This window comes from Fringilla coelebs, assembly GCF_963513975.1.
Source record: "Fringilla coelebs genome assembly, chromosome: Z".
NCBI lineage: Eukaryota > Metazoa > Chordata > Aves > Passeriformes > Fringillidae > Fringilla > Fringilla coelebs.
Genome location: NC_140031.1, coordinates 38,502,210 through 38,574,298, shown reverse-complemented (window position 1 = coordinate 38,574,298; position 72,089 = coordinate 38,502,210). Strand labels below are relative to the sequence as shown.

Here is a 72,089-nt window from a genome sequence, read left to right as displayed (position 1 = left end):
AGGTCACATTTGCTCCTTATCTTCCAACTTTGTTCCTGCTTTTTAGACATTAGAAAGAAATAACAGCCATTAAAATCCACCTTTCCACATTCCAATAAAACAATTACAGTTGTAGAAGTCAAGAGTAGGTTGTAGTTTCCCTTCTATAAACGGCTTATATTGAAGATTTCAGTACAATACCATGTCCTTTTCACTAACACTAGATATAATCCCAATTCTTCTTTCAGTTTGCAGTTAATTTGCTATCATCAGTGTTCTTAACATTATAGATGAAGAAGATTTTGAAAGCTGATTATGAGAGACTAAACAGAAAAGGACTGTATTTCTAAGCTGATTACAGTATTGATAAAGGACTAGTTTTGAAGTAATTCCATTAAATCTTATGTATATTGAACTTTATGCCGTGTAAGACAGGAAGGAAAAAGAGCACAAAGTAACCTGTCATTCGTACCTTTCCTTTCCCTAAATGATAATTCCCCATTCCCTGCACACACTTATTGAAATACACACAAGTTATTTACTCCCACTCAAAAAGAGCAAACACAATCACTAAAACAGGCCTGTGATCTTCAAGTCCATTAGGGTTTCATGAGCAGAGGGATTGTCTGTTCTTCTACAGGACAGCAAAAGGATTCAAACCAAGGATGAAATGAAAACTGTGGCACAGTTTTCATTATCTTCACAGTTGCTCAGCAATTATATGATTCTCCATTCTCACACGTATTTGAATTTAATGCATTCAAAGCTTTCAGCAGTTACATACCTGCCACTCTGGTCTGTAGTCCATGTAACAGATCTTCCCTCTGGCTTGGTTTTGTACCATATTCTTATTGCATGAGGAAAGTCCACTGGAGTCTGAATTCCTGTTTTCCTTATCTCCAAGCTCCAGGTGCCAGTACTAAACAGAAGCTCCCCACAGCCAGGTGCCTGGCTACAGTGAGTAAAATAGTGTAGCTGCTCCTTCCAGCAATCTGCAGGTAAAGTCACAAGTTCATGTACAATCCGATTCCTGAGATTTTCCAGCTCCTTTGAAACACCAGTTAGCTTGGCAGACCTTGTAAATTTTTCAATGCCTGACACAGCAGCAACATCTACCTCTTCAACCTTTAGCACAGATAAATCACAGCAATCCAATATCAGCAGAAAATCCTTGTTTCCATGATCCTCTATGTCACAGCAGTCCTTTGAACTAGAAATCCCAGAAGCCTGTTCATTGTTGCTATGGTTACTATTTTCATCAGAAGTAGCTTCCTCTTCTTTACCACTGACAGCAAAATCGTTACATTCCGTTTTAGATGAACAGGTACTAACATTCATCACAGGAATGTGGCAGGGTTCAGATGCCCTCATTTTACAGGTTTCATCAAACTGTGACTGGCAGCATTCTTTGCCAGCACTGCTGGTTTTCCTGTACTGGCTCCCAGTCTCAAAGAACAAAACTATGCTACCTTCAATAACTTTACTTTTGAAATCCACATCCAAGTCCAACACATAGTGCTTTACAAGCATGTAGCCAGTGTTTGCCATTAAAGGCAAATCATCCTTCATGGGGTCTAGCTGTGTCTCCATGTTCACCTATTGGGCAACTGTTTTGAAAAGCCTTGGACAATTCTGACATATGACGATTCCAGAAGGAGAATATGTGCTAAAAATAATTTGGAATAGGATTACAATATTGAAATTGTAGTTTATCCACTTCTTGCACTCTAAAAAGAAAAAAAAAAAAAAAGAAAGCAAATCATCTCACAACCACTTCTGAAATGCACTGATTCTAAACCTATTTAAAGTCCAGCTGCCTTCATTACAATAGCACTGCTAAAGGGTGACACAATGGCATCAGGCTAGAACGGCAGTTGCTTGCTTCAAGATTTGCTGTCAAGGACCAGTGGCTGTATATTTCAGATAAGAACTCTAATTCAGATAAGAACTCAAATACTTTCATTTGAGCTGTTCTTTCAGAGAAGAACTCAACTGAAAGTATTTCTAGACATCTTTGATAAACCAATAGAAACAACCAAAACTATCAAAAGATAGTGATATATTTCTGCTGTGATTTTAAATAACAAGAGTAAGTCTAAATCACCTCATAGGTCTTACATGTTTAGAGTAATAAATTCCTATATACACTGCTTGTCCACAGATTAATATACTTTCCACATTACTACCACTCTCATATCATCTCTTACATGAAAATAAGCCAATTTACAAGGAGTGCATTCCCAGTATTCCTTTGAGATTGCTCATGAAGATTTTTAAAATCTTAAATACCTGAGATATATAATTACATTTTTGTAGCTGGAAACTCACAATAATAACTCAGAATAGTGCCTTACAGAAAACAAAAAAGTCCTTCCACTGGAAAATAAGTAAATACCTATAAAGGCACCAAAATACTAAAATGCACCAACATTTGTTGCAACAATTGGCAGAAGTTCATCACAAAGTTGAACTGACATGCATTCTCTGTTTTGATATGACCATTTGCCAAAGTTAAGCACTTTTAGCCCACTTAAGTCCTTTCTGTTTGCTTTCTAGATAAGGAATAGATATCAGAGGATGAAATACAGACAGTTCTCTCCCGGGCATTTCAGTGACACTCACCATGATAGGCAGCCAGGCCTGCTTCTAAGTGCCTTAAGAGAACAGATACTTCCATTGTGACATGCATAATCTATTCCACAGTTTTATACTTCATCACAGACTTCACCATCCAAAGCCAATTTTTATAAAGTTAGTACAGAGGGGAACTCAGACTCCCCAAAGACTTGCAGTATCTTTTTTGTAGGAATCCAGGGCATGCTATCAAGCTACTATCATTATGTGAAAAGCTCAGGGCAAGAAACTGCCCACATAGTTCTCTCAACTAGTTTCACACAAAGCACAAAAACATGGCATGTATCCCCCTACCTCAGTGGCTTTCTAGCTCTTTCAGGGCTGTCTTTGATGGCAAGCTGAGAAAAACCGTCCTTTGAATTTTTAACAATCTTTCAGTACTTCTGCAAACATACCCAGGCAACAAGCTCACATCAGAATGTCCTTCCACTGAAACAGCTCAGTAAATTCAGGCAACATGAGCAATGCATCTGTGATGTCTGTGTGTAATGCTGTGGACTGAACCTGACGTTACCTGGATTTTCTCTTGCTACTAAAACCTCATGACTGCTAGCACATCAAGTAATTATTGGTGATAAAGAAATAAAGTGACTTGGAGGGGAAAACCCCAACACTTAACTAACATTCAAACTGTTTTGCACAAACATATTTTTAATTTGTAAATATTTATAATATAACACAGACACCTTTTATAAAATGTGAGTACTATCCTATGCACACAATTGTAGGGAGGCGAGGCCAACCTTAGGAAAAGGCAATTAGAGAAAATAACCTGCTATACCCCAGGTCCTGACTGGGTGTGTACAGCAGGTGTAGGCAGCCTCTCCCTAGAGGAGCATGGAGACAAAACAGCTTAGGGTTTTTTGCTTGTCTTGCAAATACAACTATCCTCCATGCACTGCAAGGCATTACACTGAGCTAATTTTCTAAAAGTGCAAAAATTGATTGGTTTTTCTATTCTGTAGAGCTGCTTTTTTTTGTTACTGAACTGAAACACTAAATGAAAAGGGAATGAGAAAATAAAGAATAAGAACAGAAATATACAATTTTAAGTATAAGAATACCAAAATATACTCCCAGGAAACAGCGTTCTCTGTCATTGTCATGAACAGCACCGCTAATTTTATGACATTCAAATGCATGGATAAATGGTTGTGTCCCACATAAGATGGCTATCTACTTCTCCTTTGGGCTCTGGTTGGTTTATCAAATATTGGGAAATTATCAGTTTTATTCCAGAAGAAAATACAAGAATGAACTCTTTACTTGGATGCTGAAATAGACAGTGGACACTTAAATAGACAGCCTTTTATTATCAAGAAAAAAGTAAAAGATCAGGGCACTGAATGACCATGCACACAACCTCTGTAGCAAGGAAACAAATAACACAGGAATCACAGTAAAGCAAACGTGAAATAAAGCCAAGTGAATAAAAATGCAAGCAAAAAAATGGTAAAGGAAGGATGCACTTCAGCAAAAGAGGATAAAAAGTACAGCAGAACATAATATCAGAGTGAAAAAGGTAATGAACATTTTCACAAAATTTTTAAAGGAGCATTCTCAGAACACATAACTGAACAGGACAAAATAATATATATATATATATGTTTTAAGTCTAGGTGTCTGTATAGTTGCTTTCAATCAGTAATGCTAGTTCAATGATGTTGTAAAACAACATACTGATCCTCTGTTTGAAATTTAGCATCTATTCATAGACTGTCCCTCATTGGTCCAACATGACTAAACCACTGACATGATATACAGAGAAAGTATATGTGCACTCACGGAAGAAAGAAGAAAGAAGTTGTAATGACAGATACTAGGGACTGGTGAGAAGGAAAAACGTAGCTGTGCAACTATCAAACATGTAAACCCCATTCTCTTCTTTGCATAGACTGTGATGTCTTTTCATAAATACGTGATAATTTGGGGGGCTTAGCTGAACAGGCTGTAAATAATGATTTCATTTACCATTTGCTTCCAACTGAATTTGAATAATATAACTTCATGGTGTTTTTTCCTCAATCAAGTCTTCCCAAAAATTGTAAATAAATCACAGTATTATTATCCCTCCAACACGATTACTACTGCTGGTACTAAAATACAGCCTATCAAAATTCTAGGCAGAATCAACAGGAGCTGCAATGCTATACAAATTTGCAAGTCAAGCCTAGGTAAACAAATGAAGGATTCTTTCCTACAAAGGAAGAATTATTTCCAACATTTTTTGTGACAACTTAAGTACAGACTGAGATGGAGTGTAAAAAACTTAACTCCCAAACAGTGTACAGTCATATAACTAATTCAGTCTAGCATTTGCCATTTATTCTGCATTTCTTTTCATTTTTCCTTAATAGGTTAAGAGAACAAATTCTTACTATGGTGTTGATATAATACAGGAAACACATTACTTCACCTTCTGAAGCAAACCCCCTGTTGTACACCTTGAAAGTTCTCTGTGCATATCTGAGCTTTGTGCATGCAAACAGTACATCCTTTACTACTGCTTCATAAATATGCTATTCTGAGAAATATTCTTTGAATTTGGTATGACAAGTTGTTCACTACCTTACACATATATCAAGGTACTGCCATCACAGAAAAGATACATTTTTTTGACATCTTTTTTTGAAATACATCTCTTATTCAACATTGTCTTCTGTAATATTTTTTGCTATATTTCACCCATGAGTATCTGGTTTTCATTTCTGTGCAATTAATGCATTTCACCTTTAGAAAAAGAGGTTCACTAGCTGAAACCCAGTCATGGAAATAAAAATAAATAAAAATTGCAATGCTGCTACAAAGTCCTGATGATCATTTCATAAACAGTGTTTCATGTCATACTTCTTTCACACAAAGGGATGTAAAAAATTACTAGTATATTTTAAAGATAGACCTCAAATTCAATGGATCTTTCTTATTAAATGTACTTTATAAATATATTTTGTAAGTAAAAAAAAGTAATAAAATTACAGGGAAAGCTGATTATTTGGTTTTGTTTTAATATTTAGGAAGACAGATGTTCACAAAAGAATAAACAATAACAGCAGATGGTGGCCAACCTTAATAGAGTCAATCTTGATCAGCAGCACATAATAGAATTGCATAAAAGACATGAAGAATGGGAAACAGAAGAGATGTGATCCTTTGGGGAATTTTATTTGTATAACATTGTTTTCCACTCAATACAAAAAGCATGAGCCTGAATTAGAAACACAGGTCTCTGAAAGCAAATATGAGAAAAAAAGTTTCCAGGCAACATAAAACACAGCTGCAAAGTAGACAAGATTAAACTTCCTAAAAATGTCTATGGGTGGGGGAAAGAAGTTTCTTTTTGATAGGCAATACACTATAACTCATAGCCTCAGGTTTTACAGTTAAAAGCAAAAAGGAAATAAAGAGATAGAGAAGAACCTCGAAATATAGTTCTGTCCAGTGAAAGTTGACGGAAAAAAAACTCCAGGGACAGCTGAACTACACAGAATACCCATTTCAAATGGTGAACCAGAAAGGGGAGGAGGAGAACTGTTATACAAAGGAGTCTAGTTAAATTTGTAAACAGCGCATTAAAAACTAGAGTGATCAATAATGATAACTGATATTGATATTTCATTAATCCAAGGAGCTGTTATTTTAATTGCTAATAGCTAACTACTCCAGTCTACGCCACTCTAACAGTAATAATCCAGATAAGAAAATTAGAAAAGCCTCTCAACTTGCTGAAATGTCCATCAGAGGCACTACTATGTGGAAGCAAGTGAAAGGCTTACAGACTTTAAAAAAAAACCCAAACAAAGCCACCTTGAAAAACAGAAGATGCGTGGGTATTAGAGATGACTTCATATTATAGTGTCAGGAGCTAGAAACACACTATCAAGAATGTACTGAATTATCTACTCCCTTTCCAAGCACATGCCTAATTTCACTGCACTCCTGCTACACCAGCCAGTGAAGGACTGTCTTACATGTGACATTGTCATGCTTTACACGACTGTGAGAGGCAGACACAAAACACAGCTGCCTAAGACAGTCCTGCATCTTGGCATGAAGGCATACGCCAAACATGAAGCATACACAAAATACATTTTGTTTCAGGGCACAACTGCAGCTGTCGTTTTTCATGCATTTCTAAAATCTTAGAAAGCAAAAAAGAATGAAAAGAGGGCCATACAATAGAAGATCAAGTCTCCAAGCAATCTGAGCAGCTACAGCTCTGTAGTTGATATCTATTAAGCCCTGGAAAACTCCCAACATGGAGTTGTTGCAAATATTTGAATACATAAAATGGTTAACGCCTTACAAACCATACCACTGTTTTTTATTGTGCAAAATCAGAGTCACACAAAGTAACACACAAATGCTGACACAAGTAGCAGGCATCAATCCCTAAGACGATACCCATTTCTATCTCAGCTTTTCTGTTTTTCACACCTCACACAAACTCATTCCCTGAAATAACAGTCCATTTAAGTAACTCCATAGAAATGTACACAAATTTAGTTTTCTAGCAAACTAAGGACGGTCAGAAGAACCCTACCAATTTATGTTAAGATGCCTGTTTGAAGATCCTGCCAGAATCATCTGCTTAGATCAACAGTCAGCAGAGATAGCTATTTCCATGCACATCCACTCAAGCACACAGCCTGGCAGGTGCACCTGAGGTGGTAATGTAAGCTAATATCCTGATCCACAAAGAAGGATCTCTGAAGCACAGAGCACTTGATTGTGTTACGCATTCACAGTATTCTTCAAAAGGTGTAGAAGAATTTCAGTGACACATACTCTCCCTACATGCCACTGGCCAATATTCAGACACATTTAAACACCACCTTTTTCTACAAGGAAAATAAAGTCACATTTGGACTCTCTTCACCTTTAGCCAAGCATGATTTTCTTCATCTGTACAAAAAAGTTAATTCAATTGCTTTCAACAAGCAGGTGTTAGAATTAAGGCTATAATGCTCTCTATTTAACATTTAAAGAAACTTTAAAATGAAAAAAAAAAAGTGCCTTTTGGATAAACATTGTCTTTGATAATTAGAAAAGGTTTATAACTATTGCTGTTTAAACTGTTTTCAAGGGAGCTCCTTCCAAATCCAGGTTTATACATTTTCCACGCAATATAAGACACTAGGATCTTATTAAGAACTCAGTTTTGACCACCAGCATCAACATAATTTTACTCTTTACATTCCAAGGAACACCTTTTTTGGTAATTACAAACTTTTTTTTCCCTACACACACATAAGAAAAATACCTAAGAGATCTTTTTAAGTCAAGAATGGATTCTATAGATGAAAGTAAGGCTTAAACAAACTAACAGAAACATTTGCTCATGTTAAACTACTATAAAGTAATACACCGAAGACCTCACTCTGCGTCACAAGAAAAACAGAGCAGTTTGTAATGAGGCCTTGATGTGAAAATTAATTAAATCACTGATATCCCTTGATAAAACAATTGGTACCATTCCAAAAGTCTCCTTTTAAGTCTGAAAACGACAGGAAAAATGAGTATAATGGAAGACCTTCTTTACCAACGACAGCAGCAAGTTAGCAGTAAGAGAAATTGATTTCTATGAGCTGAAATGACAAGCCAAGAGAGAAAACTCCATCTTCCAGCTAAAATAAGAAAAATAACAAAAAAAAAAAAAAAAAAAAGACCCCTCCTGCTCCAATATAATAATTCCCAAAGAAAAACACCCAAGACTGAAAAAGAAGCATAACTTACAACTGGCAAAGGAGCTAGGATGAGTATCCTGCTATTACCCTTAACCCACCTTTACTCCATTAAAAATTATTTGTATTATAGTAATGACCTAATACTGAAAGAGAGAGACTAAATATGTGTTTTACAATTTTCTCTCCCAAAATTTACCATTACTTTATCAATAACCCACCCAAAATTAAAAAACAAAACAACCGCACAAAAATAAAACTAACCCCATGACTTGTGTAAGGACAGAATTTTCCAGTTTTATTTTACAAAATGATTTCAAGGTGGACATGGGCCTGGGCAATTTGCTATACGTAACTCTGCTTGATCAGGGACTAGAAAATCTTCAATGGTCCCTTCAAAGAGAGAGATTCTATACAGATGCTGAAGAGCATTAAAGAGGAACAACCCTGGATTTTATTTCCACTCAAAATGCACAAGGAAAGGTTGTGTGTGACTAACTGTCAGGACACGGAGCATGCATGTCTGATGATATTCATATATAGGAATCACCCAAATGAAATCTGCACTGAAACAGAATGATTGTCTTCAATTTAATGCAGCCACTGTTAATAAATACCTACAATGTCAAAGAACTAAATCTTTAAGGCTGGAATCAGAATAAGTCTTTCCAATGTTGACATTGGCAATCCATCTCAGCCATTTAACTAGATCTCTACAATCCAATCATTATCCTAAGTAAAGGACCTAACATACAACTAAGCTGATATCCTCAGATGAATTACACGCCACCATTTATCAAGATAGGAGTTTCACCTGTATGTTTCGACTGCAAAGAGGACAATGAGTGTAAGAGATTTGAGAGAGTCGAACACATCCACGTTTAAAGTTCTTTCAGGACACCAGCAGCCCACAAGAAGGCATCGACCCAAGCTGCGTGAAAAGGGACAGCAGCGATCGCCGGCCGCACGCTCCCTACTGCTTCGCATTCCGCCTCCTCCACTGCTCCCTACGCTCTGGGCGCAGCCATTTAGTTTGTACGGAAAGGCAGGGACGGAAAATCTTGTCACTTCCAGCAGCGCCTCCCTCGCACGAGGCGTGGCGGAGCGGGGGGCAGCCAGGCCGGCCGGTCCAGCCGAGCGCGGCGGCACCCGGCCGGAAGCACAGGGACGGGGAGCGACGGACAAGGAAGGAACACTTACAGCGGCGGCCACTGCCCCGCCTGCGCGCCGGCTCCCGGGGGATGTGCGGGGACACACAGGGACACGCCGTCCCCTGCCCGGCCCCGCCAGCCGCCCGAGCTGCTGCTGCCGTCGCTGCCGCCACCCACCCGCGCCCGGCGCCGCGCCGGCTTCACCTCCCCGCCCCTACGGCGCGGCCGCGGCGCCCGCGGATGAGCTCATCCGCCCGGGCCCGCCCCGCCACCGCCGCGGCCTTCGGCGGCCCTGCTGCGGGCCGCCGAGTGTAACACGGCTGCTGTCAGCAGAGCTGGCCTTGCCTCCCCAGCTAGAGGCTGATGTGGTGGATGACAAGTTGCCCATCAGCCGGCAGTGCCCCTGTGGCCAGGAGGGCCAAGGGTATCCTGGGGGGCATTGGGAAGAGTGTTGAAGGTTGAGGGAGGTGGTGCTCTCTACTCGGCCCTCGTGCGGCCGTATCTGGAGTGCTGTGTCCAGTTCTGGGCTCCTCAGTAAAAGAGAGACAAGGAGCAACAGGAAGAGGTCATAAACAGTGGCAACAGTGGCCATAAACATAAAAAATTTCACTTCAACATAAGGAAGAATTTCTTGTAATTGAAGGTTGCAGAACACTGGAACAGGCTGTGCAGGAGATAAAGGGTTTCCCTCTCTGGAAATACTCAAAATCCACATGTACGTATTCCTGTTTAATCTGCTGTAGGTGACCCTGCCTCGGTGGGGGGGAAGGAGTGGATCATTTCCAGAGGCCCCTGGCAACCCTAACTATTTTATGATTCTGTGAATTTCTCTATCCCTGGGTGTGGGGGATGGGGGGCAGAGCAGGAACTGTACTGGTGCAGTCGCTGCTGGTGATGTTCAGTGTCGGGATTGCCCAGTCATTTGTACCAGCTCTGGTGGGCACATTGAAGTATCCACATGGAGACGCACACTTTGTTTGCACACTGTGACAGATCTGCAGGCAGCCAAAATCCCAGTAGCTTCTGCTTAGTGCATAAATAAAAGCATTTATATGTGTGATTAGACGCTTAATTCAGTCATTTAGATTGGCAATGAATGATTAAGCTCTTGGAGCAGTTAATCACTGTTTAGCTGATTCTGTGTGACAGGGCTGGTTGGTGCAAGCTCCAAGGATGCACCTCAGTGGGAAGTTGTTCTGTTACTCCTGCTAGTGAAATGAAGAGACATGAAACATTTCCAGTGATTTTGAGCACTGAAACAACCCCATGAACATTTAATTACTTATGCACATGGAAAACCACTGACAGCAAAAATTATAAGTCTCTCCCAGAACTTCATGTTGCATTTACTAGGGCATTTTCAAGGGTGGTGGGAAATTTGGATTCAGATCCTTGCTAACCAGCAAAAATAGCAAACAAATTTCTCTCCCATCAAGCAATTGCTGTTATCCTTGGATTACAGGGACTTCCTGTCCCCACTGGACAAATTATGCTAGGCAGGCAATTTGTGAATGTAGTTTGAAAATCATCCTGAGGAGAAGGATTTGGCTTAGTTTTGTGAATGTGTTGTCAGATGAAAAATCGTTTGCACCTGGTGGGCTAATACAATGCTTACTCTTCAAAAACCACTGGCCTGTGGAACCACATAATGCTTATTCTGTAGGAACAACTACTGGAAAGTAGCCAGCTCTGCTGTGCCAAATTTTACCAGTTCACCAGGTAGTCAGGTATGACTTTGGGGTCTCTGACCACCAGGGACCCCAAAAGAGACCCCCAGGACAGAAGGACACATGCACAGAGGGGAAAGAACATATGTCAGTGATTTCAGGGAAATCATTATCAATTATGTTTATGCCAGGAAAATCAATGAATATATATGTAAAGAATAGTATACAAACAGTACTCAGCATGCACAATTTCTGGAGGAGGTATGCCCTCGTGCATCTGGCTAATAGAGAATACCTGCTTCTTAATGCTGCACTGGTGTTAAGGAGTTTTTTTTCTTTTTCCTGACTTTTGGTATCAAATGCCTGTTAGCAGAAAATGTAGGGGCACAAATACTGGACTCAGGAGCCTATATGACATTTGGATGCCTACTTGCCCTTGTGAATTGCAAACTTATTTAGAGCAGGTCTGATGGAATTGGTTTTTAAAGCATCAAAAACTGCCAGAAATCTCAATCTTTTCAAAGTAATTGGAACATACTAGCACTGGTAGGAACATAACAGAGAATATTTCTGACACAGCCAGATCCAGTAGAAGGTCTTCTGTTTGAGGATTGCATCCATATCACCTGTACTCCAGAAGGACTTTCTGACTAGGTCTATCTGCAGTAACCAAGGGAAGGCTGAGTCTAACATCAGTATGCCACTTTGGTTAGGTTTAAGTATGTATCCTGAATCCAGATAAAACCACTATTGTAACAATTTATTTTGAGAAGATCTGAGATATGCAGATACATATGTATAGGTGTATAGATATAAACAGTGGAACTACCCATTATTTTGCAAATACTAGAAAACTACTACTTTTCTGATCAGGAAAACCATAGGCTTAAGCAAATGCTGCACTGCAGCAGCCTTTGAGGGTTTTTTTTTGTTTTCAGTTCACAATATGGTCGACATTTCCTAGTGATGTAATAGTGATGTACAGAGCTCTTTAATTTAACTGCACTTTGTTAAAGATCTGTGGATTGTCATCGTTGTTGACTATTATCACTTCTACTTGAAAAAATGACAGCTTTTCTAGGGACTGAGAAAATGCACCATTATAGTCTAAAGAAAATAAACCAGAATATCATCATGACCATAAACCAACCTGTTTCTTGCTCTATATTTACCCAAAATCTACTTATTTCTTGAAAGAAGAGCTGTTCTCTGACAAATACCATCTGTCCAAATCCATACAGCATGGCACATTATGATCATCCTTCCCATTTACAATAAATCACTGTGGATTGCTCTTGTCAAGTGAGCAATGGATAGCCTGATATTTATGAATATTGGAGGCTTGTTTTATTTGACATTAAACATAAGCCAAGTAGTTACCTGCTTGTTATTCATTAATGAATTTTATCTGTTACTAAAAAGAGCAGCTTATGTAAAAATACTACTGTGACTCTCACCAAACTAAAGATTACATAAAGGGATATTTTTATAACAGCTTATTCAGCCAATATTTCAAGACTATTCGTATTTAACACCTTTAACAGTTATACTTTGTCACTAGATAAGTCCTAAAAATAAAAAATACTGAAAGTAATTGCTGAATACTTTAAAAAAGAATTAATCACTAGTATTTTGGTGCCAAACCTGATAGCAGTGGCAATTATTTGGAGCAGTTACTATATGTAAGGAGTACTTGAAACATTGAGAAGAGAACAAAACTCAGTCTGACAAGTGGTGTCTAGACTGCTCACAATTAATAAACTCTATTTACAAACCACCTTTTAATTGATCACAAGATGCCAACGACAAAGAAATAAACTACATGAAGATTGTATTCTGGGGTGACTAATATTGCCATTAACTAGCACAGTTGATAATACTAATTACTCTGCCCATTATCTTGTAATTAATGTGATCTTGTAACTAGTATATGCTCCATCCCGTGAAGTCAAAGCAGATTAGAGCTTGAGTATAAATTCTTTTTCAATTACACTGTGCGGTTGTGCGGTTCAGGAATAGTATATGAGCCCATGTTAAAAATATGGCTCTTCTTTAGAGTCGCAAAAATAAATGGTACATGTGAGTACGGCACTTTGTTGGCATAGCAAACTGTGCTGTTAAAGATCAGTTGAAGACTATAGTTGACAATTGACATTGAAGATGCATTTGATGAAGAGTGTGCAAAATTTTGGTAATAGTTTGAAACTTGATGTTGGCTGCTTTCAAACTTCTTTGAACATATGACTTGCCTTACACTGTTAATTATTGTTTGTGATAATAGGGCCTAAAACCCAGTTAAGCTAAAAGCTCTACCAACACAGAGGAAGAGGCATAATGTATTTTAGAGAGTTATCATGTTAAGAAACAACAGACACACTTAGTATCAAGGGAAAGGGTTTAACAAAGAGGCAGCAGGAATGGTGTGATGGCAGCAAGGATCTCCCACACATCTTCACAGTAGTAACAGTGGTGTGTAAGTAAAAACTGTTATAAATGTATATAAATTTTATAAAGGAAATAAAAGGGTGAGTAAGAAAGCACAATGAACAAGGTGGTATAAAAGCAGGTATGCATGAAACATCTTTGAAACCTTATAAACTTGCATACCTCAGTCTTTTTTATTTTATTTCGAAGGCTTTCACACAGGTCCTTACTACTAAATTCTTGACTTGTTTTGTCATGGGGTTTTTTTCCCCCAAATGCCACATATTTAAGAAAAAGAGTAAATACTTCTAAAAGTATCACTGATTATCACAGAATGAATCAGGTTGAAAGGGACTGCAGTAGGTCATGTAGTTCAGACTAGTTGCTCAAGAAGGGTCGTCCTAGAGCACATGGCACAGGATTGTATCCAAGTGAATATTCTTGACTATCTCCAGCTAGGGAAATCCCACCAGCTCTCCAAGCAATCTGTTCCAGTGCCTGTACAGTAAAGAAGTTCTTCCTCATGTTCAGGAACTGATGTTGTGCATCAGTTTCTGCCCACTACATTTGTCTTATTGCTCAGCACCACTGAGAAGAACCCAGCTCTTGCCACTCTCCCTTCATATACTCACAGACAGTGAGTATCTGATGACATTCCATCTCAGTCATCTCTTCTACAGGCTGAACAGGCCCATCTCCCTCAGCCTTTTCTTGCAACATTACCCAGACCCTGGAGCAACTCTAGATCTTTTCTCCTCTCTCTTCGGGAGCTCCATGTCTCTCTTGTCCTGAGGAGCCAGAACTGGACACAGCACTCCAGATGTGCCTCACCAGGGCTGGGTAGAAGGACAGGATCACTCCTCTCACCCTGCTGGCACTGCTCTTCCCAGTGCACCCCAGGACACCATTGGCCTTCTTAGCCCCCAGGGCACACTGCGGGCTCATGGACAGCTTGTTGTCCACCAGGAACCCCAGGTCCTCCTCAGAGCTCTTCCCCAGTCAGCCCCCAGCCTGTGCTGGTGCCTGGGGTTATTCCTCCCCAGTGCAGGAGCATGCACTTGCCTTTGATGAATTTCTGATGGTTTATCTCTGCTCATCTCTCCAAGCTAAGTTGTCAGGTGTGCTGCTTGACATTAGAACTGGTGCATTTGCCTGCACAGGTCAGAGTGGTCAGATGGCCCTGCTGCAACTAAGCTTTATCCTCTTTCAAGGAAGCCCTTTTGGCTTTAGTTGTTTCTGAAGCTGAAGTTGGGAGGCACTCTTCCACTTTATCAGTATATAAAAGGAGACTTATCTGCAAATGGTTTCTGAAATATTCAAAATCAATGTGTTATGTGAAAGCCTGTAAAGCAATTAGCTGTAGAGACACCTTTGAAGCTCCAGGAGAGGTAGGGAAAAAACTAATTCTACCTTGCCAGGCTGCACATTTTGAAATAATAAAAAACATCATGAAAAAAAAAAAGGATTAAAATTAGTTCAGATGCTGTGTTTTATTTTAGCTGGACACATACAGCATTTGAACACTTGGGTTTCCAGAGATGTCTCTCACATGAAGTTACCTTTTTGGAAGCAAATATAAAGATAAAAATGGACTCCTGATCTGAGGATCAAATTTTATGTGGATTCAGTGACTACTGCTTATCACTTTTAAGTATTAGATAGTGCTAAAGCTGTTAATATAATATTTTTCTGTAGCTTGATCATTGAATTGAATTGATTATTAAATTTAACTTGTGTTTTTCTAAAAAAATTATTTCTTTTCTCCATTCTGTATTTCAGCTGCGGTAATTCTTACCCTGCTGTGCAGATAAATGCCCCACATAATGGTTGTTTTAATTTGGCCTCATGCTTTGATACAAGTTTGGCCTGATCACATCTTAATATAGTTTTAAATGTGGAGGTCTGGTGGCCTGGCCTGGCCAGCAAGCCAGCTATATTCAGGATCAACCCAAGGCCACAGAAAGCAACACCCTAAGTTGGGACACTCTTTCAAGTTTGTGAAGGTTAAAGTTTGTTCCAAGGGTATCATGGGAGTTACTATGTTAATATGGGTTACATCACAGTTGTGATTGGTTAGAATGTTGCTAGAATGTTCCATGATAGTCTTAAGTGTTTGGCTGTGTTCGGGAGCACTCCTGTTATTGCAGCAAAATAAAGGACCCTCAGATTTTCCTGTCATCCCCCTTTTCTTCTGAGTTGAACCCTCGCAATCACTGCCTGTCCTCACAGGCATGGACAGAGAGATGTGACATTTAAATATTGGAGAAAGAGACTGAAAAGTCTTGCCTTCAGAAAACCGTTCTCAACAAGCACAAGAAAATTATTTCCTGCTCCTGAGACTGAGTTTCATTATGCTTAATGGAGAGATCGGCTCATTGTGAATCCTCCCAGCTGGTGCACCAAGGGGAAGTTGAATAGACTGAATCATCATTAAAAACTCCTGTTCACTCTTTGATCTCCAAATGTAATGTAAACAAAGAATTTAAGTAAACTTATGCATAATTTAATAGTGACTTGCCACTAGCAAAATGAAAGAAAAGGCCAGGAACACAAAAAAAATGCTAGAGGGTAAAACTAAATATAAGCAAATGAGTGTCTAGAGAATATTTTATAATATGACAGATAGGCTGTAAGGCTTCTGACACTCAACTAGAGGAGAATGGCTGCAGGGAATGCGGGGAATGGCCTGTGGTACTGTAACCCGTCCAGCCCCATATATGTCATAAAGAAATATGATTGCATCCCTTAGGAATATAGCTTGCTTGGTGCCAAAATAAGTTTCACTTGTTACCTGGAGATGTCTTAACCTTGCAGAGTATATTCTTCCTTTTCTGAGCAAGAAGATATAGAAAGGTGTCAAGGTCTAGTTACCTGAGCCAGCTGTCCACTGTCAGGGTTGGGGCCACTGAGGTGCAAAGGGTGTCCAAGATGCAGCTGCTGGCCCCTCAGCTCTGCTGGTATCCTCCACCTTCCTGCTAGCTGTGCCCCTGCATATCAGCAGCTCTGTCACATCCGTCAGAAGCTACAGGAATGCACCCAAATCTTTGGCTGCAGGCTGTGTAGTTTTTTCAGACAATACCAAAAGTAAATATGATAGAGGGCTCAGATCTGAAGTTGTACGACATTCAGCTTCCCACACAATTTGATTAAAAATCTACAAGAAAGCTTATGCAGGGTTGGATGGTGAGGACATAAGCTGGAGAGCCTGACAGAAAGATTTATGTAGAACTCTCTGTCTCTTTCAGGCCAGTAAGCACTATTTCAATATTTAAGTAGCATGCACACCAGCCTGAGAAGGCACTGATTGAAACTGACTAAAGTGACTTAGCAGAGAACTGTGACGAAGTTGTGTCCCATTTCTTGACTGCTGTCTGGTTACTGAGTCTGGGAACCAAGATCTCAGAACTGGACTGACAATACAACAAATTAAAGTGATTCCATTAAGAATTAATTTCTAAAAATCCACCATAGTTCATTTTTTGTGCTTTCTTTAGCATGTTCACCACATTTCCTACCCTAGGAACTGAGCTGTGACTCTAGTTGAGGTTCTTACTCCGTGTTTTGGCAAGGAAGAGAGTACGCGTAGTGAAGACAGAATTCCTACTTCAAAACATTTAAAAAGTTTTGAGATATCATGGTGATGGGTGACATATAAATACACTGTGCCAGCTTTAGTGAGGGAAATACATGAATATTTTTTATCAAATAAAGCTGTTGTCATTTAGAACTCAAAGTGGCATTTTGGATTAAATGTTTGTGGAAACCCTTTTGTTAACTCTTGTAAGACTGTGTTTGGGGAGGTTGATGGAGTGTGCATTGGATCTTTGGCACACCTTGTGCCTGTTCTGGGCAATCAGTCCATCATCTCAGCACCAGGGTGTTAAGGAAAAATCTTGGAAGCACCAAATTTTAAGAGCAAAATTCAGCATTTCTTTCACAGGACACAAGATAAGGTTTTGTCCTAATTTGATATGTGCCTAGTAAATTGTAGACTTGCATATGAGGAAGATTTAACATTTTATGTGGGGATATGGCATGACACAGGCCAAAGAAATGCAAACCAAAACATTATATTGTGTGAAAGAGCATGATCTGGAAAACAGTTTTTTGAAAAGGTATTCAGATTATGTACTAATCTCAGTTTTCACAAGAGCAGTATTGTGATACTTTTTCCAAAAAGTGTACATTGCGGCTTCCAGAAGAAGACATACTTCTCAACACATCATTCTATAATATATGCATTATAGACTTTATTATAAACATTATAGACATAAATGACTTAACTGTTTCTAATTCTTACTACTAGCAGCTATAAATTTTGAAAGGTAACTTTTCTCAAGTTAGCAATGTATTAGAGGTTTTAGTCTCATGAGTTAGACTTGTGTGATGATATATTCATTATCTACCAAGAAGCAATACACACAAAACAAACACACTTGTTTATAATTTTAAAACATGCACATGCTAACTAACTAACTAACTAACTAACTAACTAACTAACTAACTAACTAACTAAATCAACCATACATATATATATATATATATATATATATATATATATATATATATATACACACATACATATATAGCATGTAATTTGTAAATGTTGCAAGTTTGGAAACATTTTTCTGAAGCTACTCAAAAATTATAAGAACATCAATTAAGAGGAACTGTTGAAATCTTAAACCATGATTCATCATCTGCAGTGATAATGTGAAATGTTTTAATGTTTGAAAGAAAGGAAATTACAACATCCATAATATACATACTTTAAGAATACTATTAAGGCTAATTCAAGTCATTCAGCCTTTGCTAATAAAATTTAAACAATTTTATTATTTTTTCCACAATTATCTAGGAATGTGCTGGTTTGGGCTGGTTAAACATGGCAGTGATTTATCAAATTCTTTATTAATCATCATTTTACCTTTGAAAACAGCACATGTAATTGGAATTACCACTGTCTTGCTCATGCTTTGCCTAACTTACAAGCCTTGTGCTTCTTTGATACTAAATTTTTGTGGTTAAGTTTGATAAAGCAGACAAAAGTTCTGAATCTGTGTCCCAAAACTACTGTGCAAGTCACAGTCTCTCTGGTGTTCCAAGCTGAGAAGAGACTGTAAATAATATGTAAATAAAGGATAGTAATAACTTGAGAACTGAAAATTTTTGCAGGGAAAACATGGCTGTAATGACCATCTCTGAAACCTGTAGGTTAACAATGAATGAATTCTGTGCGTTATCTTGTATACTCTCCAGGCAAAGCATATGTTTGCCTCCAATACCATACAGTAATGGTAGCAGAGATATCTGAGAGTATCACCAAAGAAGCCTATTTAATTTATGAGGATCAGAAATAAAAAGTTCAAGTACTGTTCTGAGACTGTTTTGTTGTATGCATGGGTGAAAAGCATGACTGGGTGATCTGCATGATTATGGTGATGTTGTAAGTGTTCAAGCTTTCAGCAATCTTACTGAAAGGAAGAAGTCTGGACAGTGGGTGTCATTTGGTAAGGCTTCTTGACATACAGGCTTTTTTTAGCCTGATATTCTTTTAACAGCTGATAGGACCTGGCTAACTCTCTTCTCAAGGACAGTTAATATTTCCCATTGCACTTCACAGCTTTTGTAGGGTGGGGTCTGGCTTTGTAGGTGGCAAATACAACTCAGTGCCCTGTTTTGAATTACTGAGCAGTCCCAGTGATATAATTTTATCTTGGGGGGAGTTTTCTCTTATTTCTACAAGCTCCATTTAAGGATCAACAAAATAGGCTACACAAGCACATTTTATGGGGAATCTGGGATTCTTTAAGAAATCTCTATTTTCTTTTCTGAAGCAAATTGATGTAACCATGTTTTTTGCCATGCAGTAGATGCAGATACACATAAGGTGGTTTTTAGCTTTTTTATTATCTAACTAGACGTGAAAATAACCCTTGAGAATTTTGTATTTTCCTAAGACCTCTACTTAATAGACATATTTTTTCCTTGAGTCAGAGCTTGTAAGAGAACTTGCTGCTGGTGGGAATGATTGAGTGAGGAGGTGTCATTTCTGAGTAGTGGGTTGTTACTGCCAGTTTGTGCTTGAGGGAAAAGGTGACTTCCTATATTGATTTTAAAATCTGGCACTAGGAAATAACATGACAGGTGAGATGTGATAGATCATAGCCAAATATGGTATTGAATATGTTCAGATTTGCAGCCATGATCAATAGCAACTTATGAAAAACCTTTAGTAGGGAAGGATATTGTTTTTGCATGTACATTGTCTGTGGGGATGTTAAATCTTTGAAAAAATGAATCTTGATAAATCCTTGAGTGCTTGCTGTTCAGAAATGCAAGCAAAATTCAATATTTAGGCAAGTCTACGTCAATGTAAATGTCAGTAGCATAATTTTGACTTAAAGTTGACAGAATAATCAAATAGTTTTATTAAACAAAGTTGCCCCTGGATCTCTAATAAAAAATAAAAAGGCACATGAAGTAATATTTCACTTGAGATAAATAAAACACGATGAAGCAAAGCAATGATGGTAATAATTTGATTTATTGAGGGCCATGGCATAAGTCACTCATGGTTTAATTTTCACATTCTCATCAAAAATTCACTTACATTCCCTCTGTGTCTGTCATTATTATATCATAATGTCTACTAAATTAATACCCCATCCTTCTCTATTTAAAACTTCATTCCCTACCAATAGAAATCAATTTTATATTATACACCATTAATGGCACTTTAAAATCTGTATATAAGTATGTACATTTATAGTAAATATTATCCAGTAGAATTTCAGACCTAGAAAATCCTAAAATAAATCAAGCTGTTTTACAGCATTGTCTTAAACTATTAGAACGATATGCTTAATACTAATCATTCATAAGCTAACTAATGTAGGCTAAAAGACTAATATTGAGAGAACAAATTACTTTCATCTGTAATGCTTTAGTTGAGTGCTAACTTGAATAACAATCTGCATAAAGATACAGGCAGTATTGTGTCCTGGATACACAGGCTATTAATAGCTACAGGTCCAATGCTACCTGCTGGAAATAGTCAATTGCTGTCATGGGAGCTCTGGAACCTCTAATTTATTATTAAGTATTTATATTGCAGTGCCAGACTCAAACCATGGAAATATGCTTCCTTTCCAGCTGTCCCTAGATGTTTCCCTTCCAGGGGGACAGAAGACTCAGAAATGCTATATGAATATAAGGCTAGGATTAGACTGTAAGAGTGAAGATATAAAGAAATACATTGAAATAAAACTTATTTTGCACTAACTCAGTGTTATTATACTAAAAATATTGTAAGAAAATAAAATACCAGGTTTAGCATATACAAATTCTCTATATATTTATTCCAGGGGGAATTATAATCACTTGGTTGTGTCCAAATCAAGCCTAATATAGTAAAGCACAGCTCTGGAAGTCTCAGATTCATAGCTCAGAATATCTGCTTATATCTGTGTTGAATTTTTTCTTTGATCTTATGTTAGCCAATGACAACTGTCACATACTGAGAACTTACCATTTTACCATTAGGTCATAATGGGATCATCCACATATGCTATGACAGAAATAACCACTATATAAGTTCTTCTTATAATAACTCAAAAGTGCTGTGTTTGCTCATTCTTTATTGCCATACTACATATTTATTTTTTCACCTGTTCTATTTCCATAATCAAAGACACTGGTAATTTCTTAATTTCCTCCTTTCCTTAATGTTTTCTGTTCATTGGATTTTTTAATAAAATAAGTATGTCAGAGAGGTCTGTGGGACAATTCTTCCATTAATGGAGGTGAGTTGAATAAATGACTTTACAAAAGAACGCTGCAAAACTTTGCGTCTGAAGACAAAATTCAAAACTGAGTTTTATGAAGTCTCCCATAATGTTTAACAGATTTCCTTCTGTATTTGAGTTCAGAGCTCTCTGGTGAGCATCCCCATGTTTCTCTAGCACAAGAAAGTTGTGTCTCCACTAGAACTAGGCAACACTTTGGACTTTTGGAGTCCTGGTCTTTTCTGCCCTATACGAAGAAGAAAAAAGTCACTGGAAGAGGTATAAAGAGCTTTTCCTGATGTGTTTCCTCTCATAACTTTCTCTTGGTTTTAACAGGATAGGAACTTGAGCAAAGGTAAAAAATTGAGCTGATGTTTTCCAGGCAGCATATATGAACAGAATGATAAGATCCCCTTAGCCTGCAACCCACTGAATGTATATTGTTATCAGGAGCAAATAATTGCAAAGACTCTAGTTAATTGTTAGATTCATACACAACTTTGGCACCTCATGATATATTCTTCAGTATATAAGGGAATTAGTGAAACTGACATCCCTATTATATTTATGCTCCTGAATTTTCCATGTTCATTCATGTGACATGTTGGATTTTTCATCTTTCTTTCATACACTGCTTTCACTGCGAACATGTCTTCCTCGGAAGTCAGATGGGCTTCTTTTTTCCTCTCCACAGCACAGGGGTGGGTCTGCGTTGTGACACCAGGAGAGCTTTTTTGCCTACCCAGACCTCTGCTGTTGCAAGCAGATAGCACATCCTCTGTGCCAATTGCCAACATCATCTTTCCGTTGCAAGTTAGAAATGAGCATGTGGTGTGTAGATTGCAGGTGTCAAAGCAGGTATCTGTAGATGGTTGTCCATTTGATAACTGTTATCTGTGGTGTGCAGCTGTGAGAAAATTGAACTTGATCAGACAGGCAGAGATCTTTCCAGTATTAAATTCTAGCTGGGGAACTACTTTATCTTGGCTTTTCCTTTTCATTCAGTGTCCACAATCTGATACACCTGATACATAATCTAATGGTTGTCTTTTTAGGTCAGTGCACAGCCATGCTGACAGAATTTGAATTACACTTCTGTATAAAAATCAGTTCCTGTGGATCTGACTGCTGGACAAGTGGCACAGACTGTAAATGCTAACGTAAAGGGAGACACCTGTCTCAGTTCTATTATGTATCTGTATAAATCTGTATCACAGATACTGGGAAGGGAACTAAAACTCTCAGATAACTTGGGAGTTCAGTGGAAGTCCAAGAAGAAATCTTGTCATGCATTTGTAAAAATCTAAAGAGTAAAAATTGACATCTATTTTGTGCAGTTTCACTCACAAGCAGTTATTCTTGAAAGTTTAACCAAAAAGAGTTAGGATCCTTTATTACTCAGTCCTCTGCTGTTCTTGTAAATGTAATTGTGAGTCTGCATGAGAGATCTCTGTTGGTTGTAATTCTGGGACAATACTACTTCTCCTAGTTTTTGTTTTCCTGTTTCATGCTGTGTATGAACTAGTACTTATTGCTTAGCACATAAGAATTAGTTTTGGTCAGCTGAGGAGTAGGTTGCAGTTGAGTTTTGGCAAGAGACCTTTGAACTGGCATAATAGGCAGCTGTGTTTTCAGAGGTACGCTGGGAAGGCAAAAGGCCTTGGAAGAGAGGGATGGAAATAAAATGTACTCTTAGAGCCTAAATGGGTTCATGACTGGAGAATGAATGACATGTTTCTGTTTAACTGAACTACTTTACAGTAAAAATGAAGGCATTATTTGAGAGAGATTTGCCTTAGCTCTTTAAAACTTAATGACTGCCCATGCAGTCCTTCTTAAGCATTCCCAGGATAAACAAATCAGCCAAGGGGATGCTCTTGGCATTTTGTAGCCTGACCTTTTAACTGTTATAATTGTGTAAGATACAGAAAAATTGTAATAACATATCAGATCAGCATATTTCACCTAAGTGTTGCTTCCATTTTTCTTCATTTTTAATTCCACTGAGAGTTTAAATGTGACACTGATGGCTCAAGGGATACTTCTGGCAGTTCATCACAGAAACACCTTTGGCTTTTTGGTTACTTTAGAATGTTCAGCTTTCCACTGATAATTTCCTGGTTTGACCTTCAATGAATACAGAGAAACAGAGTAACATGGATGCCTACCCGCGAATTCTTTCAAATATCCTGGTTCTTACATCACTACTACTCAGGATAACCATGAGTCCCTGATTTATGAGGTGTTACAATGCGTCATTTGAAAGCATGCAGCTTTACATAACTCATTGTGATTTTTTATTTCTTGTTCAGATATAAGATATCCTTAAGTTTCTATAGGGTGCTAGGCCTTAAAATATTCCACTATTTACCTTAGTTCATGTGTTGATTATAGCCACCAGATAGCTCTTACTCTGCTCATTCAGTAAAGCACGTTTATCTTGGCCAGAGCTATTGTCTGTTTTTTAAAAGAAATCAGCATTTCCAGCAGTCTTTTGCTTTTATTTTGTTGTTTAAACTGAAATAAACAGATGGAAAATAGAATTACAAGTTCCAAACCCAGGAAAATATAGAAGTAGTAACCATTCATTTGTCCAAGGTTTTACTTCCTTTTTTCTATAAGGAGTACACCTGCTTGCTTCTCTAGGTAAAATGACTTTTCCCAGCTTTTTAATCCTAAACTTCCAGAGCAAATGGAGATCTAAGAAGAAGACCACACGTCCTCTTTCTTCCCCAGTTTACAAACATGTTAATCAAGTCTCAGCTGTGGAGTCTCCCTCATTAATAGTGATGCAGAGAAGGAGACAATATATCACACAAGTGCTATTCAGCCAGCAAGACACCAAAGCTCATTCAAAAAATAAGTAAGAGTTATCCCAACAGTTGCAGTGAATGTCTTCCTGAAGTCAAAACTCAGATCGAGAAAACAGAGAGTTACATTTCCAAAATAAGTGTTTAAAATCAGATTTTGAATACATCCTAGTATAGAGGTGGCCAGGTATTCTGTCAAAGTGCGACTCCCAACATTTCACTGACTTAATGTTCTTCATTCAAACACTCTCCTTATTTCAGAGAAACACTATTTTTCATTTGTATATCTTCTTTTTTTGCTTCATATATCTTTAAAGCTCTTTTTTATTCAGACCACCAGGGAACAAAACCCTTTACTTTCTCTCTGTTGCTGATTTGTTCTGCCAGCATTATCATTGCATTGTTACTCAAATTCTGTCAGCCTGTAAGAACCACTCCTAGCTTGGTTTTACGAAGTAAAGGGCAGTTGTGACCAGGGTTTGAAGATCAGTAGGCCACAGAACACAGGCTAAAAAAAAGTGCATGGAGTTGCAGAGAATCCCTGTATCCACCTGCCACAGTCCTATCTATTGAGTACCAGTCAACTCTGTAAGCCTTTCCACAAGACCAGCAACAAAGAGGGCACATGGCTGTTTCATTTCATCCTTTAGAATCCCCACTCTAGCTTTTCCTTAAAAAGTAATGCCATACATTCCCTAAGCCATTTTAGATAGTAATGCTTTTATAAAAAGCATTCAAACAAAAGGAATTCAGTGAGAAGCAAGAACACACTTGCTAAATATTTGTCTAATTAATACAAAATCAGGACACACAAATATGCTGACAAGATGAGTAGAGGATATAATCTCTACCAACAGGGTATACCTGCAGCAAAATTCATTTATATTAAGCAAAAATACCCATAACTCATGCCCACTCAGAAATTTTGTACTTATTCAGACAGGCCTTTGTGTGTGGAACCTGCATTCCCTGGCACTAATGTTAAAAATATATTAAAGTATTAAAGTGAATTAAATACATGTTTTTAGTTGGAAATGATGAGATTATTGGTGGGGGAAAAAAAAAAAAGAAGAAAGAAATGAGAACATCACAGGCTTTTTCCAGGTCCAAAACTGCTTGGTTTAGATTGTAGACAAGAAAAAGAAAAATTAGTGAAAGAAAAAAATGGGGAAAATGTGAGAACAGGGTTTATTTTACTTTAAATGTATAGTTAAATATTCCTAGTTCAGAAAGTTGTCAAAAAAACAATTAGTGAGTTTCTTCATTGCCACAGCTGCTTATGGCTCATTTGCAGCTTTATCTTTATCTTTAAGAAGAATGCAGGAGGTCAAGAAGTCTATCTGTCGCTTAACTCTGTTTTCATTTTTAGTTCCAAGTGTGGTTCATCCAATTTATCCTTCTGTGTGAACGGATCAAATGACACTGTATAAATGTCAGACCTGGGTTAAAAGCCAAACAACTATGGTATGATGTAGGATATGCAGAGGCTATTGGCTATGATTTGTTTTAAGATTTGGTGCTCAGAGGAGCCTTCAAGTTACTTGCAGAAATGTGACCCTAAAATGTTCAGACAAATACTGATAAACAGGAGTTATTCCTCACAAGCTTGAATAGCTCTAGGTTTGTAGTTGAAAAGCTTTCAGACTGTTAAATCTGACAGGGGGCTACTGTTCTGTCTCACAGCAGTTCTAATTTATGTGACCATAGCTCGGTTTATGTGACCATGCAATGCTGCGAGAGGCGGGAGCAGGTATCTCACAACTGTCTTAAGATGGGGACTCTCAGGAGTCAGTGCATTAACAGATCAGCCTCAGTGGAAGCAGGACTGGGAACTCAATGTCTTTTGCCTTGAATGCTGAAACTCCTGACTGAAACATCTCCGTAAAGATTTTAGTACATCAATCAGAATTTGATCCCAGGGATATATTTCCTATGGAAGGCCATTTCTACGTGACAAAAAACAGGAGAAGTGGTAGGGACTTTTTAAATTAACATAACCAATCATTTCTGGTTTGAAAAAATCAAAGAGTAAGAATGTCTCAGTGGTTTCTCAGAAGGCATATTTTAAAATTCTAAGTATGCAATAATATTGCCTTTGTAATACTTTAATATTATCCTGGTATTACTAGGGCAATAATATAGTATACCTTGATAAATTATGGTTAAATATGAATGTTTTCAAGTTTAGGAACTGAAGATTGTATTACATAAAGTTGATACATAAAAATTAGGGAAAATGAAGTTCCTGTGCAGGATTTCAATAAAGTGTTTTAAAAGACAGTGTTAGCATTGGGCTACAGCTGGGCTATTCTGCCATGACATTTTCACCACCGTTGTGAATATCTTTCATAAGCTTCAGTGGTTTCTGTTCTAAAGTAGTGCAATAACATTTTTCTTCCGTTCTTGTTTCCCTTGTTTGCCTGTCCTCCCCTTCTCATTTTTTCCCTTCTCAATATCCAATTTTTATATGATTTAATCTCATACTAAATTTTTAATGATTTAATTCTTTTGTTTCGAAAAGCACTTCTCCATTACATTTCAAATGGAAGTATTTCCCAAAATGCCATTAAAAAACTGGTTGCATGAAACTGGTTTAATGCTCAAATACTTCATAAACAAGCAGCCACATACGTCTTTTTATTTCTCAAAACCTGTTCTGTCTGCTCTGTGAGATCCCAAAATCTTATTAATCTGTAGGTGTTAATCTTTACATAGCTCTTTAAGTCCTTTTCACCTATGAATACCTTTGCTTGCAGACATCCACATACATAAAAGTTAAATGGATATGGAAAGACATGCCATATCCTGTGTAAATCAGAAGTATCCTTTTGGCTGGATATGAGGCAGTGGATATTAGACCTCAGAGCTTCTGTCTGTACAGCAGTCATCTCCCATTCCTACACCCCACTGGATACACAAGACAAGACACTGTGGTGCAGGAAGAAAGCATATTTCTATCAATAAATAATTAAATACATTAAATTAAATTAAGTAGAATTTTGAAATGTTGTTTATGACATAATTTTTTCATTTCTATTTTGTGTATATTTCATTACTGTGTCTAACATTAGTATAATATTAGATGTATATAATTTATAAAGAAGCATACATATATTAGAGTGCACTCAAGAATTTTTCACTTACATGTGTACACAATGACAAAAATGCTTAGAGACCTCTGCTCTAGACCATCTAGTTCACCTTGACCACTGTGCACCCATTACATCTGTAATGAATAAAATACATGTATAATGCCCGACCAAGGCCTGTATCTGTGTCATGAAGGAGAAATCCTATCAGTCATGATAAAAACAGGCATCTTCTTTCCCCTATGAAAATTAATCAATTTCCAGCTGTGCTTAGAGTTTGACAGTGCTTGCTCATCCTTTGCAATTAAGACATGGTGGAAGCTGAGGGCAGGATGTCTTGACTCTTTCTGTCTCATAAGGATTTCATGTCACAAAACCCACATGGGGCCTCCTTAATTGGTTTTGGTATTCAGCCTGCAAATGACCAAACCTGTAACCTGGGTTTGCAAACTGAAGGAAGCACTGAATGTACAGGAACAGTTTTCTGGTTTCTGTTTATTTAAGCTGGAAAAGTTAGGAATATGTTACTCGGCAGTCTCACACAATTTGAGCATTGAAATTTTTTTTTTTTTTTACTCAATATATGTAATTCTTGCTAGTTATTTTTCATTAACTAGGGGTTTTTTTGGTTTTTTTCTCTCCTTAAGGTGATATATTCAGCACATATTAGCAAAATACCATTCACAGATCAACAGTAGACTGCATCATGCAAAGAGGAAAAGGTGAAAAACTGACAGTAAATTTTTGAATGGCAAGGGAAGCATTGCAGCAGCTCATTGTTAAAACCAGGAACATCTTTAAATGACTTTTTTTTTTTTCTGTTTTCTCTTCTTCTCAGACTGTGGACTGTGTAGGGCAAAGACTGTTTTTTTCTTCTCTTTCTGTACACTGACAATAATTACTTCCAGGAAATCATGCCCTTCATACTAAACAACTATTGTACTAAAAATAAAAATCAAAGCCATCACCAACAGCAGTGCATAAGGATGTCAAATGCAGAAGGGCTAATCATGTACTGGTGAACCACTGGAAACTGTCTGAAAGCAACCAGACTGGGAGGACTGATACAGAAATGGGAGTGTGTGAAGTATTCAGTGAGCACAAGCAGAGACCTGGAGATAATGAATGAGCATTTCCAGTAGGATTTAATTTATTATTTTGTATTAGCAGTAGGGTTGATATACAGTGGCAGTCTCTTGTCTTCTGCTATAGACGGAGAGAGCCGACCTTCCAGTTCCCTTCCATTTACTTGGGCACTATCAGCGCTAAGAGCTTGACTTCCTCTATGCAAGGGAGAGACACATGAAGCTGCTCACACCAGCGTCCTCTGCTCCGGAGAGCTGCCAGGCTCAGGTTCTGCAGTAGCTCGTCCCAAATAAGCATTGCCATCTGATGGCAGAGCCTTGGAACTGCACAGTCTCTTTGCCCAGGGCAAGCCGGAAATAAACCAAGTGACTTGCTCCGAAATGAAGTGTCTGTAACAGAACACCTGATTTTTTTTTCTTGATTTTTTTTTTTTTTTTCTGACCTATTTTATGATGAGTGCCCTGAGAGGTTGTGGAGTCTCCTTCAGTGGGGATATTCAGGACATCTAGACACAATCCTGTGCCATGTGCTCTGTGATAACCCTGCTTGAGCAGGAAGGTTGCATCCCATGACCCACTCTGGTCCCTTCCAACCCGACCCGCTCTGTGATTCTGTGATTTCCTTTGAGTCACACTAAAAAAGTTCTTCTTCAGCCATATCCTTGGTATCCTTGTTGCCTTTTCTCTGAGATACCTCTGCTTAATAATGTAGCAGTCTCCTAGGATGCGCTAGAGCTTTAAGTTACGGCTTCCTATTAGGTTATTGATCACAAATATAGCTGGGCTACAGTAACACAGGTACACCTTCTAGAAACACTAGTCCACATATGTAAGGAAGGAGTAGGAAGGGAAAGTGTGCAGGCCAGACTCACATCTTTTAAGCAGTGCCTCTAGCTGCTACTTGCAGGAGGTGAGCTCTGAGTGGGTGTGCCCTTCATCTCTCATACCTACATTCTAAAATCAAATGGGAGCCAGTATGTCTGGATGCTGGAATTTGAACAAATGGAAAAAAAAATTTTTTTTGAAGATCAAAAACCTGATTCTGACATTGCCATCTACTGATTGAGTTCTTCCTGCCTTGACACATACTGTGTTTTGGGTATCAGCCTTGTGTCGCGTCGTGAACTGGCACCAGGACCATGCAAGGCAAGGGCAGGAGTTTAGCCTATGCAACCTTCCATATGTGTGTGAGTCATGAAATTGAATCTTGAGTGGTCTTAAAAATTATGCTTTTCATTTAAACCTGTACATGTACTCATGAATGGGTGAATTTAATTTTACAATAGATAATTTGATAAGAACAAAAGCATATACCCAAAACCAATACAAATGTCAAGACAAAGTTGCTCACCATGCATCTCAAGCAAGAGTGATGACTGCCTTTTCTATGTTGCACTGTCACCTACAAGATTCAGTTGTGGACTAGATCCCTCACATGCTAAAGGCTGTACACAGAAAGCACAAAATAGCCATGCATGTCTGATACTCTCATTGTCAAAGGAAATGGTTTTGCTACTACTGCCATCAGTTAAGGAAATACTATTTGCACCAATGATGGCATGTTTTAAGATAATATCTGACTTTTGAACTGGATATTATAGTTATCCTAATAACTAGTTAATGTAAGAGGATTTTGAGCTGCTGTTTATTAATCCTATCACAATGAAATGGACTCTTAAGCTACCTAAAATATTCTTGCTACCCACCTATCTTCCCTGTTTTTAAAGTCATACCAACTTGCAGAAATGTCCTAGCTGTATGTGTTCAACTTTCTTTTCAGTTCTCCAGAGCTGGCCCTGTATGTGCTTGGTATGTCCCTTCTCCACTTTCTTCTATGCTGTTCACAGTTGTATCACCAAAGAAATATCAAGTTAGTAGAGCAAAAGGAAATAGGCGTAAAAGCAATTCTTGTATATTTGAGTTAAATACCTCATTATCCCTTTTTCCTTCACTCTTTCTCAAACAGAGTGAATTCCCCAAATAACCATTCAGCTTTTCATGAAGTCACAGTTTTTCTCTGTGGCACAGGATAAAGTTTTTCCTTTGATTTTCCTTACCAGCCGTCCTACAACAGCATGATGATAAGGATTACCTATTTCTTATTCAGAATTCAGAAGCTGTGGCAAACTATGCAAACAATGGATAAAATGAATTTTTAAAATGTAATAGTTATCAGTAATTTTAATTAGGTTTATTGACTGTACTTCAGGCATGGAACAGAAAACTTATGATAGAGATGAACAGGGAATGACCATCTAAACCATCACTCATTCATTTTGTTGGTCATTGCTTACACAAAAGGAGTTTTTTTGTGGATATTATGTTGCATTTCTGCATCGTGCTTCATAGTATGTTTATCACTACTAGAAATGTTCAGATCTGATCCTCCTCATACTGTCAATAAACCTGGAAAAGCCAACCAGTCTTCTGGACCTTTATCTAGGAAAACAGTTTTAGTTACGCTGATTAACACAGATTATCTAGAAATTCTGAATTGAATCATGTACAATTAAAATTACCATAGCTAAAAAATGATGAGTTGGACTTCTGAACCTCTGTAACACTGTCCATGTAATGCTTCCAGAAGAATAGGATCTGAAAAACCTAGACAGAAATACAATATAAATATTTATTCAACACAGCAAATAAATCTGCAAGGACCTTAATGGAAAATGTGTCCCAGCAATCTAACCTATGATTAGGGTTTGAGAATGGAGTATGACTGTTTAAATGAAGTGGTTGTCCTCCATCAACCTTAAATTTTGCAGGTTTACAACTTAAATTTTAAACAAATATTTTTTGGTTTTCTAGTTGGTTGTTACATTGACAAACTGTGTCATGTAATCAAGACATCATGTCACTCAATATTGACAGAAGTTATTTATTTCCAGAAAAGGAACTGTTATAACTATATAATTATAACTCCACTTTTAATTATCTTCTTAGCTTAGTTTTGAAGTCTCATGTCTCAGCACGGAAATCTCTGTCTGGTTTTAACTTGGTTTTGGGATTTCTTTCTGGGTTTTTTTCTGGTTGATTTTTGTTGTTGTTGTTGTTTTTGTTTGCTTGTTTGTGTTTTGATTTGTTTTTGTTGTTGGTTTTTGGGGGGGTTAAATTTATTTTTTCTTTACATAGACTTGGTGTGATTACTTAAAATACTTTTAGTTTATATGTTTTACAAGATGAGAAGTCATAGCAAATGCAATAATTTATATTTAATATCTTGTTTTACTTGCCTGGTGGAATCTTGTGAATAATTAAAAAGTACAGAAATATAAAACTTATGTTTCAATATCTGTATTTCAGAGTTATAAAGACTTTATTTCCAGGATCTACTGCCTGCACATTAAGTGCTTTGTCCCCCTCCAGAAAACTGCAAAGGTAGTCTCACATGAGCTGGTCTCACACTGAAATGCTGGCAGTGTTTCCATTCCCACAAGAGGGCACCAGGCACGGGAAAATCCCTTCACATTCATTAATATCAACCTTCTAGTTCATCTCTACTTCTCAATCACATATAGTACTATAATGCTATATAGTACTATAGTGTTATAATGCTATATCAAATGAAACCCCTTTTACATCTACTACACAAAGAAATTACCTTTTAGCCAATTTATACTCTTAATTACCTATGTTTAAATATCGGTTTATGACACTTGTTATATTTCACCTGTGTTCAGACAGGTACTTTGCTATCACAATTGTAAATCAAAGTTCTAGTCTATTGGCTATGTGTGGACCCTTTCTCATACAGGAAATTCACATAGGCAAAATTAAGCACAATATTAAGCTTTGAAACAAAGAAAGCAAAAGATTGATTGTACATCTAGAAATCTTCCTGATTTCATATGTGCAGTTCCCCTTTTCACCTTGATCCATCTTTTGCAGCAGGCAGGATCTGCCTCATTCGTGCCCTTGAAGCTGCTCCAGCCCTAATCATCATGGCATCACATGGCAGAGAGCACCTGCACTGGTGGAGTGACATTGCCTTGCAAATCATCTCCGTGTAACTTGCCTGTTCTTCTGTCTATGCAACCGGCACAAAACTTCTGCAGTTGTGAGACTCCTGCACAAAGAAAGTTCTTCTTCAGCAAAAGTGGAATCTTAAGCTGGTTTTCCCACATGGATGCTCTTACTTCAGGGGAAAAAAAGTCCTTTGTGAAAGGGTTTCACTCCTATTGTCTTTGTGTCTGGCATTTGAACCTACAAGAGGCAATCTTTATAATGAAGGATTTCTTATCAGTGTTTGTCCTATTTTCAAGATAATTGCAGAACTGGGATTCTATGTGCTGGGAGAAAAGTTTGTTTCAAAGTACTTACATAAATTTGTAATCTTAGAGTTCTAAAACTGCTGTGAACCATGTCTACTTGACGTCATCTGTGCGCAAACAAGTCCTTGTTTTCTTCTGTATAGAAGTGAGCTGTTTCAGCAATGTTTAGTCAACCAGTACTGACTGACCTTCTCAAATCCACAGATTCATCTTCAATAAATGTTTAACTACTTTTTTCTAAAGCCAAAGGTTCATACCATGTAAAACCTACTTTAATCTTACACTGATTTTATAGTTACCAAACAGCATGGTTGCTGTAGGGCTGCATGGCTTGACTACCCTCAACCATTTGATATTAATTAATTAATTAACGTCATGTCAACTATCTATACTAAGAGTGAAATTCAAGAAATTACTAATGTATGCATACATTCTAAGGCCACCAGGCATGTGGAGGTGGATTAATCTCAATCTTCTATTGAGTTGCCTCAAATACAGAGGATTAAGGACATGCTAAATAGTCTGAAAATAATTCTCCTCCGCAATAGAAAAATGCACATTTGGATGGACTTGTATGAAACCAGCAACCTTTCAAATGATTGCAATTTCAGTTCACAATATTTATTTCTACCTGTGGGAATGGAGGAGTAAAACTCATCTCTCACTTATCTCACAAACCCCAAAAGTTCTGAGATAAAATCTCATCATCAACTCAAGGACAGTATATCTTCCCTGTAAGATAGAAGACATTAGTTATCCTCAGGCACAGATACCAAAACCTTAAGTATATTTTGAACTAATCTTGACTATTTTATACTGAAGTACTGCTCTTCCTGCAGATTACTGTTGTGCTTGTTAAGAGTCTTCACATTTAAGGCAAACTGGCCCTAATCAGAGACTCTGTGATTTGTTACTGTACGTCATATCCCCAGGTTGTTCTGCCTACTTGCTGCTACCCAGTTACAGTGCACTCATCCAAAATTTTATTGGGTCTTTGCTATTTGCTCTTCTCTACTATTGAGATTGCAATAGCTGCTCTAGATGGTTGTAAAGCATTGCTTACCCTTAAAGAATGAGCTAACTTCCATGTTTTATAAATTTTCCCAAATCTACCTGCCTCTAAAAGAACATTTTTATGATACTGGGCTGTTGACCACTTGCCAAAGACTGAAATATCTTGTTCAGAAGAGCACTACTACTCATATCTAATATCTTCAGTAGTGTCTGTAATACTGGGCATGGGCAAATTAGGCCAAAGTTGTTTACACTTTTAGGGGAAGACATTTATGCATGCCTTCCAAGTATTTAATGCATAGATACGCAATGTACTTTGCATGAAGACAGAATGTACCTATATGCAAAAACGTGCATCTTGTAAAAGACTTTTGCCCTGTGTTTGACACCATTTGGAATTATTTCAGTTTCTGGTTTCAACTTAGAATTCGAGACTGTGCTTATTCAACTCCTAATGTATTCTACTGAAAAATATTTTTTAAAATATTCATCTTCTTAGATTATATGAATATAAAATAATAGCTAGTACAAAAAATCTGAGCAGTACACTCATATTCAGGTTTGTGTTTGTCAAATTACTGTGGGAAAGGGTGTATCTAGGGTCAGGTGTTGGACCAACCTGGTTTCCTTTACTAGGGCTTGGATTTTTCTGATCAAACATAAACAGCAAAACATATTGCTTGATTTGCCGCAAAATCAGAAAGGCTAGAACCAAAATAAATGAGATTCGGGAGGGTCTAGATTCCCTTGCAGCAGTATTTGTATGAGGTGCTTTAACTTGTAGCTTTTGAAGTGGGACTCAGCCTATGTCATTCTCTTGAACTCTATTGGAGAGTTTGTTATAAAAGTCTCGTTGGGTCCAGCTGCCAGGGGCTTTTTCCTTCCAGTGTTTTTATGGTGTTGGATAAGGCTGGGGTATGTGGGGTTAACATGACCTCTGTAAACTGACTAAGTTAATACTTGATGGAATCGGTTACTGAATATGTGGTTTTCTGTACTGAAGAGTCAGGATGAGAGCATTCCTGTGCAGCAGAAGATACTGACCTTGCTCTGTAGGTTGTGTGCAATTCGCTATAATCTACAATCACACACACAGAGTGTTGCAATCAAGTGGAGAAACCAAGCTGACTTCTGAATCTTGGGGCACAGCTTCAGGACCGTTAGCATTGAAGTGCGACCACCGAAAACAATAAGAACAGAACAACCAGCACCCGTCTCGATCAGCTCCGTGCCGTGCACACAACGAGTGCCCAAAGCATCCTTCCCTCGCTTCTCCCCGCACAATGTATGAGACAAGATCTGGTTAAAAAAAAACAAAACAAAAACCCAAATAAACCCCCAAAAAACAAGAGAAAAAAAAAAAGAAAACGGAAAAAAAAAAAAAAAAGGGTGCGGCGGGGATTCCCCGCGGCGGATATTTCAGAGTGCCGGTGGGAGGGAGGGGTGGGATCGCTTTCCTCCTCACTGCCAGCCTTGCCGCCGCCCTCCCGCTGCCCAGCGGTGGCGGGGCCCGCCCCGCCCCGTCCCGGCCCGCCCCGCCGAGGCAAGTGGCGGTGCTGGCGGCCGCGGCCCCACTCGCATCGCCGCCACCATGACGGACCGCTCCACCTTCGACACCAATGTCATCACCATGACCCGCTTCGTGATGGAGGAAGGCAGGCGGGCGAAGGGCACCGGGGAGTTCACGCAGCTCCTCAACTCCCTCTGCACGGCCATCAAAGCCATCTCCACCGCTGTCCGCAAAGCGGGCATTGCCAACCTGTGAGTCCCGGGATGCGCCCCGCACCTTTCCGCACCCCCCGGGTCCAGGGGGCATGCTGCTGCCTCCGGGGTGGTGGGTATCGGGATGAAGATGGGAATGGGTATTTCTTTCCCCAGAAAAGCCTGTGAATAGGGTTGTATCAACCCATCCTCTTGCACAGAGCTGGAGGTAACTCCTTTAGTGTCTTGGTTTCTTGATTTTTTTTCAAGTGACACAGGTCCTATGACTTTTCAACAGTGTAAGGTGCCCAGCCTTTGAGAAATGCCTGCTGATAATAGAACTTAGTACCTTCAGCAGGTGCGAGTGCCTGGGGCCATAAGACCAAATATACTGAAAGACAAAGCCTAGCAAAATAAGGCTGAATTATTGTTCATTGCATGTTGCTTAATATCAAAGCATCATTTCATCCTTTGAGGTGTCAAATCAAATTCAGAGTGGTTTTTTTTTTTTCATAGTGCATCATAGCCACTAGATTTTCTTTATGCAACTTTGGATATCTAAGGCTTTTAGAAAGTGCACTGGTTAGGAACAGTAGTGTCTGTAGTCAGCCAGTCAGAAGGATGTTGTTCTGGAGATGAATCAGAAGGAATCTGGAATTCTTGGAGTGTGAAATACCTGAAAGTACTTGTAGGTTACTAATCCTCATAAGTAGTTTACTTACTAAGTAAATTGCTAAGTATCTTCATATGCCCAGTTGTGTGTTGGTCAAGGCTTTAGACATGGGCTACTTCATTACTTAATGGAAAATGTTGTAAAGAGAAGATGAACTTGCCTCTACAAGCTATGCAGAGGAAATATATTAAGAAAAAAGGCAAGAATCCTCCACTTTCTGTATGTTTGAGCTAATTTTTTGTTTTGACTTCAGACTGCATGTAATGTGGTAATTGTGATGCGTTAGCCCTTTCATATGCCTCCTGTATCTATCAGTAGAGACCAGGGTGTCCCAGTTCTAATCTGATTTGTGAGCTTAGGGCCCTACTCCTTTCGTGTCTTACATGTGTGTCTGTTGGCAGCTGCCCACAGGTTTGGTATCTGTGCCCATAGACTTGCCTTATGATTCCCTGCACAGTATGTTTAACTCTCCATCAGTGCTGGGGTAGCAGGCTTTGGACTCATAAGCCTCCTGCTGTGGAACTGCATTTTATAAGCAGTGGTGAGATTTTGCTTTGCTGTCAGGGAATGTGAACAAGTAGGGATCACTGCAATCCATTTCTTTGGACCATCCGCAGACTCAACCATGTGCTTAGTGCTGCTCACCATGGGAGGTGCAGAACAGCTGTGGGAGACATGCAGACCCTTCCCAGCTGCAGGCCCCACGCCTGACACATCTTCTCCTCCCAGGAGTCCCCAAAAGATGAGGTACAGAAGCTGTTCTGCTGCTGTGCCTCCACTCATAAGCATGGTGTTCCAAGCATTTTTTTCTAAAGGGACTTTCACAGTGGCAGAAAAATATTCAAGTCACTGTAGCAGAGGTAAAGACAGAGAGTTATACAGACAAAGAGGTCTTTTTCTTTGTCTCATGCATAAAACTGAAGAAATGCATTACTCAAGTAATGTGTTCAGTGTTACTACACAAAACCTGAAATACCAGTGTTCAGCCTAATCAATGAACTGTAGCTGAAAGACCTAAGAGTCATCTGAATGTGTGCTGAGCTGGCTATTGTTTTCCCCTTCTAAGAGCTAAATTTCCCCTTTCCTTGTTTTGCGTGCTTACGTAATCACCTATCACAAGGTCTTCTGATTTTCTGTGTGCCAGATGGTTTCATTCTGATTAGCTTGCAGCATTTTATTTGCATTTCTTATTTGTACTTCTCAGTTCTTTTCCCAAGGAGACATTTACTACTTCAAATCAGAACTGAAAACATTAAATCATTAATCAGTTGATTTATCTGTGAACAGACTTTTTCTACTGCAATTTGCACATCATATTGCTCATCAGGAGTATATTACATACAGAGGATGTAGCATAACTAGTGTGGTCAGATTCACATACATATTAATATTTTTTAGAGTATATATTCATATGCTTTTAAAACATAAAATATTCAAATGAATTCCTAGCTTTTAGGGTATCCAGGGCCTAGAATTCAGGAATAATATATTGGTCTTAAGTGCTCATTAAAAAGCACTTGTAACTCGGCCTTCACAGCCTGGTGTGGCTGTGTTTAACTATAGTTTACAAAGTATTGAAATGGAATTCCTTGTTTAGTGTTTCTCAGCAACTTCTAGATATGCAAACACAGCTAGTGATAACATGTCTCAGCAAGAATTCACTGGCCAGTAAATATAAAACAGGTTTAGAGAGCTGCCATGTCATTTGAAAGTGCAGGATGTTTACAGGAGGTTTTACAGGTGTAAGAAACAGAACCCTTTAGAAGATGCAGTGCTCTGTTCTCATGAAATGCTCTCTCTTGCAATTGCTCTAGCTATGGAATTGCTGGGTCTACCAATGTGACTGGAGATCAAGTAAAAAAGCTGGATATTCTTTCCAATGACCTGGTGATTAACATGCTCAAGTCATCCTTCAGTACCTGTGTTATTGTGTCCGAAGAAAACAAAGATGCTGTGATAGTGGAAACTGAAAAACAGGTTAGTAACTTTGAAAGTTCTGCCTGCTTGATTTCAGATCGGCCTGTACAGGTGTACTGCTCCACGTCTAAAGAGGTAAAACTGAACTAAAGGTTTCAGAAAAAAAAGAAAAACTTTCCTAAACTGGCAAATGAAGGTGGAGGTGATGGGTGGAGAGAGTGTTAGTCAGCATTAGTTCTTTCTGTCATTTCTGCTCTCCAGACTAATGTTTGTTGGTTTTTTTTTTTTTTTAATGTGTTGTTCCTCCCCACCTTCTTTTTCTTCCACCTTTTTCTTACTGTGGGGAAAGCGTTTCATTCATCCCCATCTGATCTCTGGAACTATACTCTGAGTCAGTCAAGCCCTTTTGAAGTGTTTCTTTTTGAGTGGGACACTGATGAGCTGTTCTCTGCAGGGCAAATCTTGAAGTCCTTAATTCATGAAAATTCTCCTTAAGGCCTATGAAAGACTTAGAAACAATGAAACAAAAGCATATTTTACATTTATTATTCTTTATATTCACAAGTTTGCATGCGTTTATTCTGGGATAGTTCCTATTTCCCAGCTAATATTTTGGTCTGATCATATAAAAATCTGAGAAAAAATTTAGTAAAAATAAACAGCAAGAACATAATTTACGAAGTATAATGAAGTTTGCTTTCTTTAAGCAGTTCTTTCTTTCCCTGTTGAGAAATCTTCAAAATTTATTTTCTAGGCATTGGATTTTCTTAGATCTGAACAAATATTCTCAAAGGTCACTGAGGGAGTCTAAGTATTAATGATTTTCTAAACTAAATATGAGCCAATACACTGTTTTTATCAATGCATACCAGGAATTCCTACTTGCAGAGTAGAGCATTGCTGAACTTAAATTTAATTTCTGACATACAGGATAAAATGAAGTGAAAAGCAATGAAAAGCAAATAAACTGTTGTTACACACTATTATTAAGATGACTATGAATAAAATGATGGGGGAACAAAATATTTAAAAGGTACAGTTAGTTCAGCTTTTCCCCTGTATTGTCAATTTCCTATATTAAGGAATCCTACTGGATACCTTAAACCAGCAATAAGGTAGAGATTTCTTTTTGATCCCCCAAAACCCAGGGTAAGATCAGTCTGGCTAAGGTAGTACCTGACCATTTCAGACCATAGATAAAGAAAAATTTATAGTTTAGGCATGACAGCCATTAAAGAACTTTTTAGTACCTCTATAGGTAGAGGTAAAATATAGTTTTCAGCTCTACATGAAAAAGGCCAATATTAATTTTGTTTTTTCTCCCTACTATTCAGAAAGATATGTTGTAACCAAAGAGAAAGTGCAGCCTAGCCTAGATGGTGGATATTAGAGGATTGACTTCAATTACACAGATGAAACTAAACCAATAAAAGTATTCCCCTTTTTTTTTCTCACGTTAAAAAGTGTATGAGAAAACTTCACTTTTCCTGTGTTATCATCTGCTATGTACTTTAAAGATTTCTCAGCTTCTGGTTTGGCATGAATCACAGTTGTAATTAAGGGCTGAAATCTGGGCCAAAGAATTGCTGATGTTTGAATTCGTTTCCTTCATAATCGATAAAGGTGTTTTAGCTTATATTGCTGTGTAAGTCTCTGAGAAATTTTACCTACTGAAATGTTTTTATTTGGAGCAAGTGGATAAATACTGTCACTAATCTAGTTTTCTTTTTTGTGTTTTTTAGGGTAAATACATAGTCTGCATAGACCCTCTAGATGGTTCATCGAATATTGATTGTCTTGTTTCCATTGGGACCATCTTTGCAATTTATAGAAAGGTAAAATTCTTTCAGGTAGAATAGGAAAAACCATTATTGTGCAGCTTTTGGTGAAATAAAATTGCATGGGAAAACAATAAAATCTAACTAAACTTGTTTGTGAAAGAGACTCAGAGCCAGCTTTAAGTTAAATCTAGTATTTCACAGACACATGGAGTTGAATTTGAATTAGTCAGGATTTGAATTAGTCTCTTAGAAGAAGAAGAAGAACCTATGCATACATGGAAGCCTAGCTGATATTTAATTAGCCAGCTAATGAAATTACCTCTTGGAAATTACCCCTTGAATTACCCCATGTCTTAGGTTTCATGAATATTTGTGTTGAGGCAAAATACCACGTGGTTGTCATCTACTTGGAGAATGTGCTTTCAGGTTTTCTTGTTCTCTGTACTAATAGTTCTGTTGGCCTGAGGACAGGCTTCAAAAACAAACCAGAGCTGAAACATGTCATATGCATTTGAAGTGTCTAATTCACTCTGAAAGGCAGAAATGCTGTCTGAAGGAGGTTGAAATACCAGACTTACAGGTCACAACATGGGGGGAAAAGCAAATCAGATAAAACACACCCAACTGTCCATTTTAATCATCTTTTGTATGTTGTCATATATCCCAAAGTAGCTATTTTCAAATTAATTTTTGTGTGAAGTAAAAGAAAACAAAAAAAAAAATCCCAAGTACTTTTGATCAACTTTGAACTCTGTGAGTCATGTTTCATTTCTTTTCAACTGTGCTTCTGAGTTTTCCTCTGAGCTGTGTTCATCATCACCTGCAAGGAGGTGCATAGCTCTTTATTATCTCCTTAATCCTTTCCTGCTTCCTGCATTCCTGCTAGGCTTAGTTAGAAGTGCATTTCTAGATCAATGTGTTTGTATCCTATTTATAATTTGTATTAGTGCATCCAGTAGGAATCTTAGTTGAGGATCATGGAAATATTTGTGCCACCACATGGCATGGATATGGAGCAGAAGACTGTCCCTATCCCAGAGCCCTGTCATGTAGCAGCAGTAGAAATGAAATAAAATTGACTTACACTCTTTCTTGTTCTAGGTGTCCCCTAATGAACCTTCTGGGAAAGATGCTTTACAGCCTGGACGTAATCTCGTGGCAGCTGGTTATGCACTCTATGGGAGTGCCACCATGCTGGTACTGGCAACCTCTGCTGGGGGTGTCAACTGTTTCATGCTGGATCCGGTGAGAATATCTTCTGTTTCTTTATTTTTGTATTAGGGACTGCCAGGTACTGTCTATAAGAACTGTTTGTCCCCAGGAAAATCAACCAAAGGAGCAGTTTCCGAGGTACCATGAAGGAATGAAATAGAAATGTACTTGTACTTACAACCCACCAGCAATAACATCAAGATACTTGCATTCCACCTGCCTGATGCAGAGGTGCCATGTGTGGCTGAACAACAGGAAGACAGCTGAGTCAGCAGAGCAAATACACAGCGTGTGCAATCATTTGCTATTTAAAATAAGCAGTTTTCTGCAGTACAAAATACCATTTAAGTCTTATTTGTTGTTTCCTTAATGCCAGGACCTTAGTAAACCAGAGGAGCATAAATATTTAACCTTCTTCTGTATTTTGAGATCCCACCATGATGTGTAAAAGAGTAAGTGATGTGTATGGGTGATGCGATGCTATAGTGTGCATTTGCCATGAGTTTTAAAACAAAAGTCATGTTGGTCATAGCAGAAAGTAGTTTGATTTAGTGGCCTGTTTCTTTGTGATCAGTCAGGGTGCCACCTGCCAGTCGTAAATTTTTATAACCTGCAGTGATCAAGCTGCAGGAAATATAACTTGGTACTTTCTATTTAGTAGCAGCTTTAATAGATGCATGTATTTTTGACTTTATTCAAGTAACAGATTTAACTTTGAGCATAAATGCATGTTATTTTGTTTACTGTTAGCACTAACTTGGAAATTTACTTTAGAGAAAACTAAACAGACCAACCCTTGGTCACACACTTCCTGTTAGCCCAAGCAAAAAATAACTGGAGTATCTGCAGCTATTTGAAGATGTTTATGCATGGTTCAGCCATCACTCTCAGTTTCCAAGCTCCCTGGAGTTCTGAAACTTATATTGTTCTAAGTCTAGCAAAATAATGGAGAGATAAACAAATTTACAAATAGCTTTTTTTGGCCATAGAAAATACAGAATGCTTGGAATGGTGGTATGAGGAAGCTTTTATGATGACAGGATTCATGCTCTGTCTGTGTTTTATGTATAAACAAAATATCTTGCATGTAGATTGCAAAGACTACTTTTTTGTAGGTAGTGAATTATTTAAAGATTGAAAGTGGTAGTAAGTTTTTCTTAAATTGAGTATGTTATTGGATTTGGCCTTGGTTTGCAAATAAGTGAGCAATTAATGTTAACAAATATTTTTTCTTTCTCCTTGTTAGGCAATTGGAGAATTTATTTTGGTGGAAAGAGATGTGAAAATCAAAAAGAAGGGAAATATCTACAGTCTCAATGAAGGCTATGCTAAATATTTTGATCCTGCCGTCACAGAGTATCTGAAAAAGAAGAAATTCCCTGAGGTAAAAGATCCTGTTTCAGAGAAACTCTCTGATGACTAAAACCATTCACGATTTCCAGCTTTATGATCCGTCACTCATTTTCTCATGAACTATTCAGAGCTTGTTTTCCTTTCCTGTCTATTTAAAATATAACTTGATGTATGATTGCTAATGCAAACAACAGTTGATATAACCAGATATTTCAGCATTCTCCAATACTGCACTGTGCCTCTTTTACCTTTTTTTTAACTTTTTTCCTTTTTTTATTTTTTGAATCTGTTTTCTAATCTTTTTTTCCTGAATGAGGACCTGAGTAATGGTGCTGGAGGCAAAGCTGGCCATTTGGTAATCACGTAGAGAGGAAATCTTGTCTGGTGATGAAGAAATTTGATCAACATGTGTTGTATTGCTGCTTCCTCACTGTAGTGTCTGAGTGACTGGGGAGCGGTGTGGAGATGGTAGTGGGTCATTGCTCAGTGGCAACACGAGCTGTGGCCCAGGAGTGCCTCTCTCTTGAAAATCCAGTGTAGTTTCGAGGCCTGCTTTGTGTTTGTGCAACTTCCTGGTGTCGGGAGGCCCAAAGCTCCAAGGAGTGCCCATAAAAGGTTCTCACGCCTTACACATTTCATCACTGAAGTTATTACACTGGCAATGGCGTGTGAACATCTACTGTTGTCAAGTGGTGGTGTCCCTTCCTGATCTTGCTTTGAAAGAAGATTGATGTTTTATCATTTGTCTTACCAGCTTAAGTTGTTGTTTTGTAGATATTAAAATGTACGCCAGGGAGTAGAATAAGGAAGTCACATCAGAAGTCAACTATTAACTTTTTCCTAACAAAAAAATTGCAGAAGCTGGCAAAAATCATTGGAAGAAGTAGGAAAGATCACTTCTTTTGCTCTTTGATTCTTTTTCTGCTAGAAAAGGCCCCAGTATAAATTCCTAGCACATGAGTTTTTGCTACTGGAAATGTTTTCCAGTGTTAGAGACAGTATTAGAGCCAGATATTTTCTGGTTTTGGCACTACTACTCATCTATGCTGAAGTCTTCAGTCACTCCTTGGATTTTCCTAGTTAGAAAATGAAGAGGATGCTGACATACTCTGCAAAACTACTGAGTATTATCAGTGAAGCAAAATATGGAGATGAAAGATGTTAGGACTGCTAAAGAGGCGTCTGGAGGAATTTCACCTGGTGTGCTGTCCAGTTACTTTTATTGGAATGTTTTTCTGTAGGATGGCAGTTCACCGTATGGTGGGAGGTATGTAGGATCTATGGTGGCAGATGTGCATCGCACACTGGTATACGGAGGAATCTTTCTGTATCCTGCTAACTCCAAAAGTCCCAAAGGAAAGGTAAGCCTGAATAAGCCCAGTTATAGAAAATATTGCATTATGTAGGCATTTCACTATGAAGATCAATATTTTGGCCACCCCTTGCACGCTGTCACAAGAGACAGCAGCCTGTTGTCAGGCACCTGCTCTGGGGCTGCTACTCACCCCCTTCAACTGCAGTGACTTCTCTTTGTCTGAAAACATATCCAGCTTGTGGAACATACCAGGGGGTGGATGCTCCCCTGCACCATATCAGCCAAAACTGGTGGTTCTGGTCCCAGTCGAGTAGAACATTACAAAGCAAAGAATCTTCATTGCCCTGAGATTTCTAGCACAAGCTAGTTTTTAAGAAGCCTAAATGTAGTTGACCCACTGGGAGAAGAGAAAACCATCTGTATCTTGTGTGTGGTAACAGGACGTCCTCTGGAGGAGCTGTGCCTGGCTGCATCTGCCAGGACAATGGTCAATCAGGGAAGATCACGCACTTACAGGCTGACAAGGGGACTGTTTATTCTGCAAAGACCTTTGGTCTGTTTTGTAATTCTCCGTAAAATATTGCCTTGGGTTGCAGATAAGATGCAGTTATTCATTAGAGAAACCTAGTGGCAGGCTCAGAGCTCAAGTTTTTATTTTCACACGGTCCTATGTGGGTCTGCCTCATAAACAGTTGTGTCTTAACATACAAGCTTTATCTCTCTGTAGATAGCACAATGCCAGCATTGGCTATGGAGAAAGCGCTTGGATTGGAGAAAATCTAGCATTCACTGTGTTTTTAAAAGAAAAATCCATGCAATTTCATTGTTGCATCAGTGTTTATATGAAATAAAGATTACTTAGAATATTGATTGGCTTAAAACCATATGCCAAATATGTCATGTTTTTTGGCATTGCCTGGCCTGACTTCTGCGATTTTGACTTTTGTCTTCTAGCTGAGACTGCTCTACGAATGCAATCCTATGGCTTATGTTATTGAGAAGGCTGGGGGCATAGCTACAACTGGTCATCAAGCTGTACTTGATATAGTGCCTGAGGATATCCACCAAAGAGTACCTGTTGTCTTGGGGTCTCCTGATGATGTGAAGGAGTACCTTGAGATAGTCAAGAAACATTCAGCTAAGTAAACAAAGCTTGCTGAATTCACTTTGCACAGGGGATAAAATGTCTTACAGCTGAACCAAAGAATACGCTGCAGTACTGTGAGATTGAGCTGTCTGACTTCTGTAGCAAAAGAGCAAATAAGCCATATTTTCATAAGATTTTTTTAAAGTGAAATCTTGTGCAACTGCAATGAAAGATTGTGCAATGAAAGGCATTAAAAGATTGCATTAAAGGAAGCATTAAAAATTAAAGCAATGGAAATATATGTTTTCTTTTTCATTTATCATTTGTGGTTACAGAAGAGCCACATGTGCTGCAAGGAAATACTGTGTTGCATTCAATATCTAGGGGAAAGAATCTCACCTTTCTCAGACAAGTTACATACTATCTGAATACAGCTAACTCTGTCCTCTTTTAAAAGTCCTGGGAAGAAGACTCAGCATCCTCTTACAGTGAGTGACCTTTCCTAGACCAGTGTCTACACTGCAGAAGTTACTCACTGTACTTCGGTTGGGTTTACTCTGATGGAGCATTAATGTCTTTGAAACATGGGCAGTAGTGTAGGTTAATTCTGCCACATGATGTTAATATTGCTGGTTGTCACTCTATCAGATCCAGTTACACAAGGATGGAAAATGACATGTTAGTGTGGAGGGGTTTTAATGGGATAAAGAGTATGTGTAGACAGCTCATACATACACAGATTCTGCTGTGATGAGATGACTATCTTTGCCAAAAATGAACCAGCTTACTTGATGAAAACATGAACTTTTGTATTGCTCCACCAGATGTTCTTTGTGTTATTTTGGGATTGGGGATTACCATGGAAAAGGATTCCGCTGTGAAAGCAGGAGGGAAGTGCAAAGATCCCCCTAAAGCATACTGATTTAATATGCTAATTCAGAGCATGCTGATGGTGAGAGCACACTAGTGCTTGGGAGCTAGATGGGCTATCCAGCACTGTGTGAACACAGTTTTTGAATCAATTAAAATCAGCAAATCTTTGATATTTCTCACTGCCCACTTGCCTTCACCAAACTCAAAGTAAGGATCACATGAGTGTTGCTGTGGGTAAACTGCCACTGAACATTGACTCAGTTCGTGGTCTGGGACGTCCTGTCTAGGGGTGTCATGAGCTATAAACCTGCCTGTATCAGTGCAGATAGCCTGACTGAGCATGATTCTTCTTGTAAAAGAAGAGAGTAGTATGGGGAAGATGAAATCCAGGGTGCAAGGGAATACTCTGTGAGGGCTCAGAGAGATAAAAACCTGAGGACCCTCGTTCTGACAGGTCATGCTGGGGCATTTGGAGGCATACAGGCAAACCGTAGACAGTTGTACATATGCATCTGTTCTCCAAACTGATGGGGGCAAGATGTTTCTGTCAGGGAGTAAATGGCCTAGTTTCTGCTGAAAATGTCAATTCTGATGAGGCTTTGCTAGTGGACATAACTTTCAGGGACCTGAGCCCTTAAAAGACTGTGAGAGTGCTGGCAGTAGTCAGTTTGGACTACAGTGCCTTGGTGGTCTTTTGTCATGACTCAGCAGACAGAATCCACAGCAGCGATTTTTGCCTGCTTACCGTAATTCCTTGTCTGTATTCTGCCTTCAGTCTTTACAGGAATCCTGGACTGCATATATCTATTTTTAATACACCCTTCTGACCGCATGTAAAGGTTATAGGAGGAAAGTCAATACGGTCCATGTTTGCTAGGTCAGTACTCAGTGGTTTGGTTTTGCTTGTGGGCTGACATTTCATACTTAGCATTTTACCCATTATCTTCTAATCAGTAATATGTAAGCCCACATTTGAACATCTCTGGCTAGCCATCAGTGGGGAGAACTTCTTAGCAATCTCCTTCCATATCCCCCTTTCCAGAGCTCTCCCTGCGTGTCAGTGCAGAGCTGGAAGGTGGATTTGTCACAGGGTCTGCTGTCAGCCCCGCAGCACTTTTACCCACTGCCCTCCTCAGAGGCTGCATTGTGCCCTTTGGTGAAAGGTCATTGGCTCCAGTTTCAGCTGGCACCATCCAAGCGACTAACATTTCATATCAATTAGAAAAGGTGTCACCTTTAAGGCTCAGGACTGGCCCATGCACCAGTGCAAGTGTGAATAATCCCCAAGAGCTCTTTATATTTGAGGCAAATCTCCCAGATCTGTCAAATTGAGGTGTTTATTTTTTTGACCTTCCTATATTATTCCAACCCCTTGTACTGAGATGTTCTCAGGCTTATAGGCAATCATCACACATTTTTTACACAAAATCCCCACCTCCCCAAAATGGTAATTATTTGTATAGCCTAATCATTCCATATAATCATTTGGGTTGTTATATTTCAGTGGGATCACAGTATTAACAGAACAATAAAGGGTGAAGCTTTCATACAATCCAATTGTGTGCCTTTATCCAGGTTTAATTTCTCTTTTTGCGGTGCTGTTCACTGCAATACTTATGGAAAGATTGGTTGAAGAGTCTGTGTTCTTTACATAATAGTGTAAGTTAATTTCTTATTCAAGGACCATTATTTGAGAAGCTCAAAGCACTGTGCTTTATATATAATAAAAACACCAGTACCTATACAATACGTTCACAGATTTTACCAAAAAAAAAAAAAAAAGAAAGGAAAAAAAAGGGAGCAAATAGTGGACTTATTAGCTCTGAAAACACTCTTTGAAGCACTAACTCCAAAACAAACTTTCTGTTAGAAGATGGTCTGAACTTTGTCTTTTTGACCAGTGTAAAAGATTACTTGGAATCAACAGAATATCTGCATGTGATGTTTTGACAAAAGTTAAAAAGTTAGAAGTCATAGGCCAACCCTCACCCCATTTCTTATTTACTAATTTGATTTGGTATGCTCATGGTATTCCAGCTACACAGCAGAGAGATTTGGCACTAAAAGCATTTTAGTATGGGTCAGGCTGACAGCTGCCATGATGATGAAATAATGTGCAGAATGTAGTGGTTGTACTTTAAGCCAGCAGGTATTTTTGCATGTGAAACCTTCTTTTGTTGATCCTACCATGTGCTGTCCCAAAGCGCCACATACATTATTTTTGGTTTTCTACACAGTCTGTTCAAAAGAAGAAAGTTTCCTAACCAGACAGAACATGCTGTGTAACTTTTGTCTTGTGACGTGAACAGTATCCTGTACATTTACCTGTAGTAGAAAAGAGAAATCTTCAACATTTCTTTCTTCTTCAACCATTGCCTTAGAGGATGTAGTATAAAACCTGCCCATTGCTCCATCTGAGCAACTTCGCTCACCAGTCCTTTGTCTACCTTGGAACAGGACTGGAAAAATATCCCCAGAGCTAAGCACATAGGATGGAAGCAGCACTGAATTCTCTCTTTCTGCTTGTTGCTAGTGTGCACTGCTGTCAATCTCTAAAACCCTTTCTTGCAGCTGATTTCAAAGTAGAAAACCCTAGCATTCAAATCCCTTTAAAAACCCTACAAATAATGCATTTTTCATAGATGAAGAGACACCTCTAGGAAAATCTGAAGAAATGCTCCAGCTGCAGTTCCTATTAACAAAAACACATTAGGTATATGTTTTGATACTGAATTTTGTTTCTGTCTTCGTGGCAAGATTTTAGTGCAGTAATTTGGGTTAAAGGAATAACAAGGAAACTTAATAAAACTTTTATTCTGTTACTCCAGATTTTCTTGTTTTGCTGGTGGGCTTTCCATATCTTCTACTTTAAAATAGGAGTGCTGCTACTAAGTAAAATGAAGGCTACAGCATGTAACAGCATATAGTTTCTCTTACTGCCTAGTCAGAGCAGGAAGACTGCTGTAATTAAAATCCATAACTCCGGTGTTCCAGACAGCACGTATCTAATGCAAAATCTTATACATTATTTGGAGAGTTTCTGTCCACCTTCACATTGGCATCATGTGCTCCTAGGATATCGCTCGCAAGGAGTTACTGGCAGCATAATTGCAAATTTGGGCATACCTATATTTACATGGTGCACCACAATATGGAAGCCAACATCAAATTTCATTTTGTGAGTTATGCCATTGACATGCTTAAATCAGAGAAGCCTTATTTGTAGATTATTGGAGACATAATTACTTTGTAACTAGTCAAGCCACAGCTAACCAGTACTTCTCATTCATTCAAGCGCTATAATATTACAAACAACCCAGGCCAGGAATTAAATCATTAAAATGGAGCTGCAGCAGACCAACTAGCAACATAAAACACTTTAAAAAACTCACGTCTAGATGAGCCTCTTCAAAACCCTCCTTCAGGGCAGAGGCCAAAAGAGAGTGAAAAAACAGGACTTATGGGAAGGGAGCTTCACTGTCTGGAGTCACAGTGCAGTGGGACCCTGTGGCACATATGGTTACTGTGTCTGGTGCTTTCATTTCTGGTGCCTTGTAAACATAGCCCTGGCTCTGCTGAACCCATTGCTGAACAGGATCTACAGGAAAGCCATTTCCAAGAACGCAGACAGCGAGAGTTTTGCATTATCATCACTCTGATGTACAGTGAGAAAATGTAGCTAGATCTGCACAGGGCTAATTTCAGTGCAGGGGAAGCCCAGATGAACAGTAGTTGCCCAGCTGTCCTGTTGCAGGCTCCTTTCCTGCGTCCCAGTGGAGCCATAGAGCCAGCCTGGGGTGCAGTTATTCTGAGCACTCAATCACATGGTCTCAGAAACATCTTAATAAATTCTGACCAGCAACACAGCCAAACACAGCTTCGCCTCAAAGTAAAACAGCTGCCCAGGATCTCAACACGGCAAGAGAGCATTTTGTCCAGCTGAGAAGGAGCTCTGGTACCAGGCAAAAATGACGGACAAAAGCCCCTTCGAAACGGATATGCTGACACTCACGCGATTTGTGATGGAGAAGGGACGCCGCGTAAAAGGAGCGACCGGGGAGCTGACGCAGCTGCTCAACTCCATGCTGACTGCCATAAAGGCCATTTCTGCTGCTGTCAGAAAGGCAGGCCTTGCCCACATGTGAGTCCTACCTTGCACTACCGGGAGGAAGAGGAGGCAGAGAGACAGCTACTGGCATAGCAAGGCTGGGGGGTGGGCAGAGATTAAGAAATACCTTGGAAGTGTCCTTTTTAAGCTGAGTAAGGTCAGAGCCTGGATTATCAAGAGTGGGAAGCAGGAGAGCTTTCTTTCTGGAGCATTTTAATACTGGGTGTAAAATAGACATTTAAAATAACTGCTGTTCTATAATATTTTACTCTAAAAATGTAAGTCAGAGCAGAACTTCAATGCACTGTTCACCTTGTTATCTCTTGCACTTGTTGATACTGATCTATTTTTATATCTACTGTGAATTTGCTAAAAATCACACCATAATATTTTTAATGCAGAATATCTCACTGTGATCTTTTCTGCTAACATCCAACCCTTCTACTGAACTGTACAAGTCAGGGCTTGGCTTATCTTGGGAAGCTGATTTTCTGCCTGTCTGCTGTATAAGCAATGCTCTAAAGCAACAGCCCTGAGAGAAACTCCATGCACTGCTGTGCCTGGCTGCATTTCTCTTTCCTTCCTCAAGCAGTATCCCACGGGTAGGGTTACAGGCAGGGAGTCTCAAAAGGCCCTCTAGGAAAACCAAACGTAACAATTTGGCATCTAGTGCTTTAGCAGATGGAATAAAAAATGGCCTTAGCAAAACCTGGAATGTACTGAGCTGTTCCACATAGGCAAGTGCAATAGACATCAGTCTAATTCTTTTAAGAGTGGTCTATCTGAAGGAGTTCAGAGATATGGAATGCCCGAATAAAATCGTGCATTTCAAATAGAAAGTTCTTGATATGTATTGAAAGATATTTTTCTGAGCATGCATGAAAGAGACCAGGAATATATTTGTGAAAGAAAGTCAACACTTTTTATTTGCTCAGGGATTTGGGATTTTCTGTCCTTCCACAGAAACACTAAAATGTGTGACCCTAGGGGTTGGGGGGGATTTTGTGCTTCTTGTTGATTATTTGGTCCAAGTCCTCAATCATCTTGGCAAATCATTAATTCAGTGTCTCAGAACTATTGCCCTCACTTCATAGTGCCTAGAGAGGACATGAGGCATACTCAAAGTGAACCGCAGTTTCAGTCTCCTATGCCCTTACTCTTAAACTATGCTTTGTCTCTGTCCTTACTAGGTGAAACTGAGCTATTTTGCTTCCTTGACTTAAAGGAAGAGTTACTCTTATATAATTTTTATCTTTATATAGACAATCTTTGGAATTGTCTTTGGCAGAGAAACTAATAGGCTAGATGTGGAATAACGTCTAATAGTAACAATAGTAATCCTTCTTCCCCTTCAGAAAAAAACCCAAACCAAACATTAAAGAGCAAATGTTTCTTTTTATGAACAAAAAGCTTCAGATGTTGTCTCAGAAATATCTAAAGTATCCAAACATACAAATTAGTAAATTGCACCATTCAAATTACTGAAACTAACCATGAAATTTCAGGGATTCCCATGGGAAGCTTTCAACCACTGTGAAAGTGGCTTGCATCCATTTGCATTTGTGCAGTTGAAGAGCTCTGATTTTTCTACCCCCTCCAAATAGGAGACTGTGTCTTCTTTAATGTTAAAGCACTAAGCATGAATTTTTGACAAATTTTCAATTCAAAAGTGAAGGAGAACTTTTTCCAAGTCATGGACTTGAGCTGTGATTGTGCCTGAAAGCACACTAACTGGAGAGTAGGTACTTACCATTCCCTGAAAACCATAGTCCTTTTCAAAATCCTAAATTTGGCACCCAAAAGTGAAATTCCCAAACACTCAATACTTCTGAAAAGCACAGGCAGTTTTGACCTTTGAGAAGGACAAAAGACCTACTCCACTCCCGGGCTTGCCACTGACCAACATCATTCTAAGGACTAATTACTTGCTTCTTTCTCCTCCTCTCTTTCCCCCCCTGCCCCTGCTCCACACCCTCCCTCTCTGCCCCCAAAACGTTTACTTTCCCTTAATGAATAAAAAAAGCTGTATCTTTTCCCTGTATGGTTTCTGTATTTTTAAGTTGCCCAGAACATGCACGTTGTGCCTAAACAGGGCTTCTTCAACTGGAAGCCTCAGAAACATACATACTACTATGGTATGTCATTAGCATATTGCTAAAATCAGGATAGGGAAAACAAGCGTCTTCCTAACTCAGCTGAGGATCACCAAATAAGACCGACCTTGATCCTGAGATACAGTTCCATGTGGCAAATTCCCCAGGGATGCCTTTAAAGTCCTGATTTGGGGCTGGCAGGGGTCTGAGTGAAGGTGGGTCAAAGGACCACCATGGAGCTCTGAGCAGCTAGTGACAGAAAATATTGCAGATGCTCACTGCACTTTTCTGCTTCCTCAAAATTGCAGCCAGCTGCTTCATGGGGCTGCTGGGGAAGCCTGGTACTTACCACCTGGGCTGTAGGCTCTGCTTTTGTCCTGGAGAACATCTACACAGGAGCAAAAGGACCCAGGTAAGGCCTCAAAGGGCATGCTTTTATTTTCTACAGCAGCAACAGTCTTATAATGCACCTCAGCTGTTTCATCCAAGATTGTAGGAAGATTAAGATGCAGGAACAACCTTGACTTGTTGGGACTTTTTTTTCCCAAAAAACCTGTAATGTTGGCCACCTTCAGGTTATTGACATTTTTACTGTTTGGCAGGTTTGGTATAGCTGGCACTGTGAATGTGACGGGTGATGAGGTGAAGAAGCTGGATGTGTTATCCAACTCCCTGGTGATTAACATGCTCCAGTCCTCCTACAGCACCTGTGTCCTGGTCACAGAGGAGAACAAGGAGGCCATCATCACCCCGAAAGACAAGCGGGTCTGTGCAGCTCCGGCGTTCAGGGGGGTTGTCGGCTCAGGCAGCAGCAGGTGGCACTCTTGCTTCAAGTATGAAACCTGGCTCTGGCCCCCAAACCCGACCCTTCCCGGGGGAATTCAGAAAATTTGCACCGTTTCTGCATTGTTTTGATTAATAACTGTAGTGGGTGGTATGATTTCAACAGCTAAAAGAGATGTGGAGAGTAAAATTATTATTAAAGTTTTGTGAAGGGGGGAGAATAATTATTTTTAAGCTTGTTAACACATGGCAAATCCCGGGTGTAAGTGTACTATTACATTCCCTGATCACTAGTGCAATGGTTTTGGATTACATTAGTATTTAGAAAGATAAAATGAGATGAGAGGCTGGCAGAACTGAGTGTTATGTTACATGTCCAAAGGAAACACCTGACTGCTTCATCAGGCTTCCCCCAGGAGGGGATCCTATTACAGAGAGTTACTGTTCATTCTGATGTAACCTGCCCTTTCCTAAAGATTTTTTTCTTTCTGCCTTCTTGCCCTCACACCTCACAACACAGCGAAATCCTCTCATTCAAAGTAGCAAAAGAACATATTCATTAGAGGAACATGCTTGCTTTCAAAATGAGTCACTCCTTTTGCTTTTAAACAATTTCTTGCACTGCTTGGCAGCAGAGGACTGCTCCTCTCTATCATCTATTTGTGCTGTCTGAGCAGAAACACGTCCTCTCCAATTTCTCTGTCAGGCCCGTGGGGAGCTGGTGTTGTGCTGCAGGGCCAGCTGGGTCAGCAGTGCAGCCTTCTCTGACAAGCTGCATCAGGCACGCTTGGAGGGCTAAATGCAGACATAAAAACATGGGAGTTTTCCAGTAAAAGGAAATAATAATGCCAAGCAACTTGTCCTTAAATGGTTCCCTTCTGTTTTAGGGTAAATATGTGGTGTGCTTTGACCCCCTCGACGGTTCATCCAATATAGACTGCTTGGCACCGATAGGAACAATATTTGCTATCTACAAAAAGGTAGGAGGAGCAAATCACACATGGCATGATTTGCTTGGTGAAAGCGAAACGTCTTGAGTTGACCACCTAGCCTGCTTCCTTTCCATGGTCCCTTAGGTGTCTCTGGGCAAAACAGAGCCTTGGAAAGAGTAGACATGCACTTGATATTCACGTGTGCTAAAATGCTGCCTGAATTCACAGGAAGGGGACACCCAGCCCCTTGGAATGGTTAGGTGACAGCACTTCCTTCCCGCTCACAAAGGCATGTAACCACAACGATCTCACCCCGGGGCAGCTGCTTAGCTCCTTCAGTGGGGTGCTGACGAACCGCAGTTTTTGTCCTCCTGACACCCACTGCGGGGGCTGGCAGCCCTGGACCGGACCCTGTGGCCTGCCAGAGCCAGCTGCTGTGCCTGCCATGGCTGGGAGTCCGCATGGAAGTGCTGGGGGCTGAAGGAAGCGATCACCTACGCTCGTCGGGGCCCCGGTAGCGTGTCTGCTCCCCTGCGGCTGCACAGAGCAGCAGCTCTGCGGCCGATTACAAACACTAAGGGTTGCAGTCATGCCAAGTCTTGTGATTTGTTTGCTAATCTCCCAGCAGTTGGTGTTTTTTCCAAAGCCTGAGCTCACGGTCATATGACTGTGGGAGACCCTCAGCCATTGCAATTGTGAAATAGCAGTTTACAGTACTTGTGACTTCAAAGGAGTCTCTGCAGACTCAGATGTTACACTTCAAGCAAATGAAGATATGTTTTCTAAGCCTCTCACCTTTTAGCTCATAAATTTTCAGCTGGCTAGTCCTTGATTTTTACATTTCTTGTAGGTAATACAATAGTCATCAGTGTTGAGAATATGCATTTACTAGTGAATCAAACAGTTATGGCACAACCTCAAGAGGGTTGTGGCACAAGCCAAGTCCTGGAATTTGGCTGTCCGTGCTGTTAATGCTTAGTGCAAACCCACACCATGGATGCCGTGCAGGCCAGACAACACTGAGATGGTGCCTGGGTGTGATTTTTGAAAGAGCATTCCTGGGACCACCTCCAGTACCATGCAGGATCTTGCTTTTTGCAGGGAAAAGAGCTTTATCTGTATTGATGAAATCTATGAAGTGTGCTCTAATGTAAAGCAGAGGGACCTCCACCCTTTTCAGTTATCTCTCCAAAGATACCCTAAATGACAAGAGCATCTCCCAATATTTGCAGTAGACAAAAGCTGCATTTTCCTTTGAAATTATTAAATAAGAAGTGCTCTATTGATTGTTACTAAAGGGTAGTGTGAAAGAATCAAAGTGAGATGTTTAGTCCCGTTGATAAGTATAACTTAAGAAAGAGAACATAATTTTAGGCCATTTAAGATTAATGAAAAACATTTTTGAAAAGGTGATTCCAAAGGATGAAACTTAGCATCTAAGACTGAGATGAGCTCTTGACTGATTTTCTCACCAGGTCTTACCCTAACTTCATTTCCAAAGGCACACTCTCCAGAGCAGAAACATTTGTCTCATTTTAGAAAGAAACCAAAACAGGTAATAAGCACTCTTATAGAAAGGCCAGACTTGGACAATACATTTCAATCCTGAAAACAGTTGTCTGATTGCTCCCAATCCAGAGCCTCCACCACAGTGGGAGGGACCATTTCATCATGTAAGAAAAGCACTCTATCCATTTTTTAGAAAAACCCATGTAAAAATAAATACTATCTCATCTTTATTTAATTTTCCACCTGGCCTTTGCTTTCTGAGACCGCAGTGGTGCAGCTGAAAATCAGAAACACCAGAAAAGTGGGGCTGAAGGAGAAGCCTTGCTGAATCAGCAGAGGATTGGACAGCTGCTGCCACTGAGGTGCTCTCAGTTGCCAAAGTGTCAAGATGTGGTACAATAAATGCTTTTTGCTTGGGTTCTTCCCATGTTTTCATGCGACTGAGCTGAATCTTCAGTCCTTAATTCATACTGCACAAATATGCTATGAAACTCTCTTGCTTTGCTTCATTTTGGTTTAATTTGTAACTTTGCCCAATGCCTCTGGTGTATTTTATTTGCCACCCTTCATTGTAGTGAGGACAATGTCCTCCCCTTCATGTGGTCCCTCACAGAGAAGGTGTAAAAATTCAGTGAAAACACAAAGGCTACTCATGAAACACATGATACAAATGGAGACCTGGAAGTCAAGTCATTTTAATGCTGCTCCCAGTGCTGATGAGAATTCCCTCATGTGATGTCAGGCAAATCACAAACATAAAAAAATTCAAACTCAGATATCACCTGAGGGTACCCCTATAGCCAAACCCTTCAGCCTTTTTTTCATAAGCCTCACACCAATTATGAGTTATAGTGACAGAGTCACTATAACTCATTATTTGCAGTCCTGTCTATTTTATTGTTTTGCATAAAGGCCTGTAAAGGTATTTCACTACCACCATCACAGTCAAAATATACTGGACAGGAAATCCATCTGTGCACCAGAAAGAAGAGAAAATAGCAATTATCAGAGTGTACTGCCCAGCTTAATTCCCTGGTTTGTTTAACAGTACATGGTACTTGGCAGGACAAAACTCCTGCAGCCCTAACGTTGAAGTATCAGCTGACCTGTAGCTTTTTCACATTTTGACTAGCTCTGCAAAATGTTTTCTCTTTTCTTCTTCTTTTTGGAAGCTATCTTTTGGAAACACAGTTGCGAATAAGGATGAAAAAACAAGTGAATTCAGCCCAACTGACTATACCTTGGGGGAGGAATTCCTCTGCTTTTTTCAGAATAGTCAACAAATATATAGTTTCTCAATCACATTAACATAGAAAATGCATTTAAGAAATAGGACTGAAAAGCTTATCTCAGAAAAAATACATTTTTAAACAATATCATATATAACCCAAAGTCACATGTATTATATATACGTTGTGTTCTAGAAAACAAAGCACTTTGCTCTATACAAAATTATTTTTTCTTTAATGAGAGGAGCATACAAAAAGCTATGACAACCATAATATATTTGAAACTAACTGTCTAAATGAATGTTTAATCCTGCATTTGATGCTGCAAATAATTAGTCTCCTATAGACAAATATTGTTGTTAACGGTGAGATGTATGCACCATAGGGGTATATTTTTGAAAGAGATCAAGCTACCTAGGCCATAATAATTGGTACTGTAAGGATTGTTTTGCAAAGTATTAGCTACTATAAATCAATTTTCAAAGCTCTGTAATATGCAAACAAAAGTTTAAACTAGTGTTCCTTCATTATCTGCATTATAACCTCCCAGGATAAGCAGATTGACATAGTTTCAGGGGACTGAGTACTACATATATTTGTACATGCTATATTTCAGTTCCCATGAAGAGCTGGTTGTCAACTGGATTTTTTATTTCCACAGAAGGACTTGGCAAAATAGTAGTAAAAAGATTTGAGCAAAATACAGTTAAAGACTGTCAGTGAAGCGACTTAAGTAACGAAGTCTTCCAGCTGAAAATGAAAACATTTTGATGTGAAATTACTGTATTTGTGTACCAAGAAGATGTCATTTTGGTGTCCCACATCTCAGTTTTCCTCAAGGTGTTGGCATACACCTTACTAGGACCCTGATGGGCAAATATTTTATTTTCTACACAAGACAGTCTTCATGGATTTTAATTCTTTTAACCAAATATTCAGGGCTAGACCTGCTGTTTCTATTTAGCTCCTATTTAGCTCCTACTCAATCTAAAGAAGCCTGTGCAATCACTGAGAAGCTATCTGAGCTGGGAACAATAAAATACTAAGCCATGGTCTGAAGAAAGGGGAGTGTTTAATTTCAATTCCCCATGGACCACCACCAAAACATCTATACAAGACCCACCACAAATGCTGAACTTTTAAATAAGCATTGATATCAAGGAATCCCCACCCATTCTGTAGCAGCAGGAGACAAAGGCCATGACCAGCCTTCCCAAGTGCTGTTGGCTGTCCTCCTTACCCACCCCACCAGACAAATTCTTGTAAGCCATGGCTGAGGCACAGCCCTGGAGCTAGCTGGAAATATTTGCATGTTGTCTGCTTGGGCTACTGTTGCTCCAAAAGCAAGTGATAACCAAAGTGCAAAATCAAAATATGAGTCTCAGAAATTGATTAAAAGCATGAAGTAAAATGCCACCTGAACATTCGGTGTGGACTTGTAGATGAGTACCTGCACACATGCACCCTTTACATAACCAAATGCTTTTGTTATTTTGTATATAATATGATGAGCATTTGTATATAATAGATGAACATTTCTATCCCTTCAGTTATGCATCCCTTCACTAGAAGAGACCAACACAAAAACTTGGTTCCATCATGTTGCACCATATACCCTTTTATTGTATACTATGGGAGCATTTTTTCTGTAATGTTAATTACAGCATTTATCTCTCAGTTAATCCCTCTGAGGGGTGTCAGTATCATAGCTAATGTTACATTTACAGAAAATTAGTATCTCTGTTCTGTCTCAGTTTTCTGATGATCCTCAGGTTATTGCTGGGGATATAATGTTAAGGGATCAGCTTTGTGGCATGTATCATATTGATTGTGTGACATGTATAAAATAACAAACTCTCATCATCCTGTCTCAGCATGCACATGTACCTGTGCCAAATTTGCCCTGAACAAGGGGAGAGGGAGGGGGTAACAATCTCTGGTTTTGTTGTTTCAAAGGCCTGCATAGACAGAAAAAGGAAATCTGTCACACATTATTATTGAAAAGTTCTTTCTATTGTTCATTATCAAAATTTAACCTTTGGTTCAAATGATAATTTTTCCTCAGGAAACAGATGATGAGCCCTCTGAAAAAGATGCTTTGCAGCCTGGACGCAATATTGTTGCTGCAGGCTATGCCCTGTATGGCAGTGCTACGCTGGTTGCCCTCTCCACAGGGCAGGGAGTGGACTGCTTCATGCTTGATCCGGTACAGTCATGGTGTTAATCACATTGCCACTGTCTTTAAGAGCTCTCTGTGCTTGGTTTTACTTGTTTTTGCTAATTGCTAGTCCTTGACTCTGTAATCTATCCACTTTATGCAATTATTTTTTCCATATCTTGGATCATCTCACCTTCTCCTTATAAATATGCAAGCATGTTGGTTGCAATACCTGCTTAGTTTTTTCCTACTCAATAGAAGTGAAATTAACATAAATTCTCAATTGTTTGAAACCCTCTTCACTCAAACCAACTCTTATGAAAATTTAATTTGTACAGTGTCTTTGTCTTCACTTAAAGGAATCTGTGTTTATTTTATTCTCGATTTTTCTGTCTGAACAAGAGCATCAACATGTTCACTGTTTAGCCTGAGGCAAGGACCATTTTTTTGATAGCTTGAGCAAGTGATGCTTCACTTCCTGAGTGCAGTAGAGTTTTATGGCTGTCACCTAAGATGCATACCCAAAAATTTGCAAAAGCACACCAATGGCTGTACAATTTAACATGTGCCACTCTTCAGTGCCCAGGAACACACTGAGTGTTACTGTGAGAACTCAAGGAAGATCATTCATTTGTAAAACCAGAATTAGATGTGGGGAATAACATGGTGTGGTTTTTTATGTTTTTGTGGTGTTGTTTTTAATAAGAGGATGAATTATTACCAAAAACTTCTTGCAACATTTGTAAATAGTCTCATTCCAAGTGGACAGAACTGGGAGATTAACTGCTCTGCTTGAGACAGAGAAAGAGAAACTGGAAGTTGAAGTCAAACTGCAGAGAGCAACACATGGGTGTAGCTGACATTCACTTTAGGTTATTTGGACAAGACAGGCAAAAAGAGTCCAAAAGTCAGAAGACACTGTCATTTCTTAATTTGCAGTTATGATTTGAGGACAGAGATTCATGATCCATCTGCTTTCAGGGCTGATTTTTGTTCTTTTTGATACTCTATTCCAATTAGGTTTTGTTTATAGTACCGATGTGGCAAGTTTTCATTAACTTAATGTAAATTCTCTGCTTTCTGCTCTTTTTGAAGTATTGTGAGGCTATGCACTAGACTGGTACTGAAAGGATCAAGCTGCACTAGCATTTCTGCCATGTCTAGTGTGACAACTGTTACAGAAAGTCAACAAAATTTTCTGCTGCCTGCTAATACCTCATTTATCCTGTCCTGCAGGGTCTTGGTGAATTTATTTTGGTGGACAGAGATGTTAAAATCAAGAAGAAGGGGAAAGTATACAGTCTCAACGAAGGTTATGCAAAGTATTTCGATCCTGCAATGACAGAGTATTTGCAAAAGAAGAAATTCCCTGAGGTAAGAAAATATTAGCACTGTACCCAGTGTACCGTGCACTGGCAAGCACTGCATTCCATGCAGTCCTGGCTGAAGGAAAAGGATTTGAAGGTCTTCCTGAGTTCAGACCCATGTAACCCTTTCACACCAGCTGGTCCATTTTGGATATGCATGTAATGGAACTTTTTTTTGGCATCCTGACATCTTTTATAACTTAGACTTTGGTAGATAAGGTCATGGCTTGTTTGTGTGAAGGGAAATGTGCTGGAGAACTAGATCTTTCAACAAAACTCTGGAAATGTGCACTCCAGATTCGGGGATACCCTCATTTTCTAGCTTTATCTGAATATGCAGTTCAGTAATGTGTGCAGGTGGGCATTCAGGGCTAGATTCCATGTGCTGTCCAGAAGGTGTTTGCAGAAATCTGGGTGGCATCACCTTCTCCTTCCTGTACCCTCTTGCATCTGCAAAATGCAGTATCATTCTTGCATAGTCTACTTTCATCACAGGAAGCATGAACCAACCCATAGGCTGGGGAGAAAACCTAAACAAATGGTGTGAGGCACAAATTCATTATATTTGGTGGTTAAAAGAGAGACATCCCATGTCTGATAAACTTCCTTGTACAAATACAGTTTGGTATTAATTTATCAATGCTAGTAGGACAGAACACAAGCTCTCAATGCGGAAAACTGGAAGCTCTCTAGAAAGTGTGGCTGTGAAGAGTAATTGATAATGAAATATGGTGATGTGGATCAACTCAGGACTTAATTTGGTCAGGAAGCTGTTTTTAAAGCTCTTCCTATTAAAAAAAAGTCGGATCATTTTTAAGCAATTAGTTGTCAAGGATACTTGTAATATGGTTTGTGTTAAATAAATGGATTCAGTAAAAACCTCAGCGTGCAGTAAACAGGAAATATAATGAGTAAGCATTTAAACTATGGTCCCATGATAAGCTCCTCCTTCTGAGCTAAAAAATCTGGATTTACCCTATCATCTGTAGCTGCAAGACTGAATATCAAACCCTCCTTTTCATACTACCCAGACTGTAGCTACAGAGGGTCTAACATCACAGCATTCTCAATATATTAACTTTGAATATTTGAGATTATTTTGAGACTTCAAAGTCTGCATTCAGTTCAGCTGTGAGAGAAGCAAAACTTTTGTACTTCCTGAAATCCAGCTGGGAAAGTGAAGAACATTTGTGCTTCTCATTCTGCTGATATTATACCAGGCTATGTATTCAGTATAATGCACTAAGACTGGATTAATTAATTTGGGGTTTTGCAAACCACCAAAGTGTTGTTTAAAGTAAAATGCTTAAACAAATGCATCAACCCCAGGCAACTAGGAAAAGACAGAAGAGATTTCACACTCATTGTAAAGACCAGACAGAGGTATTTCCCCATAGCATCAATGAGGACACGCTATCATGTGACTTACTAAATCCTAAAGTTAGGACATACTGGAAAAAACTCATTTGCAAACACTATTTTATCTCAAATCTGTGCATCATTTGATGAAAACCTATTGAAATTGTTTGTCTAATGCAAGAGAAGTTGGCAGATATTTTTGTTACTTTAAAGCAAGCAGCACAGAAGTGCATGGGTTATTTGGAGCACAGGAAATCTTCTCAGTTGTGCTGAACAATCACATTTTTGCTGCTCTGAGATGTACAGTTGTCAGCATGAGAAAGGCTGAGGCACAAATGTTATGGCCACAAGGCACAAGGAAGTGCCCTGCCCATCTGAAGCTTGTTATGAACCTGAGTTCTGGACACAGCATAACTCAGTTCCTTGATTTGGAAAGGACATAATAGTTGCATTGTGGGGAGGACTAGAGAGGTTTTGCCATTTCTCCGTAGCATGAAAAGTGCTGGCCTCATCTGTAAGGCTACCCAGCTGCAGCTGCAGGAACATTGGTGATGTTCCTACCTCCCCTACATGAGCCAGGTGGAGATTTTTGCAGTTTTGGTGTCTGTCCCCCTCTCTGCAGCATGCAGGAGGGTAGTGAGGGTGTCTGCTGAATATCCCCCGCCTGTGACTTGAGGAGGAACACCTCCTTATTCAGGCAGATCATTCACCCTATGCTCTTCAGGACGCTAGAAGCCAAGAGAGTAGGCATCCTTTTTAGCCATCAGCCACTTTTTTGCATTTTTCTTCCTTAGGTCTTGCCTCTGTTAACTCCTTTCTGCGGTTCTTGGTCAACATGCTGTTCAGATGACTCTGACATTGCCATGAAAAACTGAAAAGTTAAAAACCTAACAGGGAAGCAAAAGTACAGTGTGGGCTACAACATATATCCTAAGTTATATATCATTGTCATTAGCAACAAAACACTAAAAATCAACCATTTATGAGTAGAGGAGGGATTTTCCCTTACTATCTAACAGCAGTGTCCCAGATCAGACAGTCTGGACTACAAAACCGCATTGACCTTCAAATTTTCTTGTGGATCACCATTTACCTAAGGCATCAATTCTGAATAAAAAGCACTAGAAAAATGCTGGTGTTCTGCAGGCTAGACCTAAGCCTCCTACTACTATCATGTAGTGGTAAACATATGTCTAACCACATCTCTTCTGGTATGAGAGTGAAGCTGATTTTTTATTTAGCATGACAAAATCACACTGCTGCTTAAGCAGCTTGAAGACCAAGCTTCTGTTTGCAAAGTTGTCTGTAATGCAACATGTTTACTCCAGTCTGCAATGCTTAGTGGGTGCTGCTGGGCCAGAAACTGTCTCTGCACAAATTTTACTACAGCTCCTCCCCAAAATGGGCTCTTCCTCCCATAATGGCTGCAAGGCCCTAGCTTCTCTCTGGCGCTGGTAGAATTTTAAATACCCCGTGGAAATTGTCACATTTTGCTATGACACCTACTTTTATCTTTGCTTCCTACAGTCAGGCACAAGAGAAGCTGAGTCTCATCACAGCTTGCTGATGGTGAGAGCTATGCAATTGAGACTCCCTGGTTAAAATTTTGTCTCAGCAATGCCATTAAAAATGTGCCCTCAACAGCACATTTCAGTATGAAGCCAAGCTGTGTCCAAGTGATACAAAAAAGCTAGTAAAACCACTATTCTTTTGTCACCACATCTGAATGTGAAGTAAGGGATGCAGGGTGTTGCTGTTGTAGTCTGTAGAAAAAATTTCTTGCTCCTCCTCTCCTAGTCATCATATTTATATAAGAAAAATCAGGTCTTGTTCTGCTGTGGAAGAGCAGGGCTGTCAGAAAACAGTAGAGGAAAGAAATGAAAAAAATCAGTAGAAGAAAGAAATGAAAAAATTACTTCTATCAGAATGTGAAGGGAAAAAAAATCACTGCACCTATATGTTATGAATAATTTTTGTTCCTTTGAGTCAAGCAAAAAAATAAAAACCAGCAGAAGGGGTAAAACAAAGAGTAGCCACAAGTTTACTCAACATGGTTGCTGAGCAAGGGAACATGAAGGTTCTCCAGCTCTTTCATTGGAATCAGCTAAGCAATCAGAAGTACTTATTGAGCAAACACAGAGCTTGGCATTACTGAGGACTTGGGATGGACCTGTCTAGCATTCATGCTCTATTATTTTGTTTGAGAAGAACGCCTGGGCAATATGCCAATACACATGCAACACCTATTAACTTTCTTATCTGTAAAAAAAAATGCATGAGCAACAAAACTGGAGAAACAAGAAATAACATTTCACCAACTAAAATGAGTATTTATTCTTCCATGTAGACAGCTGCATGCTAAGGGAAGTAAACATTTTATTTCAGTATGTGGTTCAAGTGATAACCTTACCAGAAGGGACGAATTCATCAGAATTTTTCTCAGCACTGTGTCTCTAGCTGGTGAATATCTATCGGGGTAAGAAGCAACTAAAATGGTCAGTGACATCTCATGAGCTTAGAATATTCTAAGTTGGAAGGGAACCCACAAAGCATCCTTCACATAACATGGTCCATGTATACACAAATTTTGTAAATAACCTGCATGTAAATAGGAAATCTAGCACATTCCAAACCAATCAGATGATGTGTACACAGGTGACTCAGCTGTGCAGCTCATGGTCACTAAATTTCATACGGTGAAATTAGTTTACAGTCCTTGTTTGATAATATCATAGAAGCAATCCTTCGCAGTCTGGTTCAGGGGCTGCTTGTTCATATGTTATGGCTTAAACTGCTCTTTAGACTCAGTTCATTACCTTTTAAAACCACAAAAGAAAGTTCTTCTTTTGATTGTATTTTTAAAGGTAATTTGAGACTATAAGCATATGTTTCCCAGATTTTAACTGAAAACTCACATTTTAATCTCTTTACTACCTCTTAAGGTGTTTGGTTTTTCCTGATGTCTGATTTTTACAGTTGTAAAGTCACAAGTACAAACAGCTGCGAGATGGAGAAGCTATCATTTGAAGCCTAAATATGCAATTATTTGGGCATAAGCCATGAAAATCAGGGGAGCAAATACTTAAAAGCTTTGTTCATTTGTGCCTGCAATTAATAGGACCAGATTTAAACAAAACTAAATGTAAAAGCTCTAGGGCTGTGCCTTATCCATCAATCTTTCATAGTTTGCATTGTTTTCTTCTGAATTTTTACATAGTTCTTCTAATGCGTGCAACACAAATCATAAAAACCAACACATGTACAGTTGAACAAGGCTTATTAAATATTAAAAGAGACCTGGAATAGGTCTCTTTTCTAATTTTATTATCAGCTACATCAAAAATCCAAGTCTTATGTTTAGCAGCATAGAGCTTAACTTCTTAGTGTTCTGTTGCTTTATAATGTGTAATTTAATGAGATTTTTTTTTCCATTTTAATAGAGTAATTATCAATACTTCACAGTCACATTGAACAATTTGGAAAAATTATTCAAAATAGAATTATGTTTTTCTCTATTTTACTTCCGGTTGTGGATATTTTTCCCCAGCCAACTTTATGATTTTGCAGAGAAAGATGATTAACTTGTGGTGTCCGAATGTCTGGGAGCTGGCATTGCTGAACAAGTTTTCCATGTATTTTTCTAGATATAATATCAGTACAGGATGAGCTTTGTAGAAGGTGCTGAGATCTTTTATTAGAAAACTGACCCAGACAGGAAAAAAACCCACTGAGATCTTTTCAGACTTTTAGCATTGTAATACAAAACATATATGTGCATTAAATGTTCATGCAGTTCAGTCTCTAGTAATGCTCTGGGAAAATGAAAATGCCTCCTCAGCTTTATGGAAGACAGACTGAGAGATATGAAAAGACCCGCAAAATTATTTTCTTAAAAAGCTTCCCTTCAGTTTACATCTGTATTTTGTATCTCCCCTTCATAGAAGTATAGTGACATGTTAAATTTCTTGAGTGGAGCTTATTTGGTCTACTGTATGTACTTCTATTTGTTCGAGACACCTTGCTTGTCTCCTATGTCTTCTACCTACCCATTTCTGTGACCAGCAGACTTGAGACTGACATGAATACTTCCATGATTGCTCTTGTTGAAATGGTCTTTCCTTCAACAACATCAATTTCTATGCTGAGAGCAAGGAATATTACAGTCATTAATTAATTGCGATCTCCCAAACTAAGCTGCAGAATGAATGCTATGACCAATTTCACCACCTGACAAATAAGCTAGAAGGTAAAAATTGGAGTCCTCTTGGAACCATCTGGACATGTAGGGGGTGACACCACTCCTCATGCTCTGGCTTAAGAGCCAGTGAAAGATCAAAAATCAAATTATTTTGACCTAGTTATGATAAGGTGAAGAAGTTTTCAGTCCCTTGGTTTTTCACAGGCTGGGGTGGATTCCAAATTGTGCACCCAAATTACAGGCACTCTGGTTTGTATACTGTGAATGCAGCTCATTCAAACTCTAATCTTTGAACCCTGTAGACAATCACATCTTACAACAGGCTGAGCTTAGGACTGATTTCGGTATTTGCAGCATTCATAAGCAGCCATTGCTTTAAGCATCTTTGATTCCTGTTTCATACCAAAATTACAATTTGCCACGTTACCAGTTGTCTAGCCTGGTAAATATAGTGCTTTGCTCTGTGTTTTTCAGGATGGCAGTTCCCCATACGGTGCCAGGTATGTGGGCTCCATGGTAGCTGATGTTCATCGTACACTGATGTATGGTGGGATCTTCATGTATCCTGCTAATCAGAAGAGTCCTAAAGGAAAGGTATGTAATTTGAATTTCTTTCTGGTGAACTTAGCTGACCTAATATCCCTGGTATTATCAGAGCAATAGTTTAGATAAATAAACAAATAATACTGTTCCACTGTGGAAAAAATTATTAATGAAAATTACTCTCAACAATTGAATTTAGGAAAGAAATTTAGGCAATTGACAATTTAGGCCAGAAATCTTCATCTGTGTTTTTGTATTATTAAATACTCAAGTGGTTTTCACTGCAACCAAGGACTTAATGATTTTTCTAAAGGTAGTATTTCAGTACCATAGAAACCCATTGAGACGCCTGTGCATGGCTGGCAGGTACAACACGGATCTAAGGAAAACCTCTGCACTTTAAACTGGCAACTAGAGTTATTGCACCAGCTGGTGGGACGTGCTGAGCTCCAGAAAGGGTTTTATCCAGTGCTAGAAAAAAAGGTTTTCCTACCTTATGTTTCCAAAGGAAACTCATATCACCAGCTCTGCAAACTCACACTTCTACTACCTGCCCAGAAAGGGTGATTACAGCGGAAGGTGGGTTTCATGCAGTATTTTAGGAAAATATGACTTCCCATCTGGACACCAGTACAAAATGCACTGTGACAATGCAGTAAAATGCAAAGCAGTCAGTCTTTAAAGAGATGTGCCATCAACTTTCTAAACAAATATGTTTTAAGAGACCTAGTTATACAGCTGATCTGTGCTCCAGCAGTAGCCTGCAGGTCATCCTTAGGAAACATTGGCTCAGTACATAATAGGTTGGACATGGTGTTCTGACTCCAAGAATACATTCTTTCCTGATCTACACCATACTTGAAACCTTCTATTCAAATGTTTTTGCATCCATGGCTGGTACATGAAGGAATCTGACTCATCTCCCACACTGGTCTCAGAATATCCCAATATCTACCATCTTTAGGGGAGAGAGGACTACTGGTTTCATCATGGTGATCTTGTATTTACCAAAATGCCAGCAGATACAAATGGTCTTCAAAGCAAAAACAGGAAAATAGTTATCTTCAACATATGCAACCAAAAATGTCTGCATGTTTGTCCAGGCAAAAAACTAGTTAAATTTTTGAATCACCATTCCACAGGAAAAAAAACTAAAACACCATCCCAAAAAGCCCTCACTAAATGATGTGGATCTGTTTGTACATAGGAGAAAGGGACAAGAAAGGAATTTGCTGTATGTGAAAAAAGTGGGCTTGCTGACTAGCCTCTTGAAATGAAACTTTTTGTTTTAAAATCTGTACTAAACCATTGTTGAAAAGAGAGAATGAAAAACAGGACAAAAGTACAAAGGAACAAAGCACTTACATAACTTTATAGAAATAAATGTTTCCACAGAGTTAACCCACATTTATTATTGGATTGCTCTGGCTTGAACTGCCACAGTAAAGAGAGTAATGGAAGAAACAAAACACTCTACCATTAAAAAGAAGTTTTCTTTCTGTCTCAGAGTGCAGGTGTATATAGTTCTTTTCACATATATCTATTCTTGTTGGAGAAATAATACTCTTGTGGCAAGTGCCCTGATCATCTTTCCCTGAAAGACAGTCTATGCACTTGGTTAGAGAGCTGAAAAGAATCAAATATCACTGGAATTGAGCAAAAGGAATTGATCGAAAGTCTTTAGAGTGAGTGCAAATTACATGGATGTAGGCCCTAAAATTTACAGATCCTTCCTGAACTTAAAGAAAGAAAACTAAATGCTCAATAAACACTACAGGACAAGACAACAAATAAATCTTCTTTTCAAATGGTATATTTTGGATAATATTTTTTATAAACTTAAGGCTTATAGTTGTCTATTACGTGAAAATGTTAAACCTATCTGAAGACGGAGCCCATCTGAAGATCCCTAAGTGCAGTTGCACTGCTATCTGATGAAAAACTGCTTTCCTCAAGCTGCATAGTCACAGTAGCAACAAGAAACTTGAAATGTGGTTCCATGGTGATACCACTGCTGTTTGCTGGCTCAAGACCTTCCAGAATTGGGCCAAGCAGTAGGAAAAAGAGTGAAAGATACTGGTCCTATATTGCCTCAGAGATGGAGTCCTTGTACCAGAAGTAGCACTTCAGTGGGCTTTAAAGATAAGAAAGAAGGTAACACAGTGCTATTTAAGTTGTGGTGTATCATGGTTTTATTGCAGTGTGCTAAAGGCATGATGAGTGAAGTCCTGTGTGCAACCCATTTCTCTGTCTCTATATACAGTAGCATTCTGTCACACTTCCTTTTTCCTAGAAAACTTTTCCTCTTTTTTACATGTCAAGAGTCCTTTAAACAAAATATGTGCTAATATTGTTGTACATGAACACTTCATAGATAAACCTACAGAAATAATATTTGTTCAGAACTGACCAGCTATCCCTGCTGTTCATTTAAAACAGAACTTTTGCCATATGTCCTAAATAAATTTGCATTCCACCAGATCATACTCACCCCAAGAGGGAACATTTTAAAAAAATGTAAACAGATATCAGGGTCCAAACCAAAATGGAAATTTTGCCTTTAATAAATAACTGCAGCTCCTTCTGAACCTACTATCTGGGTAAGTTCAGGCCACTAACATCTATCTACATTTCTGAAGAGAAGCAATAAAATCCTGAAATTTAATACTGGGAGCATCAAGTTTCGAACTCCAAAATATTCTGACTAAACATAACATGATTATCCCAAGCTCTGAGTTAACACGTAAAGACTCCATATGAGAAGATATTTTGTCTTTTCTTTCCCAGCTTAACGGGAAAGAAAAGACAAAATAGCTTAGACAGCTTTTTTGCTGATGCTTGTGGGACACCCACTTTTGACATTTTGGACAAAATACCGCTTCACTGGTGCTGCATGTCTGTATGACAGCTTGGAAATAATAGTGGTGATGCCTGGATGTAAGGTACTGTTCCTCCAAGCAGAAGGCTTTAGGAAAGGTGAGGAGAGGGAAGGAAGGGCTCTCTGAAAGACATTGCTACTTAGGTCAATTGAACTTTGGTGCAAAATTTTCTAAAATCACTAAAGGAATGCTAAGTTTTGGCAAGTCCTTTGATATAATTTCCCTCATAGGCAATCAAGTGTTTCCTCTTTCTTTCTAGCTCCGACTTCTCTATGAATGCAACCCTATGGCTTTCATCATTGAGCAGGCAGGTGGCATAGCAACTACAGGGACTGAAGCAGTGTTGGATGTGAAACCTGAGAATATTCACCAGAGAGTTCCATTTATACTTGGCTCTCCTGACGATGTGCAAGAATACCTTGCTTGTGTTCAGAAACACAAGAAGAGCAGCTAAAGACTTTCCACATCAGATCTTGCTTGCCCATTTTCAGTCTTCAAGAAAAGCTTTGCCTTTCAAATAGTGGATAGCATTTACTACCAATCTCTCAGTGAAAGTTCCAGTTTACAAGAGCAGAAAAAAAAAAGACATTTTGTTTCTCCTTGCAGGCAAATGTAAAACTCCTTTAATTCTGATTTATTCAGGGCAAGTGCAGAGACAGAGTCATGACAAACAGAAACTACTTACTGTATATAATATTAACAAAAGGAAGTGAGTTGTGTCAGTATCCCCACTTGATCTGAAGTTTTACATCTAACGTTACATGGATGGCATTGTTTGCAACAGGATTTCCACATCAATATTTGCAATATCATTATCTGGAGTTTCTGTCAGAGACTTTCTTGCAGATGCTTTTTATCTTGACAGCCCTAAGAAGAGCAAAAGTCTTATGCTGTCTGAAACAGTATTTTTAAGCTGCGAATTATATCTATTTTGGGTAATTAATAGAGATTAAAAGGCTGCAGCATTGCCAGGATATTTAATTTCTCACAAGAACAGGAAATATCATGTGTTATTTACAAACACCTTTCAAAGCACTAATTACAATAAACCATGGATGTGCCACCCAGATCATGACTATTCTGTTGATCCATTGTCCTCTGCAAGAGGATACAAAGACACTGCTATACCTCCATTTTCTCTTACTTTGAAAGGTTCTTATTTCAGATTGAAGCTTGCCCTTTTACATCCTATATTGCCATCACTAGTCACAGTGTTGTCCTTATGTGGAAGGGAACACCCAAGTTTTGTAGATGCTTGTGGTCAAAGGGAGCAACAAATGTCAGATGGTCTGCAGTAGCTTACAAAACTTTATTAGTAAATTCCACACTTGGCATGAGAATTGATACAAGTTAGTCCCTGATCTCCTAGAATACGCACACAGCAGCAGGGTTAGGATAAAGAGTTAGGGCAAAAGGGGAGAGAGCAGGAGGCAGAGTGAGAGAGAGAGGAAGAGAGCTAGGCAGAGACAGGGAGAGGTGATTTAAAGATGAGGGGGAAGGCAATAGAGACACAGAGAGAGAGTCCTGTCTCCAGCATGGCTCCAGCTGATGGGAAGTCCAGGGACAGGCGTGCACATGTGCCTGGCTTTGTGAGGATACCTTTTTTTCCCTGCCACAAATACAACTTTCTCATTTTCTATACAAATTAGTTATCATGCACAGTCAGTTCTTTCAGACCTTTCTGTAAATGGGTCAGAGGGCTTCAGGCATCTTGATCCTGTGCTATAGTCCACGCATGCCCCCTTCTCAGTCTCATTCTGGTTCTTGCACTCTGTTGTCCTTATCTCCAAAAGTTACAGCAAGGATGTTTGTCCTGGAAAGGTGCTGCCCTACTTCTGTATGGCCACCTTCTCCAGCCACACCCTGTTCTCTCTCACAGTGTGTGTTACCAACAATCACTGGTTGTTATTACCAACAATCCTTGGTTGGCTCCACAACTATCTGGGTATTGCTGTTTGAGACACACACATTGGCCCTTTGTCCTAGGCAGGGAGTCAGCATCCTGTATGATCTTCCTGAGAGTCACCTTTGACCTCTTCAAAGACCTCCTTAGAAGTATCACATGGGATAAGGCTTTGGAAGATAAGGAGGTCCAAGAGTGCTGGTCAATATTCAAGTATCACTTCCTCCAAGCTCAAGATCAGTGAAGCCCTATGAGCAGGAAATCAGGCAAAGGGGACAGTAGATCCACATGGATGAGCAGAGAATTTCTAGAAAGAAATTTCTGGGATGTGAAGAAAGAGCCAGGCCCTATGGGAGGACTACAGGAACATCATCAGAGCATGCAGGGATGAGATGAGGAAGACCAAGGCCCGCTTGGCATTGTATCGGGAAGGGCAACTGAAAGGGTTTCTACAAGTACCTCAGCAGCAAAATGAAGATTGGGAAAATGTGGGGCCACTGCTGAATCAGATGGGTGTGCTGGTGATGGAAGACACAGAGAAGGCAGAATTGCTGAATGCCTTTTTTGTCTCAGTCTTTACTGGTGAGAGCAGTCCCGAGGAGTCCCAGACCTCAGAGGCAAGAGAGGAAGGCCGGAGAAAGGAAGACTTCACCCTGGTCACAGAGTGTGGGGTTAGAGATCAGCTAGAGAGACTTAACACCCATAAACCCATGCTCTGATGGGATGCACCCATGGGAGCCCAGGGAGCTGGCAGATGTTGATAAGCCAACCTCCATTATCTGTGCAGAAGCATGGAGAACAGCAGAGGTACCCAATGACTGGAGCACAGTCAACATTACTGCCAACTCCAAAAAGGACAAGAAGGAGGACCTGGGAAGATATGTCCTGTCAGCCCCACCTCCATGCCTGAAAAGGGAACGGAACAGCTCATTCTGGAGGTCACACCCAGGCATGTAGACAATAAGGTCATTGGGACTAGTCACCATGGATTCACCAAGAGGAACTCATGCTTGACTGATCTGATAAACTTCTGGAGGTGGCATGGCAGGATGGGTCAGTGAGGGGACAGCAGTGGATACTGTCTGCCGTGATTTCAGCAAGGCTTTTGACATAGTGTTCCATAACATCCTGGCAGGTAAGCTCAGGAAATGTGGGTTAGAGGAATGGATGGTGAGGTGCATCGAGAACTGGCTGAAGAGCAGAGTTCAGAGGGTTCTGACCAGCAGAACAGAATCCATCTGGAGACCAACAGCCAGTGGCACTTCCTGGGATCTATCAATACTGGAACCAGTCTTGTTCAGCTTGTTTATCAATGACCCAGATGAAGGGATAGAATGTACCTCAGCAGGTTTGCTGATGGCACTAAACTGAGGGAGTGATGATCCACCTGAAGGCTCTGCTGCCATTCTGTGGGACCTGGATAGGCTGCAGGGCTGGGCAGAGAGAAATCCATGAGTTCAACAAGGGCAGGTGTCGGGTCCTGCACCTGGGCAGGCACCGCCCCAAGGGCCAGCACAGGCT

General features: G+C 39.2%; 3 protein-coding genes across 8 annotated transcripts in view; 2 read left to right on the top strand and 1 right to left on the bottom strand.

Moving 5' to 3' along the window:
• Positions 1 to 9,615, bottom strand: part of AOPEP (aminopeptidase O (putative)) — a 184,957-nt gene extending 175,342 nt beyond the window's left edge. For 4 of the 6 annotated variants that reach the window (XM_084225973.1, XM_084225975.1, XM_084225976.1 and 1 more), the window contains exons 1-2: positions 9,495 to 9,615; positions 764 to 1,706 (exon numbers count right to left, since the gene is read on the bottom strand). In XM_084225973.1, coding sequence (XP_084082099.1) covers positions 764 to 1,569 — 806 coding nt within the window. In that variant the 5' untranslated portion in view covers positions 1,570 to 1,706; positions 9,495 to 9,615. Of the gene's footprint in view, positions 1 to 763; positions 1,707 to 9,108; positions 9,240 to 9,494 lie in introns of those variants that run through there. The other 2 variants (XM_084225974.1, XM_084225978.1) reach the window with 2 other exon arrangements.
• Positions 9,616 to 34,539: 24,924 nt separating this feature from the next.
• LOC311165418 (fructose-1,6-bisphosphatase 1) lies at positions 34,540 to 44,912 on the top strand. The gene is made up of 7 exons (XM_084225376.1): positions 34,540 to 35,356; positions 37,784 to 37,946; positions 39,629 to 39,721; positions 40,769 to 40,912; positions 42,126 to 42,263; positions 43,474 to 43,593; positions 44,502 to 44,912. The coding sequence occupies exons 1-7, from the start codon at positions 35,187 to 35,189 to the stop codon at positions 44,691 to 44,693; spliced, it is 1,020 nt and encodes a 339-aa protein (XP_084081502.1). The 5' UTR covers positions 34,540 to 35,186; the 3' UTR covers positions 44,694 to 44,912.
• A 4,563-nt stretch (positions 44,913 to 49,475) lies between these two features.
• Positions 49,476 to 69,194, top strand: LOC311165175 (fructose-1,6-bisphosphatase isozyme 2; the record flags this gene model as incomplete). Its single annotated transcript, XM_084224977.1, has 7 exons — positions 49,476 to 49,648; positions 52,311 to 52,473; positions 53,379 to 53,471; positions 58,227 to 58,367; positions 59,556 to 59,693; positions 65,718 to 65,837; positions 68,925 to 69,194. The coding sequence occupies 7 exons, from the start codon at positions 49,476 to 49,478 to the stop codon at positions 69,117 to 69,119; spliced, it is 1,023 nt and encodes a 340-aa protein (XP_084081103.1). The 3' UTR covers positions 69,120 to 69,194.
• Between the last annotated feature and the right edge of the window lie 2,895 nt (positions 69,195 to 72,089).

Excerpts from the sequence above, each read along its gene's own strand:
- LOC311165418 (XM_084225376.1), top strand. The coding sequence starts at position 35,187 with ATGACGGACCGCTCCACCTTCGACACCAATGTCATCACCATGACCCGC. Across the intron at positions 37,947-39,628 it reads TAGTGGAAACTGAAAAACAG|GGTAAATACATAGTCTGCAT; the intron begins GTTAGTAACTTT and ends TGTGTTTTTTAG. Across the intron at positions 40,913-42,125 it reads ACTGTTTCATGCTGGATCCG|GCAATTGGAGAATTTATTTT; the intron begins GTGAGAATATCT and ends TCTCCTTGTTAG.